Below are 70,755 nucleotides of genomic sequence, written 5' to 3'. Positions count from 1 at the left end.
CTATGTGAACAAGTTCTAACAAGCTGTCAGCTTGAGTCGAGGAAAGGGATTCTGACCCATGTTCCTCTCTGCCCCTCCCCCACTCGCACTCTGTCTGTATGTCTGTCTCTCTCTCAAAAATAAATAAACATTAAAAAAAAAAAAAAGAAAGAGCAAGACGATGTTGACTTTGGGGGAGAGTCGGTAATGGGGGCTCAAAGATTCACAACAAGACAGCCATGAGACGGGGGGGACAACGGAGACCCATGTCCAGACATGACAGAGGCCCACACACAACAATCAGGGGCACACACGGATCTCTCTCCGTCCCTGTCCCCCACGAGGTACCTCCTGGCTGGTGCCTCTCTGTGCACCCATGACAGCTCGTGCCGCACCCATCGTGGATGCCAGCACAAGCAAAACCAAGAGAAGGGGACTCAGGTGCCCTCCCAGAGGCCAAGCCTCACTCCCGGCCACACAGTTCAATAAGCATCTTCACAGACACTACGAAAACTCAACCTGTCATGCATCCCGCCCCTCCCACCATCCACCTGCTCCCACGGGGTCATGCTAAGTGGTCCTTGCTTTTCGACTAGCCCCATTTTCCTCCTTTGTTTCCCGAACACTTCTAGTCCATCCTTCTAAGAGTCACCCCACAGTAAACCTGAGTGTGTGTCCTATGGGAACCCAAGCTCTTGCCCTTGGTCCCCAGCTCAGCTCTCCCGCACCTGCACCTGCTGTCCTTGTTGACGCCCATGGCTTTGGCCGCACAGACCTTCCAACGCAGAAGGGAAGGGTCCTGTCCCTTGCATTTCCTCCTCAGGGACCCTGGCCCGTTTTACGTGCGTCTCTGGATTCCAACCCCTCCCTCTCCACAGATGCCCAGGAGGAGATCCAGGCCTACCTCACCAGATGACTCCTTGTGGTTGTCACGACTGTGCCTGCTGCCACCCCCCGCTCCCGCTCTGCTCACACCCGTGACCCCCACCCTGCTGGTCCCCCCCAACTCCTGTTCAAAGACTGCTTCTTCCCTGGGCCCCCAGTGGGCTCCTCCTTCTGCCCTTCCCAATGCCAGTGTGATCTGGGCAGCCGGGCCTTCCTCTCACTCACCCTCTTGGCATGGCTCTAGCAGCCTGCCCGGGCCCCCAAACTCATCTCCTGTCCAAACCCCTCCGACAGTCTGCCGACATCTTTCCTTGGGTGGCTGGGTCACCTCTCCATTCTCCCTCTGCCACCTTCTCTCAGGAGAGGGCTCTGTGGGTTCCAGTCGCCCCGCAAGACTTTCCAGTAGCCATTTCTGACTCTGCCCCTCCTCCCGCATGCCCAAACTCTCACCAAGGTCTACTGAGCCCTTAGTTAAAACTGAAATTAATTATTTTCACCCCTTTGACCATTGAACAGATTTTTGTGTTACAAAATTCAGAAAACCCGTCTTCCACCCTGCCCCAGCCCAGATCTGCACTGTGACTTACATGCCCACCTTACAGCATATCCTCAAATGTGATTATGGGTCACAGAGCTGACACGTTCCTGTTCCCGTCACATATATCCTGCTATTCATTTACACCACCCTTACACCTACTGGGTTTTAGATGGGTGTGCCTTGTTTATAAAAGGGGCACTTGGCTGTTAGCACTATAATGTTTTAATTATTGAATTTAATGTTTGAAATTGTAATCCAGGGGCGCCTGGGTGGCTCAGTCGGTTGAGCGCCTGACTCTTGATTTCAGTCATGATCCCAGGGTCATGGGATCGAATCCTGCATCTGTCTCTCTCTCTCTCTCTCTGTCTTTCTCTCTCTCTCCCTTTGCCCCTACCCCCTCCCTCTCCCGCTCTCTCTAAAAAAGCAAAACAAAATAAATGCTTTGAAATTGTCATCCAATCATGATTCGGAACACCATCTGTATATTTCCTTACAGGCTAAGATGGATAGATAGGTAGGCAGGTAGCTGGAGGCATAGATAACATTTGATCAGTTCCAAATTGTTGGCATTCAACTTGCTTCCACATTTTTCTTATTCCAGGCAAGACTGAAATGAAGATACTTCAATACATATCGTTTCACATATGTGTATTTGTCTCTATTGCAATCATCAATGAGATAAATACCCTCATAAAGAAATCACTTCGCACATGCACAAGTAATTCCTAGAAGCTAAATCATGGGTCCAGGCATGTGGGCATTTGCCACTCTGATAGATACAGTCAAGCTGCTCAGCAGCACACGTGTTTCTGTTGGTACCACCACAGCCCTGTGTGGGAACCTTGCCCAACATTCTGGCAAACACACTGTGTTATCAAATTCTCAATCTGAGCCAATCTGATAGGTGAATGATTGTACCACTTTGTGGTTTTAATTTGCATTTATCTTATTATGTGAAAGGTTAAGCAAACTTTCATATATTTAAGACTTTCTTGCATGTACTTATGTTATCATGACATCTGTGCTCAGTTCCTTCACCCATTTTTACACTACGATTTTGGATTCTTTATTAAATTGTCTTACAGGAGCCCTTAAGGTATTATACAAAGACATAAGAATTAGCACTTTATCTGTGATGCTGGCTATGCTTTCTTCCCAGTTCACTTTCCGCACTTTGACTTTGCTTTTACTGTATTTTCTCCCTGCAGGATTGTTTCAGAAAGTCAAAGTCATCAATATTTCTTTCATTTTCTCCTACATTTTATGGTTTTGTGTTTTAATGCTTAAATTCTCAATTCAACTGACGTTTTAGTGAAAGGAGACAGGCATTCAAATTTAATGTGTCTGCAGGGGCGCCTGGGTGGCTCAGTTGGTTGAGCGTCCGACTCTTGATTTCAGCTCAGGTCATGATCTCACGGTTCGTGAGTTGGAACCCCGCGTTGGGCTCTGTGCTGATGGCTCAGAGCCCGGAGCCTGCTTCCGATTCTGTGTCTCCCTCTCTCTCTACCCCTCCCCCATTCATGCTCTGTCTCTCTCTGTCTGAAAAATAAATAAACCTTAACGTGTCTTCAGATATATTTTCCAGGTATGCAAACCCCGTTTATTGGATAATCTGTCTTCTCCCCCAGTGAGGTAAAATGCCAGCCTTGTAACGCACTCGCTAATTTCCCCTGTGTCACTGGATCTTTCTGCACTTAGTTGGCCCTTTGATTTAGCAATTTGCATGTAGTTTCTCTTCTTAGGTGAGCTTCCAGAAGGCGCTGTCGGGTCTGAAAGTGCATTTCCTCTTCCTGAGGAGCTCATTGGTTAGCCTCCCCCCCCCCCCCCCCCCCCCCCCGTGCCATGCATGCTGGCAGAGGATGGGAGCTGCTAGGGTCAGAGACTCCTGACACAGACAACAGTGTGACTGGCTTCTTGTTCCCTCCCCAAGTACCACGGGGGTGCCATGGAGAAGCCCGGTGCATGCTACCTGTGCAGAAGGTTGTCACAGCTCACTCAACGGGCTGGGGGAACCCACCTCTTTTGTAGCAGGAAAGAAGCAAGCCTGCCGATTGTCCTGGAAGGCGCCATCGCTTGGTATCTCAGGGCGGCTGTCTGCAAACACACTCCTAGAAATGGCTTGAGGGAAGGGAGGTCGCCATGTTTATTTCTCTAACCCAGCCAGCGGTGTGGGAGCCCAAGAGACCCAGGGAACGAGCAGGCACCACTGGGTGGCTGGTGTCGGCTTGCACTTTTGTGCCCACGGGACCACACACGGTATCTGGCACAAAGGAAATGCTTGAAATATATTGATAACTTTGCTCGAATCAAATATTTCACTGGGTTAGTATGAATTGGGCACCAGATAGCATAACCAGAAAGCACGTACCCGTGTTATTTCATACTATGCAAACAGTTCCTTAGCCCACAGACTGAGGTGGGATCAGAACATGGGTTTTTTTAAAAATCAACCTAACACTGGACTTAACAGAATTCGTAATGTTTGACTAATTACAACTGATTTCCATGGAAAGAAATTTGGAGAGTGTGTTTACTAGTTTCATTCCCTAGGATGTGTTCAGTTTGGAACAGGAGGGTAGGAGGGTAGCTTCGAGAGGCATGTGCTGGTTTCAGTGCTCTTAATTTATTTTAAACGGATGGGCCTTATTTATAAGATGGGCTCTTGGTGCTTATCGCCAAAACGTTTTAATCATGCATTTTCACGTTTGAAATTGTAATCCAATCATAACGGGGAACACCATCCGATAAACAAAGCTGGGGAAACAAAAAGGGGTTTGGCCTCCTATGGAATGAGCTCGAGACTGCAAACACCATTCAGAAGGCGGAAAAGGGAACTGGGTTAAGAATTCAAAGGGAAGAGAAGGACCAAGGGGACTGGCAGCGAGATGCCACGGCACACCAGCTCACTGTATTTAAGGAGCAGTTTGAGACGGGGACTTGCACGCAGGGACCACGGGGCTATGGTTCTCTACCTGAGCACTGAATCAGAACGGGGGCAGGGCAGACATGCTTCTGTGGGAGCGAGGGGAACTCCTGATGGTACAGGTGCAGGAGCCAGAGGCCCTGGGAGCTGTGGTCCTGACCAACTCTCTCAGGGTCACGTGCAAAGCTATTCCCATGTTAACTGCGCAACGCCTAACATCAGAGGAACAAAATCAAATCAAATCAAAAGACACCTTAAAAAAGATTCATTTTAAAGTTGCCTCGATTCACCTTGTACTTTTCTCATGCATCCCTCCTTCCTCTGAGTGCAAACAAAATTACAATTGGAAGATCGTTTTATTTACCAAGGTGAAGTTCCGTTCTTGTTTTCTTATTTCCATATTCCCTTGTCCCGCAATTTTCCTGAACATGTAATTTGATGTGAGACCGTTGGTGAAAGTTGTGTGCTCAGAGACGAAAATCACTTTCTCCGGCACATATTCTTGGCAAGAAGAGGCTAAGATAGCAGCCTTAAGAATTAATATAAACCACTAAGAAAATGCTGGATGATGGTCATAATAACACCTAATAATTTTTGTGTCCAAGTTATGAGACAATATTGAATAAAAGCTACAAGAGAAAAAAGAAACTTAAATGTTAATCACTTAAGGAAACAGTGCCGTATTATTTAGATAGAAAACGAAGGGCAAAGACTTACATTCTAGGTAATTCCTAAAATACATTTGATGCTTAACAAATACTGGACACATGCTTAGTAACTTGGTGATTTTTGTATTTTGGATTGAGGAAGATATCAATTCACCTGAGCAGTGAAGGATATTCCTATTTTTCTATTACTCTATAATGAAAGCATGGAGTGACTTTATCCAACGAGGTTAAGTTACTGCATGCATATTGGTTTCCTTTCTAACTCAGACTATAAGGGATGTTGGTGTCATCTTGAAATTGTAATACACCTCTACGGTGTAGAAATTTTAAAGTCAGGTACCAGTTTCCCAAAATAAAAACAGAAAAATGTCAACTCTCAAAATAGCAATATATTCCATTGTCCATTTGTTTTTCAACAGCAGCCGTAAATATGGCTTTTTAATTCTTACTATTTGCTACATAAAAAGGCAGTCTTGCAGTACAACAAGTAATTTTACGAACATTTTTAGGGGCACCTGGGTGGCTCAGTTGGTTAAGCGGCCGGCTTCAGCTCAGGTCATGATCTCATAGTTTGTGAGTTCGAGCCCTGTCGTCCGGCTCTGTGCTGGCAGTTCAGAGCCTGGAGCCTGCTTCGGATTCTGTGTCTCCCCCTCTCTCTCTCTCTCTCTCTCTCTGCCCTTCCCCTGGTCATGCTCGGTGTCTCTCAAAAATAAATATGAAAATTTTTATATGGAATTCTTATTTTTGTCCTCTTTTAGCAAGAGGCTGGGCTGACATGTAAAAAAGAGCTGGCAGCTGCGGGACACTGGCTGGTGTTTGCAGTGGTCATTCTGAGAACCAGCTTATCTAAACTGACTATCTGCAATTAACACCCATCCGGGAGCAGAAAACGGCACTAAATGCACCTGCATTATTTTCTTGTGAACCTCACTAATTCGTATTTCCTCAAGCTAGTCGATATCCTCTGTTATACATGATCTAAACAAGGTAAAAAGTACAATAATAATATATATAAGAAGTTAATCGTGCTTCTGAAACATTGTATGTGGGTACACAGGACAGGGTAGTGAAGCTTGTGGGGGGGGTGGGGAATGAAAAGAACAAGATTCTATTTCCACTTGCAATGGAATCATGTATTTATAGTATCAGCATCATGGGAGAATTGTATATATTTTACTCGTCCCACAGACTGGTACGGATCGCATTGCATAACATACGTGAGTATAGGGATGAGCTATCCTTACTAGTTATTATTATCGCTGTTTTACATATCACCACCTTTTGTCCAACCACAGAGAAAGGCACCAGAAAGGCTTGCTTGGCAGTAAAGAAAGCAAATCTTCTCATCTCTTCACTCTACGTAGATAACTCACCTCTAAACTCCATTTCCTACCTTGAGTACCTCTAGTACTTACATTCCCTAAAGACGGATGAAAACAAGTAAAAAGAAAATGTAATTTTTACATTTAGAGTTGGTAAGTAAGTTGTGAGTACGTAAGTTCACGTTATCTTAATAAAAAATAGCCACATTTGACATTTATTAACTGCCACTTATTATTTGCAGTTTAAAAATGATTTTGTTATTCTTGGCTTTTAAGATACATTTTCTTTCCCATCCGTACTTTTTCAAGCGTTGCTTTTCAATATCCCTCAAGATGACTGGCTTATTCTAAAAACAAAAATTTGAGACTGACAAGTCGACTTAGTGAAGAAATGCGACAAAAAGCTTGCTTGCAAGACAAACCAATCTTGACTGTAACTCACGTTTATTCCACAATAATCCTGACTTCAGATCCTTGTTTGTTTTCATTGTGTTGCCTACGAAGTTTTCCAAAGTCTTAAACGAACATTGATACTCAGTTTCATACAGTAACTGCTCTTGGTAAGTAAATATGCAAATTGAGCTAAAATATATTAGAAAATGTGAACATATTAGCTTGATACTTACCCAATCATAAAAAATAAGCTTTTAAACTGAATGTGTCCTTTCATTTGTCCTGATTGTGCCCCGAGTCGCTCATTGTCAGATTTATCCCAAACTGCTTCTACCCACCTATTTAGAGATTTGTGCACAGCAAGTGTAAGGTAGGTTAGGTTGTAACCAACTTTCGGCCACCTCCGTGGCTGCAGCGTCTTGCAAAAAAGCCTGTTCTGCCTTAGGAAGAAGCACGGCCGGGTGGTGGCACTCTTCACAAGAACGGGTCACATTTCGCTGTTATCTTTAGGTTGGATTTCAAAACAACTCTAGAAAACAGACTCAAAGGCAAGCCTGGGACAGCACGTGAGCTGCAGCAAAGGGGAAGGTTTGTGACTACAATCCAGTTCCACAAAAAGCCGGAGCAGCTGGCAAAAAGCAGGGTGGCTTGTGTCCTGCTCACCACCCCCCCACTCCCGCAGCAGTTTACAAACAGGGCGAAAGCTCGCTCCTAGAGCAAACAGTGGGATCAATGAACACGGGCTGATCTTTCCTCCCTAACATTTGCTCTGTTCAAGGACACATGGTTCTCCTCACCGCTCATGCCCCCTCCCTTCTAGAAAATATAGCTGTGTCATTTTAGAGACTCTTTTTTTAATGTCATCTGCTTGTGATCAACACATTGAGAGGCAGACAATTTTGCTTTGCTCTGACAGAAAACCACAGTAACACCAACCAAACAACGTTTTATCCCAGCAGCTAGAACGCTGACAGCCAATACCTACCCAGGGCACCAATCTGGTCGTGCAAAACGTGAGTTTTGTTATAGGGCCAAGCATCCCAAGAGGGTTATTCTAAGAAGAAACGCTTTTGGTTTGTTTTTGTTTGTTTTGTTTGTTTTATGCTTCAGTAATGTTAGGCAGTCATTCATGTAAAATTTTAATTTCTATCATGGAAAGTCTGTCGGGGGAAGGTCTGTTTTGTTTTGAATTTAGAAATATAGTCTCAAAATTCAAACACCACAAAATCCAGAGGTGAATTAATAAAAATGTGAAATTACTAACCAGAGTCACTTTGTAATTGCTGGTTTATACATTTCCTCAACATATTTAAAATGAAAATGTTGTGAGTATTGGGTTAGCTGTGCTACTACATGAGGATTTTCTCCAAGGAGTTTTGATTCAGTGCATACATTTTCCAGAAGAATTCTCATATTTAAAGTTATAGTAGTTTGCTTCACCTTACGTGTACATGAAATAGTCATTTATTTGAGAAAATCCCTTCTCCCCAGTGAATATTTCAGAAAGACACAAATTAAGATACACAAGTACTTACAATGAGCAAAATAAATACTAAAGTGGAAACCTTCACAATGTCCAAGGAACCAATACAATCCATTAAATCTTGGTGCTTTAGATATTTGAAAAGTCATGCACAGGTAGTAAGGTATCCAAACAGCAGTTACATTCTCTCTTGTAAATCATTCTGTTGCACAGAATTAGCATGTTACAAAATTCTTGTGAAATTTCAGTTGAAACATATTAGCAAATATATTTGTGAAAAAAAAAAAAACAACCAACCAGCTTTGAAAGTGCAGGAAGTCCCCTTATGAATTCTAGATGGGGAAAAGTCTGTCTCTTCCTGGTTCATTCATCAGAGAAAGAGAAATTTATTAAATGAGCTACTGAACCACATTATTTAATACAGCAAAATGTGATGAAATGCTCTATTTTTTAAAAAGACTGAACATGTCCTCTGACATAAGCCTCTGAACTTAAAATCTGTACCTTCTAAAGCACATTTTATTTTATTTTACTTTATTATTTTCCTCATAAAGCACATTTTAAATTAAATTTAAATTTAAAAGGACATTTTAAATTGAAGCTATTCTAACCGGTCGTATAGTATGCCACTTAACTATCTGCTCAGTTAGTTTTTAGATACAGTTCATCTAGATAGAAAATACTGTCAAACAGCTACACAGGGTTAAGAATTAAAAAGAAAAAAAAAACTCACAAGCACTACAACGTTACCTACTTTTCTCCTCCTTACGTGTGCCTTTGTTACAGGAAACAGAGAAGAGAATTAACGATGCTTACTATTATTTGCATTGTGGATTTGTGGTGCGTTTTTAACGTCTACATTTTTATGAAATTGACTGCTTTATAAATAGGTAATTAAATTATTCCAGTAAGGACTTTTGTTTTAATAAAAGAGTCCTCGTGTACGATTTTATGTAAAGAAAGCAAAACAAGCAAACAGAAAAACACTCCTTGCTAAAAGATACGGCCAGTTAGTTATCCGTAAAACCAAAGAGAACTTCCAAGGGAAGGTCTTGGACCCTGAGAAAAACTTTCATCCAGGCTGCTTGTTGGCAACAGACCATGCGTGGAGAGCAGCTTGGCAGATGTTATTAGCTGACTTTTGCTGAAAAAGTATGGGGGAACAGTTGGAAAATCACAAGGTGTCGAACAAGCTTTAAATAAATAAAGCGCTTATTTGGCAATGGGAAGGAAGGCAGGGATACCTCTAATGACAGAGTTCCTTACTGTCGGTTTCATGGGCTGACTTCTTAATGAGAATGGAAATTGTACCTCCCACACTTGTATTTCGAGGTTCTAGGACTTCAGAATGACAATTAGTTTGCAATTTTGTACGAAAAGCCACAACCAAAAAGGAAAGAACGGAACAATTGCAAGAAGTACTTTCTGCGAGGAGCTCAGTGGAGCTCAGTATCCCGTTAGGCTGAGTTAGAGGTTGTGCCACGTCCCCGTCTGCTAGTTAGGGTTCCTGAACACACAGGCAGACCCATTCAGACCCTTCCTGTGGGGAGGCAGAAATCATCACAAAGCCAATAAAACTGGGCCACATTTCCCTTCCACTCCCAGATAAGAATTCCTTCATCCCTCCTTTCCCAGTAGACCTATTGCTAGGCAACATTTGCTAACGGAGGAAGGACAACAAGATCTGAAAGGAACAGGAAGCCGGACTACCCTGTTCACGAAGGTGCGCCCAACAGGTGCACACACAGGACACACACATGCATGCAGGCACACACGTGAAACGACATTCCCACAGGTATTATTTTTTAAAGCATGACTGAAAATGGAAGATGGACTCTAAATATACTTTTTATATATCAAACCCTCCTATGATATATGCCTCACCGATTATTCTTCCCAAATTTATGCGACTCATCGAGAATCATAACGGTGTACGTGCTAAAGAGTAAAAACGCTGTTTTTGGGGGGCACATAACATTAACTAGCAGGATCTTTAAGTCACATGCCTACAAGTATGTTAACATATTTATCACCGTTTCAAAACCTACATTTTCCTTAGACTTAAGACTTCATTGCATTTGAAATAAAGACTCTTATAAACTATAGAGGGCATTCAAAGGCAAACTTCCAGGACTTAATAAAAAATAACCAACGTTATTGTTTCCAATTATCTCATGAAGACACACGAATTAAAGAAAGAAAACAGACAAGGGCCTGTTTTGTTAGCCTTCTCAGTTCCTGCGAGACCCGGAGCCGGCTGCGGTCTGAACTCAGGGGCACTCATCCTCACCAGCTGCCCCCACTGTGACATTTGGGAGACGCGACCACGTGGGTTCTTATTTGCAATCGACTTTGAAAGTCACAAAAGCCGTCACAAAAGCCATGGAGACGGGGATATCGGAAGCACTTCTTCAAGGGCATCTTCAACGGCAGCGACTACCGGCGAAGGGCGCGCAGGTCTGGAGCCGCCCACCGCCGTCCGCGCCAACGCGCGCGGGGCCCGGAGGGTCGGGTGGGAGGCGGGCACCCGCCGCGGGCACCCGGGCTGCGGGCTGTTTTCTCGCTGGAGCCCGCCCTCTTTCCGGCACTATGGAAACTGCATTTTTGTACGCCCGCTCGTCCTCCTTCTCTTTCTCTGGTTCCATCCCAAACAGACGATTTCAACTTCCCGAGAACCTGACAAGTGAATGGCGCTGATGACGCCCCGGAAGAGCCCACGACCTGGGTGCGGGGGAAGGGCGCCCCCGAGCGGGTGGGACCCTGGGAGCCGCCCGAGGCGAGCGCGGCCCCGGATCGGGGGCGGCGGGGAGGGAGGGGGCGCCGCGCCCCTCCCCTCCTTCCAGGAAAGGGCACCGAGCTGCTATCGATCCGGCGCTCACCGGTGACTAATGTGATGCTCGTAAACAAGGCGCGGGCCGGGCACCCGGGAACCACCCAGGCGCAAACCCGCCGCGGCGGGGCGGGCGCGCGCCCACCCCGAGTTTGGGCGCCAGATCCGCTCGCCCAAGCGTGCGTGTGGGTGGGAGGGGGTTACGAGAGGGCGGCCAAGCTCATTGCCCCTTCTTGCCCCCGCGAGTGGAGCGGCAGCAGGGCGACGCGGGACCCGAGGGAAGGGTGCTGCAGCCCCCCTCGCCGGCGCCCGGCCCCCGGCTCGGCGGTCTCGGCCCTTGATCTCCGCCGGCCCCCCGCCCCCTGCAGTGTCCCCTCCCCCGGTCTCCTCCCCGGCGGAAGCTGCGAGCCCAATTAATTGAGTCAAAGGCGGGAGGGAAGGGCCCTCCGCGCGGCGGCCGGCCCCCGCCCCTCGTGCGCGCCCCTTTTCCCGCCCTGGGTGGCATCTCCTCCGCCGGCATCCACAACGAGCCTCTGATTAATGAGGCCGGGGCCGGCCCCCACCCCACCCGGGCCCTGGCCTCCGCGGGAGGGGGAGGGGACGGCGGGAAACGCAGCCCGGGGAGAAAGGGGGGCGGGGCAGGGGCGCGCGGCCCGCCCCCCCGCGGCCCGCGCCCATTGGCCGCGCCGGCCGTCCGTCGGGGGGCGCGGCGCCAATGCGGGCGGCGGGGCGGGGCGGCCGCGCCGTGTGTGCCTGCGTCACGCCGAGTCACATGTTGTTTTGCTCTTAGTTCAGTCACTCGGTGCGCGATGTGTTACTCGCTGTGCGGCGGGGACCGCGACGATCCCGGGTCGCCGTTGGCAGCGGCGGCGGCGGCGGCAGCAGCAGCAGCAGCAGCAGCCCGGGTGGCGGCGCGGACCCCGAGTGCCCGGGCGCACCCCGGCACCCCGGAGCGCGGCGCGGCGGCGGGACCGGTGCGGCCGCGCGCGCCTTAAGCTCGGCCCCGCGGCTCGGGGACCCCGACTCCCGGCCCAGCCAGCGAGTCCCCAGGCGCCGCCCGAGAGCCCGGGAGGCAAGCGGCCGCGGGGAGCCGGGCCAGGGGGCGGCCACCGCCCGCGCCGGGCATCCTCTGGGGCCCGGGAGCGCGGAGGGCGCTGCGCCACCGCGCGGTGCCGGCCCCCGCGGGCCTCCCCCGACCTTCCCCACCTCCTGGGCCCGAGGGACGCGGGCTCGGGCGGGCGAGCAGGGGGTAGGGTGGGGGGGCGGGGAGGGAGCCGCCCCCGCCCGCGCCCCCTCCGCTGTCCCGCGGCTCCTCCACCGCGGGCCGGGCGGCGCGGCCTGAGACGCCGGCGATGGCGAGCCCGCCGCTGCACGGGCCCCCCGGGCCGGCGGGTGGCGACGGCCCCAACCTCAACAACAACAACAACAACAACAACCACAGCGTGCGCAAGTGCGGCTACCTGCGCAAGCAGAAGCACGGCCACAAGCGCTTCTTCGTGCTGCGCGGGCCCGGCGACGAGGCGGCGGCGGCGGGCGGGGGGCCGGCGCCGCAGCCGCCGCGGCTCGAGTACTACGAGAGCGAGAAGAAGTGGCGGAGCAAGGCGGGCGCCCCGAAGCGGGTCATCGCGCTCGACTGCTGCCTGAACATCAACAAGCGCGCCGACGCCAAGCACAAGTACCTGATCGCGCTCTATACCAAGGACGAGTACTTCGCCGTGGCGGCCGAGAACGAGCAGGAGCAGGAGGGCTGGTACCGCGCGCTCACCGACCTGGTCAGCGAGGGCCGCGCGGGCGCCGGCGACGCGCCCCCCGCCGCCGCCGCCACCGCCGCGTCCTGCAGCGCCTCCCTGCCCGGCGCCCTGGGCGGCTCGGCCGGCGCCGCCGCGGCCGATGACAGCTACGGGCTGGTGGCGCCCGCCTCGGCCGCCTACCGCGAGGTGTGGCAGGTGAACCTGAAGCCCAAGGGCCTGGGCCAGAGCAGGAACCTGACGGGCGTGTACCGCCTGTGCCTGTCGGCGCGCACCATCGGCTTTGTGAAACTTAACTGTGAGCAGCCGTCGGTGACGCTACAGCTCATGAACATTCGCCGCTGCGGCCACTCGGACAGCTTCTTCTTCATCGAGGTGGGCCGGTCGGCCGTCACGGGCCCAGGTGAGCTGTGGATGCAGGCCGACGACTCGGTGGTGGCGCAGAACATCCACGAGACCATCCTGGAGGCCATGAAGGCGCTCAAGGAGCTCTTCGAGTTCCGGCCGCGCAGCAAGAGCCAGTCGTCGGGCTCGTCCTCCACACACCCCATCAGCGTCCCTGGCGCGCGCCGCCACCACCACCTGGTCAACCTGCCCCCCAGCCAGACGGGCCTGGTGCGCCGCTCGCGCACCGACAGCCTGGCCGCCACCCCGCCGGCAGCCAAGTGCAGCTCGTGCCGGGTGCGCACGGCCAGCGAGGGCGACGGCGGCGCGGCGGCGGCGGGGCCCGGGGCGGCGGGCGGCAGGCCCGTGTCGGTGGCCGGGAGTCCCCTGAGCCCCGGGCCGGTGCGAACGCCCCTGAGCCGCTCACACACCCTAAGCGGCGGCGGCGGCGGCTGCGGCGGCCGCGCGGGCAAGGTGGCGCTGGCGCCGGCAGGGGGCGCCCTGCAACACAGCCGCTCCATGTCCATGCCCGTGGCGCACTCGCCCCCAGCAGCCACCAGCCCTAGCAGTCTGTCGTCCAGCAGCGGGCACGGCTCCGGCTCCTACCCGCCGCCTCCGGGCCCACACCCGCACCTGCAGCACCCCCTGCACCAGCCCGCGAGCCAGCGGCCCTCCAGCGGCAGCGCCTCGGCCTCGGGGTCCCCCAGCGACCCCGGCTTCATGTCTCTGGACGAGTACGGCTCCAGCCCTGGGGACCTGAGAGCCTTCTGCAGCCACCGGAGCAACACGCCGGAGTCCATTGCCGAGACGCCCCCGGCCCGGGACGGCAGCGGGGGCGAGCTGTACGGGTACATGACCATGGACCGGCCCCTGAGCCACTGTGGCCGCCCCTACCGCAGAGTCTCCGGGGACGGGGCCCAGGACGTGGACAGAGGCCTGAGGAAGCGGACGTACTCCCTGACCACACCTGCCCGGCAGCGGCCCGTGCCCCAGCCCTCCTCTGCGTCCCTGGACGAATACACCCTGATGCGGGTCTCCTTCTCTGGCAGCTCCGGCCGCCTCTGCCCGTCCTGCCCCGCCTCGTCTCCCAAAGCGGCCTACCACCCCTACCCCGAGGACTACGGGGACGTCGAGATCGGCTCCCACAGGAGCTCCAGCAGTAACCTGGGCACGGACGACGGCTACATGCCCATGACCCCTGGCGCGGCCCTCACGGGGGGTGGCAGTGGCAGCTGTAGGAGTGACGACTACATGCCTATGAGCCCCACCAGCGTGTCCGCCCCAAAGCAGATCCTGCAGCCTCGGGCTGCCGCTGCGGCCTTGCCCCCCGCGGGAGCGCCGGTGTCCACGCCTGCGGCCGGCAGGGCCTTCCCGGCCAGCGGGGGCAGCTACAAGGCGAGCTCCCCGGCGGAGAGCTCCCCCGAGGACAGCGGTTACATGCGTATGTGGTGTGGCTCCAAGCTGTCCATGGAGAACGCAGACAGCAAGCTGCTGCCCAACGGGGACTACCTCAACATGTCCCCCAGCGACGCGGGCGCCTCGGGGACCCCTCCCGACTTCTTCTCGGCCGCCTTGCATGGCAGCGGGGAGACGCTCAGGGGAGTGCCCGGCTATTGCCACAGCTCCCTGCCCCGCTCCTACAAGGCTCCCTACACCTGCAACGGGGACAACAACGACCAGTATGTGCTCATGAGCTCTCCGGTGGGGCGCATCCTGGAAGAGGAGAGGCTGGAGCCGCCGGCCAGCCCGGGGACCGCGACATCCAGCGGCTGCGGCGGTGGCGACCACGCCCAGCCTCCTCACCCAGCAGTGCCTTCGCCTGGCAGGCCAGGTGGCAGCGTTGGCGGCCGCCCAGAGGGCTTCCTGAACCAGCGCTGCCGGGCTGTGCGGCCCACGCGCCTGTCCCTGGAGGGGCTTCAGACCCTGCCCAGCATGCACGAGTACCCGCTGCCGCCCGAGCCCAAGAGCCCTGGCGAGTACATCAACATTGACTTCGGCGACGCGGGAGCTCGCCTGTCACCTCCCGCGCCCCCGCTGCTGGCCTCGGCCGCCTCGTCGTCCTCGCTGCTGTCCGCCAGCAGCCCGGCCTCCTCCCTGGGCTCGGGCACCCCGGGCACTAGCGGCGACAGCCGACAGCGCTCCCCGCTGTCCGACTACATGAACCTCGACTTCAGCTCGCCCAAGTCACCCAAGCCGGGCCCCCAGGGCGGGGACCCCGTGGGCTCGCTGGACGCCCTCCTGTCCCCCGAGGCCTCCTCCCCCTACCCGCCGCTGCCCCCGCGCCCTGTGGCGCCCGCCTCTGCCCTGCAGCCGCAGCCGCTGCCGCCGCCCCCTCCAGGCGAGCTGTACCGCCTGCCCCCCGCCCCCGCCGCCCAGGGCCCCAGCGCTGCCTCCTCGTCGTCCTCGGAGACTGGGGACAATGGTGACTACACCGAGATGGCCTTCGGCGTGGCTGCCACCCCGCCGCAACCCATCGCCGCCCCCCCGAAGCCGGAAGGTGCCCGCGTGACCAGCCCCACGTCCGGCGTCAAGAGGCTGAGTCTCAGGGATCAAGTGTCGGGAGTGGAGGCCTTCCTGCAGGCCAGCCAGCCCCCGGACCCGCACCGGGGGGCCAAGGTCATCCGCGCAGACCCGCAGGGGGGCCGCCGCCGCCACAGCTCCGAGACCTTCTCCTCGACCACCACTGTGACCCCCGTGTCCCCGTCCTTCGCCCACAACCCGAAGCGCCACAACTCGGCCTCCGTGGAAAACGTCTCTCTCAGGAAAAGCAGCGAAGGGGCCGGCGGCGGCGGCCTGGCTGGGGGCGACGAGCGCCCCACGTCCCCCCGCCAGCTGCAGCCACCGCCCCCCCAGCAGGGGCGGCCGTGGCTACCGAGTCAGCTGGGGGGCTTGGTCGGGTGCCCCGGGGGCAGCGGCTCTCCGATGCGCAGGGAGACCTCTGCCGGCTTCCAGAACGGCCTCAACTACATCGCCATCGACGTGAGGGACGAACCTGGGCTGTCGCCCGGCCCGCAGCAGCTTCCGCATCCGCAGCCGGGAGACAAGAGCGCCTGGGGCCGGACCCGTAGCCTGGGGGGTCTCCTCAGCGCGGTGGGGGGCAGCAGCACCGGTGGGGTGTGCGGGGGGGCCGGCCCTGGCGCCCTGCCCTCTGCCAACACCTATGCCAGCATTGACTTCCTGTCGCATCACCTGAAGGAGGCCACCATTGTGAAAGGTGAGGCCCTTGGAATCTTGCGGAGGGTCGGCGGGAGGCAGGGTGGGATGGCCCGGGAGAGGGCCGCTCTGGCTTCACCACCATCCGCTCCTTTGGTACCTGGACACAAGCGCCAAAATACTGGACGAGCCGCCTTGTTTTGCTTTCCTCTTGGCTCCCCCGGCTTCCTTCTTCGCCAAACAGCCGCAGAGGCCCAGTGGTCTTTGAGTTGAATGTGCAGCTTCGCACCCAGGAGGCTGGGATTCAGTTGTTTGGGCCCCGCCCCCTTGTTCTTTTCCCACCGCCTCTCTCCTCCTCCTTCACAGGGCAGGGCCAGTCCCGCCCCCCCTCCCCGATTTAGCCCCCCCCCCCCCCCCCCCAGAGTGCCCGCTGGTGGTTCTTGCCCTGGAGTCCTGACTGCTCCCTCACCTTTCTCTTTGTTTTCCTGAAACCAGGTCCCCCCTGATTTCTGCTGAGCCTCAGAGTTTACAAAAACAAGTCTGAAAGTCATTTGGAAAATGAGCATCCATTTTGGTGGCTGCAACAGGGAACAGTTAGTTAACTGTTTCAGTTTTGCAAGTAAACTGCAGGGCTTTTCCTTAAGGGAGACTCTCTTTCTCCTGAGGGTCTGCAACGGTGACAGTGTTTAAATACCACACCAAGGCAGTGGTTCTCAAACTTGAGCCTGCCCGGGAGTCACCTGGTCTGTGTTTGCTAGAAACCTGGAGGGCTGGGCCGTGTCAAGCCCCAGAGATTCTGATGCAGCAGGTCTAGGGTGTGGCTTAGAATGTGCATTTTTAAGAAATTCCCAGGCTATGCGGATGCTGTTGGGGGGATGCTGTATGTGTGTGTGTGGGGGGGGGGGCATCCTCTGAGAACTGTGTCCTGTGTTCGACTCACCTGAGGAGGTTCAAGGAATGGGCCTCACCCAGGGCGCACTCAAGCAAAGCACCCAGTGGGCAGAGCCCAGGCACCAGTTCTCAGAGTTTGCCCAGAGGATGTTACCGTGCAGTCGGGCTTCAGAATCAGTGCTTTAGAGAAAACGGGCGGGAGACAACAGCACTGGTGTTTTCAAGTCCGAGAGCCTGGTGTCCCGTGGTGTTGTTCACAGTCCATTAAATATCCATGAGGAGAGAGCGGTGTGTTTGCTCTGCCGCTGGTGGTGTAGACTGGGCTGGGGGCAGAGGGGGTGAATGTTCAATTCACAAGTTTCTAGTTATGGATCTTTCTGCGGGGCGGGGAGGTTGCTGCTAGGAAGGTGGAAGCTGTGTGGGAACCCGAAAGCCGTGAGAGTGGTGTTAGGTGGATGTTGGCCGAAGGTCAGCAGTCTGCAGCGGATCCAGGGTGATGGTCGAGGTGGCTTGGGAATCCGCACACCTTTTGTCGGTAAAGTACACAGACCGGCCGAATGCTAAGTCCGCCATAAGGCTTGTAACATGCCTGGGACCTGTAGTCCGTGGGATTTAACAGCACGGCTATGGAGTAAACAGCCTGTTCTAATATAAAAGGAAGAGCTCTTTACTTTTTTGTTAAAACCATAGAATGAAAGGTGGAAAGAGTCCTAGAGAATTGTCAGGAATATGGTGCTTGAGCGTGGAATTAAATCAGTTGGAACTTGTCAGACTGTGCCCCGTCAACGACGACTCTCAACTAAAGGTCACTTTGTTCGCAGTTCAGTTAGGCGGTCCAGGTACTTCTGAAAAATTGCTACTGTGCCCTGAAGTTGGAGGACGAGTAAAGTCTAGGACCCAGACCATAGAAACACACCAGCGTGACCGGAATTGAGTGGAAAAAAGAGACAAACACACAAAAGTTATTGTCGTGTGCCCAAATGGGTCTATGCCTTAGTGAACACGAAAGCACACTTTGCTGAAATCTGATTCTCATCAGAGAAGCAAAGCAGCCTGAGAACCTAACACCTAAACCTAAGCTTTGGGTGAAGTAGGCGGCCAAAACCCGGCCTGGAGTCGGAGGGCCCCGGAGCGGGCTTCTGCAGAAGCAGGAGTGAGCAGGGGGTTTGTGTCTGCAAGCCGAAAAGGGTTCAAGGCCTTTCTGATAAAGGAGATACATTCAGAAACGTGATTCATGTATGATATAATGCCCTTTCCAGACTCGGGATCATTTTAAGCTGCGGGAGATAAGTCGAGCCAGAGACCTGATTTTAGCTGCTTCTGTGTTCCCACCAGTATAAAATTCCTTTCAACCTATAGGATTCAGGACTGAAGCCGGAACCGCAGTTCAGATGCCCCGGAGTGGCTGAGCAAAGATGAGATCCGATTTGGTTGCTGGTTTTCCAGAGTCTCTGTGAGCACTGTGGTCAACACCCTTTTAAGAAGGAAAAGGACTATTTTTAAGCAAAATCGAGAGCTGCAGTTGACCCATTGTGCCAAAACCGGTCTGTGAGGAGCACCCCATGATAAATGGATTTCTAGTAAGCTCCTTTGACACAGAGAACAGGAGGCTAGGAAAGACAAGGATGTGGGCTTAATTCACGTGGAACCTGAACTGTGGTCTGCAGAGCCAGGAGGGAAACGTTTAGAAACTCCAGATGAACGTCCACTGTTATTTAACTCACGTGTGGCTGTAGAAATTTTGTGCATGGTGCTCATAAATACGAAGTTCATGGGAGATAAGCGTCCTTTGGGAGAATGATTTATAGCAGGAGGACTTGGAAAGCATTTCTTTGAAGATGAAGTGGGAAAAGAGCTCCCGGGTCATCGCATGAGCTGGCCGGGCTCTGGGAAGTGGTGTGTGTGTCCCTGCCGAGTTCCTGGAGCTCCACACGGAGACACGTCGTTAATTATGCCAGAGCAGAATAGTCTGGGGTCATTTGCATAGGGGTTGGCATTTGCATGAGTGGTAACAAAGACGTAAGGTTCCTGTAGCCAGCCTTTGGTAGTTGTTTACCATAGAATTGGGGATGGGGGATTATAGTGCTAGAACCAAAGACACAGTTAATGCACCCTCGGGGTGTGTGTGTGTGTGTGTGTGTGTGTGTGCATGTGTGCATGTTCTGCATTAACACACGATAATAGCATGTATAATACAATCGTTGTGTATTGATCCAGAGCAAGTAAAAACTGAACTCTAAATTCTGCGTCTCACTAAGGGAGCAAGGGAGGGTACTTACCGTGTGTTTTGTGTGTGTATGTGCAGGAAAGTCTAACCAATCTGTCAGAGTGTTGTTGTTTGGGACCTGGAAATGTAATACTGAATCTATGCTTTAAAACAGCATGTAAAAATTCATTTTATACATTTTTGTGCTATGATGATAGATTGGTGTGTATTATGAAAGGTGCTGTCTTAGTGTTCCTCTTTAGCGGGATTTTTATTCTAAAATTGGTTTTTGTGTACGAGTAAGGCAGATTAGACAAGAATGACCACTGAAAGCATCTGCCGTTTAAATTTTGTTTGATATAAGGACCATATATTCATGTCCTAGGGTCAGAGAAGTTGGGGGTAAGAGGAAGGTTTCCAAAGGTACAGTACAGTCCCAATTTATGTTTAAAAAGATTGCCTGTTGAAGTCTTAAAACAAAGAACTTGAATATTTTTAGCACTCCAGTGAGATTGCTTGACCACATGCCCTTTATTTTTCTGTCGGGCGTGCTTTCCCTGCTTCGGTCGGCCAGCTCTTGTCGAAATAAGATAATAAGGAGCACCGCTCCTGCCCTGTTCCCGGGAACAGACAGCCAAGGTGCTTATGAAAACACACAGGCTTTCGTGAATGAAAGTCACGTGACTTGTTCTATTTCCTTTATTGAAAGAGAAACCTTTACGAAAATAGTACTTCGTAGAAGGAAGCATAGTATGTGGAACATTAAACCAGGAATCAGGAAACCAGGTTTCTGGTTGCTGATCTTAATGAGTCATTGTGTGACAGAGGGAAACCATTTAATCCCTGGTTCTCACTTTCTCTGTCTGTAAAATGGGGCAATTATAGCCCTCTCCCTCCTGTGTCCTTGGCCCCCGGGAGGTCCAGGAGATCATAAAAATCAGGAACAGTTAAAATGCTCTTCCAAAGGATCGTGCTGGTAAATCCAATGATGTTGTTGGTACTACCTTGAAACCGTGAGTGTTTATAGGAAACTCACTTTTGTCAATGAGTGTTCTTAAAAAAACAACAACAAACAACAACTCCTAGTCCCCTGAAAATGGAGCAAATACCTTTTTAAGAATTGCATGCCTTTTCTGCTTGACTGCCGCTTCCACTCCAGTCTCCAAGAACCACGTTTTCGCCCTCTTTATTTAACTTGAGATTTTGTTCGCAGATAATTATCAATTGCAATGGAGTGGCGTTTTAAATTACATCGCAGAATAACAACTGAGGAAAATAGCATCCTCCTGCTGAAACTCCATGAAGACCGTACTTTTGATTACCTTCTTTCTGTGACTTGTTTACATACCAAGACATACTGTCACCATGAAAATTGAGAACTAGAATGAACCTACAGTGTTTTAATTGATAGTGTGGGCTCTTCGTGCGGGATGTATCAAAAGAAAACACAGAACCCGTCAACTTGCAGCTGCTGAATCCAGTGCTGGGCCTGGGGCTTCAGTTTTCCGGTTGATTCGGTTAGGGTGGCCACTGCTGTGTGCTTTGGATTCGTTTGGTCGTCAGACACCGTAGGAACACCTCCACTGTTTGATTCGTTTACTCTTCTGCGGGCCCGTGCCTCCTGAAGAGGAATTTTAATAGAGAACTAACGTGCTGTTTTCTTTAGAGTTCTCTGTATCAAGTGAATCTGTGTCTCTTTTTCTGAAGAGGAGAACTTCAGCAGTTTTAGTCACAGCATGGGCAAAGTGGGCTTTCTGTTAAGAATTCCCACTAATGCATTTTCTGTAGAAGGGTAGCTCCAGGAGCTAGTTAACTAGGGTATCAGATTTGGCAAGTGGAGAGGGTTTTGTTGTTGTTGTTGTTTTGGTTTTGGGGGTAGCGCAGAATCCAGTCGTCCTGTCTCACCTCAGAAACTTAAGGGAAAATGCAACTTTACTCTTTCATCTGCCGTGCCAAGTAGAGTGGGGGAAAAACTCAGAGGGAAATAGCACGGGCCCCCGAAGCCAGCTCTTGAGCAAGTCCACGAATAATAGGGGAATTCTCTGTAGATTTTCTCTCCTGCAGACATGAATAGAATGCATATTTCTGGACAAACTGAGCAAGGCGTTGTCACGTTGGCATTTTAATGAGCAAATGAAAACAAAGTGTTCTGAACCTCTAAAGTGATCAGTTACAAACAAGCATGTTTATTGATCAGGTGGTGGGTTTCGTGAAAACAGCACCAGCCTCATCTAAAGGGGGAGGCGCGGTGTTTGTTTTATTCACCCGAATGCGTCCTTCAAGATTGCAGTGTTCTTGGTTTGGTTTGGTTTGGTTTTGTTAGTAATTGTTGAAGGTAGATCGGTGGAGACCGGGTTCAGTGGTGGGTTCTCTTCTGACAACCGTTGAAGGGAAATGCTTCAGTCGGTAATTGCTAGTGACGATTCGAGTTGTTTCTAGAGAGCCCCAGAGACGTGTGTGTTGACTGCACTGAAACGAGAGGCTCAGAGGGAAGTTTGAGGAGAAGCAGCTGAACTGCATGTTGTACGCTGGCATCTCGCTCCGTGAGTGTGGATGACACAGGACCCTTCTGTGCGCGGTGCTTTCGCTGCTTGACTGAATTCATCGCATGCGCATGCTGAGATGGAATTGGGCTAAAATTTCAAGGCTGCGTGTTTACCAGAGATAAAATACAGTCCGGTCAGCGGTTCCGATTTCTTGGACTAGAAAATTATAAAATTGGCACGAGGTTGCTTTTACGTGCGCAGGGACATTGTGAAACTTGACGGCGTAAATGTGCCTTCAGATGTGGCCCTGTTTTCTTGTGCCGCACGTGATATTCGTGCCCACAGACAAGATTTAAAAAACACTCCTTCCTTACTGTGTTTTTGCTGAAATTTGCAATATCTGGTCAGATACTGTGGTACATCATATACTTTCAAGATAAATGACCACATGTGTAGCACTTTGTAAATACTCGTGGGTTTCTTAGTATTGATTGTAAGGAGTATCAAATTTTCCAGAAGTAAATATTGGGGGGGGGGGTCCATTTCTAATGTAGTCATGTTCCAAGAGGCTTGGCGTGAATTTTTTTTTTAATTGAGATTCAGCTACTGAATAGTGACGTGTACTCTAATCGTGTTAAAACTTTATAACCTGAAGTATAATTATAATCTTACTGCTGCTTTGATCCATCCATATGGTAGTGGTATAAACGCTTGAGTGGATTGTTAGAGTCTAGTATTAAATTTCAGTGTTTTCAATGGCTAAAAAGGGATTATGGCAGATTCCGTTATATTATGTGATTTTAATTGTTACCTTAGGTTCCATGTTTAGCTGACGATGATTTATGCTTTTACATGGTATTAACGCATAATCTTTAATACTTATGAACGTGATACCAAGCTCCCTCCATGCAGATTTAAAAGGAGTTACTTAAATCAGATCATCTTTTGGCTCCAAACTGCGTGTAACAATACCAAAACTGATGGACAATGAATGAATTTGAAAGAGGCAGCTGGGGTTGGAGATGCTGAATTGAAAATGTATCCGTTGTCGTGATCAATACCAAAAGATTAATGCGTGCCCCATCCCCTTTTAGGTCAAAAGAATTGTGTAAAATCCAGAAAGTGTTTTTCTTTGCTTCATAGCGTGGAGACATTTTCTTACCTATGTTACCACATGGTATTTCATAATCTGGTGACGTGGGCTGGGCCACTTCTTGGGAATGCGGAATCTGCAGCTTCGAGAGGCCGGGGGACTCACCCAAAGGTTCCCTGAGCCACAAGGTGAACTGGGGAAGGGTTCTGATGGACCAGCATTGTCTTGCGTTCTGCCTGGGAGCACCTGATCCCCAGCCAGTGCTGTTTACATGAGATCAGGTTGTCTCCAAGTCCTACACCCCCGGCTGTGCTTTGGAAGCTCCCAGCAATCGTTACATTCCGGTTTTTATGTAGACCAGCCTCAGCGCAACTTTCAAGGTAACATTTTGTTTTTGATTTCACTTGGGTGACAGTTACTTAATTTCTCTCTTCTTTCCTCGGGGCATTTATCCATCTGGAGTACAATGCTGGCAGTCAGGCAGGAAGGGCATGGAAGGAAAGCCCCCTAATTGTTTTAAACCAGTTTTAACACCTGGCGGTGAGAAGCGCTTAGAATTGGATAGGACTTTGACGGCTGTCATTGTGTCTGTGGATTCTCGAGTTGTTGCCGGTCGTTGGCCGCTCTTCTGTTCTGGGGGTTTCCAGTCTCCCTTCCTCGTCGTCTGCACCCACAAGACTCCTGTTCCTCTAGCTGATTTCATTTCAGCAAAGCCAACTGTGGATTATGCTTGATAAGATCCCGCCCCGCCCTGCCCTCCAACCAAATATGTTAAAAGTCTTTCCACGCTGTGTGGACACAATCAGAAGAGAATACAAGGATGCTTTGAGTGAGGGAGAAGGGCTGGGAACCATGAGTATCCTGTAACTCCCTTAAGGTTGTGAGCACAGAGGCCGAGGGAGGTCAGACGTCTTCTCCAAGGTCACCATTTAATTGGTTGGTAGAAATGTGTGTAAATATTATCAAGAAAGAACAGAGTATGCTCTGTGTCTGTGGTCCTTTGTGTGCTGATGAATAACTTTCTCCCAAGATACATCCCATTCCCTTCAGAACAACCCAGCCTCTATGGAAGTGGTATTCTGTCTTTTTTACTTTAGGACGTCTTAGTAAACTGCTTCATACACAGCCTAACGGGTCCACAGGCAGACAGAGAGACAGGCTGAGGCACCTAAATAAGGAAGTGTGGTGGAAATTAGGGAAACACCGCGGCTCACGGCCATGTGGGCAGTGTTTACTGGTGAGGTAGAAGGAGCGAAGGTTTGGCAAACATTCAAGATCATGTGCTTGCTTGTTAAAAAAAAGAAAGCAAGAAAAGAGAAGAAGAAAATTCTTGGGGTGATTCAAATGGAAAAGCCTCTATTATCTGGGAAAATGTAAGTTGCTCTTTGTGTTTGGTCCCGCCTGGCCCCGCGGATCCTGTCACCGCTTGAGATGTCTTTGTGATGTATTTATTCTAGAAGTGAAATATCATGTACTCCTCATCGTGAACGAGTCCATTAGTGGTTTTCTGAGAAACGGGCCATGAACCTACTTGATGAGTGTGGTTGAAAACTAACTGGTGTAGAATTTGCCTAAGGACGGACACGTTAGCCCATCGGGTGTTGCGAGGTGGTCGGTAATCTTCCGGGGACTGGATACTTCCACCAGTGCCCATCTTGTTTTTCTCAGAAAAAAAAAAAAAAAAAAAAAAACATGTAACTGGATTTTTATAGGAGGAGAAAGGGTTCTTCTGCCTTCCTCACGAGGCGACGGTAACCCCGCTTTCAAAGGGTGTAAAGGGAAGGTGTAGACAGACAAAAATTCGTAAGCTGTGCGTGTTTTTTAAAAAAATGTCATCGGGATCCGCGGGCTTGTGCTCTAGCGGGTGACTCAGGGTTTTGTTGACGTGAGCCGTCAGTCTCTCCGGCATCCTCGGCATCCTCGGAGAGACGACTTCCTTCCTAGCAGATGGCAGCCCCGGGGCCACGCGCCTGCCACTGTGAGCGGCGTGTGCATCCGTACTCCACCCGGCCTCGCGGGATCCGGGGCCACCTGCTGCCCCGGGGTCGGCCAGACCGGGAGACGCTGCTTCCTTCCATGCCGGGTTCGGGGGGGGGGGGGGGGGGGGCTGGGGTCAGAGCGCCCGGTGTCCGGCTTCTGGCCCTGCGGAGCGCTTCCGGGGTCGAATGATTAGAGCTGGGAAGCAAGATCCTGATGTTCCGATGTTGCTTGTAGGGAGTCCTGGTGAAGGAAGCCAGCGGTCTTTCCCCGGGGGCCGGGTTTGGATCCCTTCCTCAGCGCAGCCTGCCCGGTGCAGGTGGAGGGAAGCCACCCAAAGCAGGGACGACTGTCAGTGGCCCAGGCCTGCCGTGGAGGCCATGCCCACGCGCCCCGGGTGAAGGGTGAAGGGTGGGCGCACGAGTGGGGGGAGATTGTGACGTGGGGGAGAGGTTTTGGAAATAGGCCAGGATGTTCTTACTCAGTCTGAAAACTCTGCAAATCATGCTTTAGAAACTCTGAGCAATAAACGGGATTAAACAAGGCAGGGATTAGCGGGCGCACGGCACGTTGATTTTGTGCGAAGAAAATGCGTGGAGGAACCGGGGCTTGGGGAAACCGACAGCGTTCTGGAGCTCCTGTGCTCCTGAGAGGACAGAAATTGCTAGAAAGGGAGAGTCCGGTGGTCAGTTTCTTACACTACAGCCTGGATGCTTTTTTTTTTAATTAAAAAATTTTTTTAAATGTTTATACTTGAGAGGGAGAGAGAGAGGGGGAGAGAGAGAGAGAGTGTGAGCAGGGGAGGGGCAGAGAGAAAGAGAGAGAGGGAGACATAGGCTCCTAGCTCTGAGCTGCCAGCACAGAGCCTGACGTGGGGCTCGAACTCACGAACCATGAGATCATGACCTGAGCTGAAGTCAGACGCTCAACCGACTGAGCCTCCCAGTATTTTTTTAATGTTTAATTATTTTTGAGAGAGAGAGAGAGAGAGAGAGCGAGAGCGTGCGAGCACGAGTGGGGGAAGGGCAGAGAGAGAGGGAGACACAGAATCTGAAGCAGGCTCCAGGCTCTGAGCTGTCAGCACAGAGGCCAACGTGGGGCTCGAACTCATGAACCCTGAGATCATGACCTGAGCCAAAGTTGGACGCTTAACCAACAGAGCCTCCCAGGTGCCCGTGGATGCATTTTTTAAAAGATAAATTACTCAGGTGATTTGTGGCAATGTGTGCTTCTGTTTTGTTTTTATACGACAGTAGGGTTTTCATAAGTTGTTTTCTGGCATAAAAGTGACCTAAAATAGCACTTTGCGATGCAAATGAAACAGAAAACAAATCCGTTAGCTACTCATACTCTCTGCCAGTTAGATTTACGAATGATGAACACTTTTCCGAAGCTCGTTTCATTAGTTGGCTCAGTCAACTTCTAATGCACGTACAGTTCAGTTGCAAACCTTTAGATATAATTTTGCTATTACTTGCAAAACTGAGAATTCAATATTTCTTCCCCCTGTAGGATTATAGGGGAATGTTAGTTTACACTCAGCATCAGAAAACTAACTTCAGCTGGGTCAGTAAAAAAGTTAAAACTTGAATAACGCATGTTGTGGAAATACTAGATAGGAAAGCCTGACAACGTTACAAACATTAATGAATCTGAAAACATTCTTCGGAGTTTTACCTACTTCGACATTTCTTTCCAAATGAGCATTGTCGTTGAAAGTTTATGCAGGTTCCAAATGTAATGACGTTTTGGTATGGAGGGTCGTATCAGAATTTTAAAGATACAGTAGAACTGATTCACCTTAATTCCATTTTACTTCTTATCACTATTTGTAGCTTCGCTTATCAGTACGGCCGGTTTATTAGCAGTCTTTGTTCCAAATGAAATAACCACAGCAGTAAAATACCCGAGTTTCTCCAGCTTGAAGGACTTAATTAAGTTCCTAGAATAACTCTGGGTGATACGCACCCAATCTCCACGACTCTGGAGTCTGTCTTCTGTTGCTGGAATGTTCAGAATTTTTCGGGTCTTAAGCCATTTCCTAAGGTTGAAGACGGTTCAGCCAGTCTGACAGAGGTTCCGTGTGTACCAACCCCCCAGCAGCCACAGGGGCCATCTGAACCCCTCACAAAGGCTGTCTCTGGGCGGGAGCGGGGGGGTGTTGTGCCCACCCTTCACAGTGGGGTGGCATTGCTGGAAGATTCTGAAGGAGCCGCTCCAGCGTTGAGTCCCTTCCCCCCCACACTCTTGGGGTACGTCCCATCAGGCACCATTTCTGGATCAGTTTACTTCTCAGAAACTATAGGTTTGGTTTTGCTGGATGCAAAACCCACCCAGCTCCTGGATGCGGCTCTCTAGCCTGCCCTGTAACCGTCCTGGGATTTCTCTTTGTGCCCAGTCTTTGCGTTCAGGGGTAGTCTTCCAGAAACTTCCCAACACGAGGTTATGACCTCCCTTTCCTGTGCCATCTGATTCTTCTTGGCTCACCATCCACTCCTGCTTAACAAAGATGTTGGCTCTTATTTAAAAATGTTTGTTTATTTTGAGAAGGAGAGAGTGAGAGTGGGAGAGGGGCAGAGAGAGAGGGAGAGTGAGAATCCCAAGCAGGCTCCATGCTGCCAGCGCAGAGCCGGATGCGGGGCTCGAACTCCTGAACCGTGAGATCATGCCCTGAGCTGAAATCAAGTTGGACACTTAAGCGACTGAGCCTCCCAGGTGCCCCAAGATGCTCTCTCTTTCATTGTCTGAAGCGAGTTCTTGCCATGTACTCATTCTTTCTTCAACAACCCCGGAGCTTTCTTAGCTGCCTATAGGAAGCTCACATTTGAGATGTTGACTGCTGCTGCTTGTCTGCCGGTGGCCCCTCCGTAAAAAGTGAACATGTAGATTTTAGTCCCTGTCCTAACAATTTCCAGCTAGGGCTGTATTTTCTTACGACACACCTTTAATGGTGTGCAGGAGGATCTGAAGCCCTTTTGAAAGCATAGATCCCGTCCTTTTATAAATACCCATGACCTAGCCAGGGATGCCCCCTCCCCTGGTTACCAGCGGCTTCCTGAGAAGTTTTCTGTCCTTCTTACATCTTCCCGCCTTTTAACTGTTCTTTCCGGAAAAAACAAACACACACCAATAGGAACTTCGCTTAATGGCTGCTTGGGAGAGTGGAAAGATGGGCTGTGGGCAGGAGAGACCGAGGCAGAAAGGTTAGGTCTCCCTTCAACTTTCAGATTTAATCAGACTGTTAAATATGTTTTCATCACAAAGATGCCAGTTGTCAGTTGTTAAATACTTATCAAATGTTTCGCTCCTTTGAAAAATATTAGAGTGTAGGCCAGAAAGAGAGAGGTTTGGTTTCCAAGCTAAAAAGAAACACAAAAGGTACTCCGTTCAAATACAAATGTAACTTCAGGTTTATATTTGAAACCTAGGAAATACATTTAATTTTTAAATGTGTTCAGATCAGCAAGTGTTGTAGGTGGTGATAAATGCTCCAGAAAATATAGCTGGGAAGGGAGAGAGGGAAAAGGTGCTGACTTGAAGGTGATGAGGAAGCAGGTCTTGTAGATATTTAGGGGGAGAATCCATTTGGCAAAGGGAATGAATAGCCATGCAAAGGCCCTGGGGCAGAAGTTTTGCTAGTATGGTCCAGAATAAGAAGTGGATCAGTGTGAGTGATGACAAGGGACATAGGGAGAGTAGTAGGTGAAGAGGGGGACATGACCAGGGACAGTGACCTGTAGAGTCCAGTCAGCCATTGTAAAGACTTCATGTCATATTTAACAGGCATGAAGTGCAGCAGTCTTTGAAACGATATATAGAGCATTTAAAAGCTTTTCGACTGGAGTCATCTAATTCTGCCATTGTGTCTTTTTCTGCCTGCCACTCCTGAGTTTCTTTCTCAAAAGTAGCATGTAGACTGAGCAGCCCTGCAGGTGGGTTGAGGCACTGAGATGTGATGGGGGGAGGGGCACCGGCAGATGATGAACAAGATAAAAGCACCCGCCTATTGGCGGAATTGCATACTTGATTACACAGACATTTGTAAGGCACTTTGTAATCTCTAAAACGTTTCTAAATGTTATCGAGTCCTCAGAATCTCCTTTTGGGGGCGGGGGGGGGGTTAAAGGAAACCCCTTATGTTTTAAAGGAAAAAACACCTGAGGGGGCTCCTGGGTGGCTCAGTCGGTTAAGCGTCCAAGTCTTTTTTTTTTTAATTTTTTTTAACATTTATTCATTTTTGAGAGACAGAACATGAGCAGGGGGAGGGGCAGAGAGAGGGAGACACAGAATCCGAAGCACGCTGTAGGCTCTGAGCTGTCAGCACAGAGCCTGACGCCGGGCTCGAACTCATGAACCATGAGATCATGGCCTGAGCCGAAGTCAGACGCTCAACCGACTGAGCCACCCAGGCACCCCTAAGCGTCCAAGTCTTGGTTTTGGCTCGGGTCACGCTCTCACAGTTTCTTGGATTTGAGCCCCGCTGACGGCATGGAGACTGCTCAGGATTCTCTCTCTCTCTCTCTCTCTCTGTCTGCCCCTCTCCTGCTCGTGCTGCCCCTCTCTCTCTCTCTCTCCCCCTCTCCCTCTCTCTCTCTCTCTCTCTCTCTCTCTCTCAAAAATAAATAAACAAACTTAAGAAGCAAACCAGCCTGAGGCTGGAGAGACTGTCTGGGCCTGGGGGGAGCTGTTGGCCTGGTAGGTTTGCTCCTGCCTGGTTCTGTGTCTTCCTGGTGAGGCTGCACCTTCTTTGGGGGGATAAAGGCCCTCAGCCTGGATGAGCCGTGGGTGCGTCTGGACCTGGGTCAGTGTGCACGCGGCCACTTACCCCCGAGTCCCGGTCCCTTGACAGGAAGGCGCTAATGGAGTGAGCCAGCAGCCAAGGCTTCCAGAACGTGAGAAAAGCTGGCGTGCCGCCCGCGTCCAGGGACCCTGCCTCCTTCGCTGTGTGTGTGAGAAGCATGGCCGTCTGGCAGATGGCCTTGCGGGCAGTTCTTTGTAGCTGATGTGGTCTTAAGAACTCGGCACGGTGTTTGGGTCTGTCCTCAGGATTCAGGGTTAGTTTTACTTAGTTTTTCTGAAATAATGTGGGGGAAAAGAAAAGTCAGCATGCATAAACTGGTCCATTTTACCAGGACCGGTGACCTCACCTAACTACCTGCTTACCTGTCCTGGCCGTCGTCACTCCTACTGCTCAGGGGTCCCTCCTGCCTCTTCCAGACCAGAGATGGAACATTTAGATTCTCCAAGTGCGTGTTCTAGAAAATACGCGTGTGCCCGTTGGCCTCCTTGATGTCTCTGTTTCCTAAGGTAACTCTAGAAGCTTGATGGGTGAGGCCTGGTGGCAGCCAGCAGGAATGGGGGCAGCGGGTCTGGGGTGGGGAGGGTCCGGGCTCGCATCTGGGCCTTCGTGGGGTCCGCCCTTGTCCCTGCAGCCCCGAAGGTTCCCACACCCCGACTCACCGGTGGTCCTGTGCTCCCTGTGCACAGCGGGGCGAATGGACTCGCCTTCTTCCTGTTCCCCTTTGCGTAGGTCGCTTGGAAGCCCCCCTCGTGTCGCCCCAGTACATCAAGTAGAAATTACAAAACGGCTTGTTGTTGTTTGAGGAAAATGGAGAAACTAAGAATTACTCTCGATGAATTCCTATGTGCTGAGTGTCACAAAGTGACACAACCGGTAGCTGTTACCTGGTGGAAAGGATTCCCTGGATGGGACACCCTGCTGGCGGCCGCACTCTGGAAGGGAGAGCACGGAGCCTGTGCTGTGCAGGGTTGGGGGGGAGGGGGTGATGCTGTGTGTGCAGCTTACGTCTGCTGTCACCTTCTGTCCCGGTGGTTCCAGAGAGGTGGTCAGGGAAGCCCGTCTCTTCTAAATCCATTCTTTTTTAAAAGTTTGTTTTTAAAGTCTATTTATTTTTGAGAGACAGAGCATGAGCAGGGAGGGGCGAGAGAGACAGACACACACAGAGTCGGAAGCAGGCTCCAGGCTCTGAGCTGTCAGCACAGAGCCTGACACAGGGCTCGAACCCACAAACCTGTAAGATCGTGACCTGAGCTGAAGCCGGACGCTTCACAGACTGAGCCCCCCGGGCGCCCCTCTTTTAAAGCCATTCTTAAAAGCCCTAGAAGATTCTGCCCGGGAAATGTGACGGGCCGGTCAGGCTGACAGGGCAGCCTTCTTTGAGTGCCACGAGTGATGTCTTCATACCGATTTGACTGTTTCCCCCTCCGGGGCGTCAGCAGCTGGGGAAGCTTGTCTTTCTGTGGTTGGATATTTTGCCCCTTCGTGCTTTCTTCTCTCGGGAGACAGGGAAGGGTGACGCACGTGTGTGACCACATGTGTCTCAGTGGTGTCTCCCTGGGCCTCCAGGAGGGGTGGGGGGGCCAAGGTGTCCAACCCGCCTGCTCTGTCCAAGCTCCCAGGAGGCCTAGGGAAATCCCAGGCTGGGAGCCTGACCCAGGCATCCTGGGGTCCAGAGCTGCTGGTGCGTGAGGTCCCCCCCAGCACTTGAGCCTTTGAAATGTCTGCCAGGTGCTGCCACCAAGTTCCGCCAAGGCCGCACAGGGGAGTCGGCAGCCTTACTCTGTTGAGACTCCAGTCGTGAGTGACCGGGAGACCCCTTGTCGTTCTGGCTGGAAAAGCGCCTGTAGGTGTTTGTCCTGCCCCGGGTGCTGCCTGGTTGTGAAGTGGGGGCTGGGGGGGCGGTTGAGGCGGGAGCAGCGCCCTGCTGTCTTACTCGGTTTTCTTTTCCAGCAGCTGAACTTTATAAAGATGGTTTGTAGTTCAGCACTTCGCGTTTGTCATCACTGGAAGGTTAACCAACAGCGTTTCACTTGGATGTGGATCTTAACTCGGGGGCAAGGGCGTTTGCACATTGCTCCGTAGGCAGGTGCACTTGCGTGCGTGAGGCCTCGAGAACGGAACCCAGCCCAGCTGGCTGGTGGCATCGTGCTTGCGGGCGCATTCGGCGCGGAGGGGCATTTGTGCCCTCGTGACGGGGCAGCTGTCTGCACCAGGCGCACGCGGCCCCTGCCCGGGCGTCCCGTCCCGCCGGCAGGACGTGAAGAAAGCAGCCAGGCCAGGCGTGCTGTGCCGCGTTTGGGAGCTATTAGCTTTAAATGGCCCGGAGTTACCCCCGGAAAAACAATTCTGCTTCTGTTCCGCTTCTGTCCAATTAAAACGAACTGATTCATTTCATTCCGGGAGCTGTTTGCCGTTGTGTTTGTGCCTTCATCGGTTGTTTATTTGCTGCTTCAAGTCGCACTTGCTCGTGACGTCATTCGCGGGTATAGTTTTGAATGAAGAAAGGGCCGCGATGGCAGGCGCGCTGGGCGATGCCACAGCCATGGCCACGCACGTTAGCCCGGGGAGGGGGCGGGAGGAGTCAGGCTTCCTCTGGCAGCGAAGGGCCGCCCGGGCTCATTAAGACGAAGTCTTTGTAGTTCAAAACGAAACATGTGGCTACGTGTATACATCATTTAAAGGAGCTGTAAGAAAGTGGGGGGGGGGGGGGACCCAGCTGCCTGGGGGCGAGCGGTGCAGGAAGCAGGTGTCCCTGTGCATGAGAAAAGTCCCGTGTGTCTCTAGAAGGTGTTCCACTTCCTGGTTTATAACCCCCGTACATAGAGCCTCCTTGGGTGGTTTCACGGTGGCCCAGGGAGCAACGCCAGGCAAGGAGAATGACGTGCCCATTTCTGGAAGGAACAGATAGGTAAATGCTGGCTCCTGGGCCCCAGGACCCCTACTCCTGCGGGGCGGGCCAGTGACCGTCCGCACCCACATCGCAGTGAGCCCTTGGAATGGCGTTTGGCTTAAGGCACAGGGACAGCTTGACCTGAGTCATTCCTGAGCTCCCGGGATGCCTTCGAGATGAGTGACCGTGGCGGGAAGTTGCTGGGGGTGGGCAGGGTGCGACCCCCAGCCTTGGCTTTGCCGGCTGCCCCTTCTCACAAGGGCTGTTCAGTGAGATCGATTCTGACCCCCCCAGTGGACAACGTGGACATCCTGTACGATGTGGACGTTCTAGACGGGGAGGGGGTGGCCTGTAGTTCAGGAGCAGGGACCGGTCAGGCCACCAAGCGCTTGTGCACAGTGGACACTCTACCTGGAAAGGAGGTGGCTGGGCAGGGGTGGGGCGGGGGAGGGGGAGACGTGGTGGGTTCCAGAATTTCCCCCTGTTCTCTTTAAACATTTTTTTTTCTTGTGATGAAAGACAAGCACTTTATTGATTATTACGCTCTATTTTTAACACATTTCCAAATTATTGTATGTTAAATGTGAAAAACAGAGTATATTTTAGAATCCTGAAGGCATACCGTTTTAACTATACTCACAGGTCTGTTTCCTATTCAGTGATATTATAGTGGGATTTGAGCTGTATTTGGCTTAATTTCAGACTTCCAGAAAATGCCTGTGTCGATTTCAATAATAAAAACAAAGGAACAAAGTCATAAAACTAAAATAACCCCAGTAGCAAGTCTTAAATATTTAGATATTTAAAAGAAAGAAAGGTGCATTCGAAGTGGTCTGTAACAATAGGGTTTTGGGGGGTGGATATATTTTGAATAAATTCTTATACATTCCTTAATTCTGCAGGAAAAACACAATATTTAGGTTTGAGAACATCAGATATAAACAATATAACATTGTTATAGGATACGTAAAATACGTATTTTTTACATCAGTGTAAACTCCTAAGCGTAATAATGAATGAAATCCGAGGAACGAATCGCACTGCTTGTAGGATATTTGCAATTTTACTGCACGTCCTATCGCCTGGCTCAAGTATCCGTAACTGTTTCTCGGTGCAGAAACATAACACTTACATTCACATTCGTAAGCGACCCGAGAAAGAGAAAAGGGTTATTTGGACCCCTCTTGGATTTCAGGTCCAGTGTATTATAACTTCACCTCTGTTAATGTTGAAAGAGTCGTGCCACAGGATGTAGTAATAATCATACATGCTTAGTACTTTTGCGTTCCGTATGAAACACTGAGTAAAAGAGCCGTAGGTGAGGGAAATTACTCCCCAAAGGGTGCTGGCTTCCTAAATGATTTGATGGCTTCCTTCCTCGTTTTCAGTAAGGCCTGTAACAGGAGAGCATGGTTTTCAGCAGACAGCGTTGCATTTCTAAAGGATGCAAGTTCACAGATAATCTTCATAATCTTCCTGGGACTCCATGAGTCTCCGGGTGTAACCCACAGATGTTGATATGTGGCCCTGTCTTGACCACTTCAACCTTCTTCCTTCTCCTGGGTGCCTTCCCCATGCTGGGGGTGGGTGGGGGGGAAGGTTGCTGCCCAACCACAGGCCTCTGCTATTGAAATGCAGAAGCGTCATATGCGAGTGAATGAGCCTGGGTGCCAATAAAACTTTATTTACAGAAACAGGCAACAGGTCGGATTTGGCCCTACCTTGTTGACCTCTGGCTTAGAACCCACTCTGTTGTGAGGTGAGAAGGGTTTTCTTTTCACTTGGGCCTCAGACAGTTCTAAAGTTGCCTCCTCCTTTAGAAGATTTTTTTTTTTTTTTAAGCGTTTCTGCCTGTGAGACATAGCATCAACCACATGGGTTTTTATTTCAACTTAATTCATCAAAGCTTTAGAAAGGCTCTAACAAGCATCGTGCCAGATGCTGGGGACGGGCAGGGTTCGAGTCCTCAGCTCACTGGGGAGACAGGTGCATGTGGCAGTGAGCCATTGCCTGTGTGGTATTTTGTGTCACTGGGGAGTTTTGTAACGAGTTAATGGCGGTAAAGTGTAAACTCCCAGGGCCCAAGTGAAAGTCAGAGACCTCCTGTCCCCCTTCCTAGCCCCACCCCTCTCTCGTTACTTGTAGAAATGGACAGCGATGGCCCCAGTGGAGGGGTGGGTGCAGAGCCCTGGGGGACGGGCTGTCCTTTGCTGCTGACCTGTCACTGATGCTCCCTCACCTGGTTTCTACCTGGGAGGGTCCAACATTTCATAACTTAAGAGCAGGGTCCCCCAGCAATGCAGGGGGCGCTTTTGTCCTTCGGGGGGTCTGGGCTGAAGAATAATCAGTAATATTTCTCCTATGCTGTTGGACGTTGCTGCTACAGGGATGATGGAAAACTCTCACCATAGAAGCATAGCTTGTGGGATGGGCGCGTCCGGCTTTTTAATAACAAGCACAGAAAAGAAAGGAAGGTTGGAGGGTCAGGTGGAGGTCTGCTGAGGCCAGGCATCGGAGAATTCACGCAGGCCCCCGTGGGAGGCTTGGCTCAGTGGAGGGAAGGTTCAGTGCAGTAGCTCACAGGCCAGGACACCCGACGGCTCTGATGTTCCGTGATTAAGACAAGGTCTTTCGTGAAGGATTAAACAGGAGCTGAAGGAGGACAGCTACCTTTTATGAACCCCAGCCCCATACCAGGACTCAACCTTTTCCCTCTAACCCCCTGCCCCCTCCCCCACCCCCTCCCGTCTCCTGCTGTGTCATTGCCATCAAATTGCAACTTGGTGCTGGGAAATTTCTTCAGCGGCGAGCACTCAGGATGAAATGACTTCACTTGTCAGAGGAAAGGGTGATCTCAGAGCGCCTGGGTGACTCAGTCAGTTGAGTGTCCAACTTGATTTCGGCTCAGGTCGTGATCCCAGGGTCGTGGGATCGGGCTCTGAGTCAGGCCCTGCACTGAGTGTGGAGCCTGCATGGGATTCTCTCTCTCCCTTTCCCTCTCTCTCCTCTCTCTCTCTCAACCCCTTCCCCACTCGCTCACTCTTTCAAAAAAAAAAAAAAATTAGAAAGTGGGATCTCCTATAAAAGACATTTTTACGTCTTTCACAAGGAGAGTCGGTAAAGTAATTTACTGCCGGGAACTTCTTCCCTGTCTCTTAAGTTATTTATTTATTTTTTTCCTATTTAAATGAAAAGTTCGAGTAACCGTTTTTCTTAGAATCTCTGGCTTGTTGGTTATCACACTTAACCTTACTTTATTATTTTTTTTTTTTTGGGTGTATTCACGAGCGTTTTGCTTTTAGTCAAGTAAGGAGATACTGAATTATCAGGTTTATTTTTCTAGGAATTTCTCACGCAACTGAAAAGTTTATTTTCTCTAGTAATCCTATGTTTAACATCAAAGGTTTAAGTGGGCCACAGGGTGACGTGTCTGGGCTCGCCACGGGTCTCTTTCTTCCTAAGCGTAGTTTCCACTAGAAATAGAAATTTCGATTTGAGAAGGATGTTGTTTTATTTGTCATGCGGCTCGGTACCCGCAGCACCCGTAACTCCCATGTGCCTGAAAATGTTACGTCGTTTTTACCTGCTAAGTACAGATGTGCTTTCTTCGGTCGGGGGGCTGGTCACCAGTGGAGGGGGGGAGGCTGTTCTGTGCAGCTGTGCTGGGAGCATCCTTCCCACCCCCCCAACCCCCCATCCCCGCCCCCTCCCCGCCCACCGCAGAGTCTGCAAAGTCCTGGGACTTGCATGGAGCCCTGAGTGAGCCTTGTGGGGCCTTACGCAATCTCCACATACGGCCCTCCCTGGGGCTCCACATGGAATCTGGGGGGCACCCCACGAGGCTCTCTGCAGAGAGAGAACCAGGGGTCTCTGTGGACAGCGTTGTGCCCTAAATTCTGGCCACTCAAATATTGACCGTGAAGCCAAGCACATCCAAACCCACATATTCATGAGAAATCAGAACGAGGAAGCAATGGGTCAGAATGTGTATCTAAAACGTTGCTTGAATTTATTTGCCCTGCTGCCAATTTCCCGATTTGTCTCTAAAACATTCTAGACCTGATGCTCCCTGTCCTTTCCACGAATGTGTTTGTAATCACGGAGCCCAGCTCACCAGTGGCATGACGAGTCCGTGTTCCAACACCTGTGCTGTCCATGGCAAAGATGCTCTGCAACTTGTTTAGTGATGTACTATTTAGTGATTTGTTTTCTATGTCTTTCCCCCTTTTTTTTTTCCTTAAAGTAGCCCAGATTGAATTGACGGTGGGGCCTTTAATGAGGGTGCTTTGCTCATTTGCATTCCGATGCTCTTTTAAATGGAAGAGAACAGGCAGGGAGCCGCCGCCCCCCCCCCCCCCCCCATCCTCAGGAGTGGTGGTAACCAGTCCATGGAAATGTGTCCTTCCTGTGAACATCATTTATCATGTGTGATAGAGCAAAAACAAGATGGAGAAGACGTGGCCAGTGTGGCATGTCATATGGAATGAGGGTGAGAGTATTTTTCCCTTAAATCAACGACTTAAAAAAAATTTTTTTAATGTTTATTTTTTTAGGCGGGGGAGGGGCAGAGAGAGGGAGACACAGAATCCCCAGCAGGCTCCAGGCTCCAAGCTGTCAGCACAGAGCCTGACGTGGGGCTCAAACTCACAAACTGTGAGATCGTGACCTGAGCCAAAGGTCACTTAACCGACAGATTCACCCAAACATCCCTCACTAGTATTTTTTTAATGTTTAGTTATTTTTGAGAGAGAGAGCGAGCGAGCACGAGTGGGGGAAGGGCAGGGAGAGAGGGAGACACAGAATCCGAAGCAGGCTCCAGGCTCTGAGCTGTCAGCACCGAGCCTGACGCGGGGCTTGAACTCACGAACCGTGAGATCGTGACCTGAGCCGAAGTCGGACACTTAACCGACCGAGCCACCCAGGTGCCCCTAAATCAACTACTTTAGATCAATGCTGCTGTAAGTGGGTTTCTTTACAAAGTAGTGTCTAAGCTACAGAATAGCACAGCGTGTGATCATATGACAAATTCAGTGAAGGCCGAGAAGTTTAGGCTCTCTTTAGATGCGTTACCTCCGGAATCCGGCATCCGGGTACATTGGTAACGCCTGCACAAGCAACACGTGGGTCCTCATGTGTTTTGTTTTGTTTTGCTGCTACACTTGATGCATTCAAGGAATATCTCCCATTTTCACAAATGTTCAGGGTGGATTGATTGTACAATTAATAATTTGTACTTTGCTTCTACTAGAATTAACGCAGATCATACGGTATGTGAAATTTTGCTGGAATCACCATTAGGAAGCATAAATACTTAAAAGCGAGGATGTCAGGGGGCACCTGCGGGGCTCAGTTGGTTAAGCATCTGACTCTTTGATTTCTGCTCGGGTTGTGATCTCACAGTTCCTGGGATCGAGTCCCACTTCCAGCTCTGTGCTGACAGCACAGAGCCTGCTTGGAATTCTCTCTCTACCCTTCTCCCATTTGAACTCTCTCTCAAAATAAACAAACATTTAACATAGAGTAAAAGTCAGTAAACAAATGGAAAGGCAAGTGTGCTTGGCTCTCGGGCTCTAGCTCCTGCTTCCCCTTCCTCCAGGGCTGGGGCTGGGGGAGCAGGGTGGAGGGGGTGGGAGGGTTCCGGCTGGGGCTGGGGGAGCAGGGTGGGGGGGGTGGGTTCCAGCCCTTCCTCTGGGGCTAGGGGAAGCAGGGCAGAGAGAGGGGGTTCCAGTCCTTTCTCTGGGGCTAGGGGAGCAGGGTGGAAAGAGGGGGTTCCAGCCCTTCCTCTGGGGCTGGGAGAGCAGGGCGGGGGTGGGGGGGGGGTTTCCAGGTGGCCTGCTGGCCTGGGCTCCATGTCTGGAGCTTGCTGCCTGTGGACCCTGCAAGCCCCAGCCTCCTTCCAAGGCGACCTTCAGGTGGCCACCTGTTCCTTTGACTGCTTCCCTCCTGAGACTGTGGTTCGGGGCCCCTGCTAGCTGTGGGCAGCAGCCTCACGTTGGGAGGGTGTCTCGGGTCTCAGTTGAGGCAGAAGGCTTCTGCCCAGGCCTTCTTTCCATAACAAATTAAAGCTTACAATTAGATTTCTCAAACCGATCCCCTTTTTCCTGTGTGTGTTCTTGGTGGCACTTGCCTCTGGTCCATTTTGTCCGTGTCCTTTTCCTCAGCAAGCCATGGGCCTTGTGACGTGATTGGGGGTGTCCCCAGCCTGCTCTCCGCTTCCCTTCCTTCTCCTGCATCCGAACAAGGATGCTAGATGAAACCAAGCTGTTTTGTTGGGCACGAGGCCTCCGCCGGCTCCTGGGACCGCAGCGGGTGGTGGGGGACCCAGGCACGAAGGTGGTAAACCGAGGGGTGGGTGTTTGGAGCGATGCTGGGTGGCCGCGTGGACCCGGGGTCCTCAGCCGTGGGGCCCTCAGTCTCAGCCCTCCTGCTACCACACCGGGGTGTGTGTGCACGTGTTTGCTCTCGTGCACATCTGTGTGCATAAACGTGCTCAGAGCTCTGCGTACTTCGTGCCGACCTCGGTCTCTGCGCTGGTGGCTGGTGTCTCTCCTCTTCCTGCAGTTCCCGCATCCTTCCCATGGCCAACAGCAGGTACCTGTCGCTGTGACGGGGTGTGTGTGCGCTCGGGGTCACCTCTGCAGTCGTCAGGGGCTCTCCCAGCCCACGTGTGGGATCACAGGGGGCAGCCCAGGGCCTCAGTGTCCGAGGGCATCGTGTTCCTTGCCACCCCCACCCCGCCTGGCATGCCCCCAGCTCTCTCCCTGCCGGTGACCCCGGCCTGGCCACCCTTCGGCGCCAGGCACGAAAGCTACTTCCTCTCCCTGCCCCGGGAGGTCAGAGGCCCATGGGGGCTCCCCTCCACCCATCAGCACCCGGGGGCCTCAGGGAGGCCCCGGCCCCGGAGAAATCGCCGTGCGCCCAAACGCGCGAGCCAGGATCGCCCTGCCTGTATCCAAACTTGCCCGCGATGCTCAAGCATAGAAGTGAGGTTTTGACTTGCACGTCACAAAGAGACAGTTACCTGTTCACCCTGATTCGGGTGCACGGCGATCTCATGGTAGGAGTTGTTTCATGACGGCAAAGCGTCCTTACGCACGGGGTAAGCTCAGCGGCGGCCCCACAAGCCTGCTGGTCACAGTGGAAGGTACATTTCTCAGTAACTGTCACCCGCATTTCTAGGACTGTGCTGAAGTCTGGGAAAGTGAGGAATTTACTGGCTTAGCCGTTTTCAAGATAATGGATATAGGGCTAACAGGAGGGGATTCAGCCGCGTTTAACTAATCATTAGTGTAAAAAAATAAATAAACCGTGTTCGGTCAGCAGACCGACTGCATCTTGGCCACGTGCTCTGGGGTGGCTGGGGGTCCGCCTGGCACTCGGCCTCGGCGACAAAACGCATACTCATTTGGGGAGACGTAAGTCCGGGGTGGATTGTAGCAAACAGCTGCTCTTTAAGGGACTCAAGCAGCTGGGTGTGGGTTCTCACGCCGTCTCTCGCGGGGACAAGGATGAAATAGCCAGCTACAGGGCGCATCTTTCCCCAGGACAGAGTTTGGCCCCTGTTTCCACTTTAGGGAAGAGTTTACCTGTTTTTTAAAGGCCATAGGGCTTTGTGAAAATAGTAAAATATGGTAGCACTGCCCCAAAAGATCACATTGTAGGGCATGTTTAAAAACACGGTCATGAAAAAGATACGTGGACGTTGGGCGTTGAATGTTGGCAGTTGACAGTGGCCTGTGTGTCCAGGCTTTTGTTTTTTGGCTGCACTCAGGACACGACTCTGGGAGCTGGTTCCAGGCCTCCAGGGCTCACTCCTGGCCGCAGGGTGCGCTGGGAGTTTCCTCTTGCTGGGATCAGCCCTCTGTACTCAAGGTGAACAGAGAAGAATTAGAGCCCCCCAAAAGTAAACTGAGAGTCTGGGAGGGGCTGTAATGATTTTAGAGCAGCATTCCAAGTGCAAGTGCAAGTGGGTTAGTACAACCGCAGGGCAGGGTGTGGCCAGCAGGGCCTGTGGGTGACCCTGGGGGTGGTGCACAGGGCCACTTGGCATTTTGATCAAAAACCCAAGAAGCCTTGGGGCGACTGGGTGACTCAGTGGGTTAAGTGTTTGACTCCTGCTTTCGGCTCAGGTCATGATCTCACGGTTCATGGGTTTGAGCCCTGTGTCTGACTCTGTGCTGACAGCTCAGAGCCTAGAGCCTGCTTGGTATTCTCTCTCTCTCTCTCTCTCTCTCTCTCTCTCTCAATCTCTCTGTTCCTCCCCTGCTCATTCTCTCTCTCTCTTTCTCTCCCTCTGTCTCAAAATAAATAATCTTAAAAAAGCAACGAAGAAGCTTAAGAAGACAATTTGCTATGAAATGTCAAAGTCTCCCAAGTTGGTCATTTTCTTAAAGAGGAACATGTTAAGTAAGAATATGCTGGAAATGATAGAAATGGGGAACAGGTTACAGAAGCTTGATCCTCGGGCCTGGAAGGGAGTGCGCAGTTAGAGTTGTTGGCGGGTCCTAACACCCTGTCGCCCACGGGGCTCCTGGGAGCACATGGCGTAACCTGGACCTGGCCGCCTGGCCAGGAGGGTTTGCGGTCAGGGTGTCTCTGCAGGAGCTCGTGCGGCGTGGTCGTTTCCGGGACAGGCGATCCTGTGCCAGGGTCCCCCGAGGCGGAGTTCAGCTCCCTTTGTCTCCCCAAGGGCAAGGGCGAGGGGGCCCCCCTGCGTCCGCCTCCCACTCGGCCCAGGGCCTCACGAAAGCACACTCACAGTCACCCTAACCTGGCTGTTCCCCTTCCTCGGACACTTGGTGGGGGGGTTCCCCCTCCAAGTTGTTTCTGGAAAACGGAGTTGTGTTTGCCAGAGACACGGGCGGTGAAGGCGGCTTGAGAGGGACCTTTTCTCTAACTGGGGATTGCACTGTGCCCTCGACAGTCACCGCTGACTCTTTTCCTTTCTTTTCCAGAGTGAGGATCTGTCTGGCTTTATCACCGTGACGTCACGCATCAGAGAATGACTTTCAAAGAAGATGCTCACTGTTTTGTTTTTGTTTTTGTTTTTTTTTAAAATCTGAAGCTGCTTACAAATTTTCTTTTGGATCTGAGCAATGACTACATTTTGGAACATCTACGACTGTATTAGACTCTGAACCCCCCAGGCGAGGACACCTGCCTCTCCCCCTGGTTCCCACAGGGGGCATTCGTCATTCTGCTGCTCGTGCTGTGTTTCATTTGTTTTTTTAACAAAATTCGCCGAAGAAGGTATTCTCAAGAAAATCGGATGTTTCCATTGGCCCTTTAAATTGTGGCCGGTGTCTTAATTTCTTCTCACTTTCGTTTTGGCAAAGCAGATTTATCCCTCAGCATGCTGGGAGATGCTACCAACACCCATGGAAGTGGGGCAATCTGGTATTTACTGGCATGCACTCAAAACTACCACAGTCCTACCTCAGTTCCAGGTGAAGCCGGATTTGTGTGGCCGGGGGCCGGCAGGACCTCCTGTACATAGATGTCTGCTGAGTGTCTCGAGTGCGGCCTTCAGCCTTATTTAACTGGTCCCAGGAAACAGCGGCTCCGTGGATCCAGTCCAGGTACCTGCGTGTTTACTCAGCCAGAGCCCAGCGTGGGACTGACACTTCTCAACGGAAATGCAATTTGGGATTGGACTTTGAAGATGGATTCATAAATAATAATAATAATAATTATATGTAACTGAAGCAACCTACTTTTGAAAATCATCAACTGTATTGGGTAGCGGGGGGGGGGTGGGGAGGGGTTTGGGGAGGGGGTGAATATATCTTTTTACCTTTAACAGACTTGTTTAATCTTCTCTGCGTAGACGTTTATGTAGGTACATCAGATTGCAAAAGCCTTTGATCCTATTTATAAGCTCAAATGTCTCTGCTACCCTGACTCTCGAGCCTGCGTTTCCTTAACCAAAAATTCACGTAGGCATGCTAGCGATTCACGGGTGGTCGCGGCTTTGGCAGATTTTACAAAAATGTGTTATCTTTACTCCATGCTACCGTGTCGGCCAACGAGGCTGCCCTGAGCAACAATACAAAAAAAAAAAAAAAAAAAAAGAAAAAAAATTAAAAAACGAAAGGGAAGGAAAGAAATTGATAAAAGAGGTATTCCGGCCCCTGTGTCGTTAAGGGAAGAAGAAAGAAAAGACGACAGAGAACGTCACGTTACATGTGACTTGTCGAGAAAACTTCCTGACGAGACTACCCTCATTTTATATTTTCAGTGTTCTGAAAAGATCGGTGTTGCGGTAATCATTGCAGGGGTCATCCGAAACTGCTAACCTTGACCGGCAGAATGTCCCGTCGTCTTGCTGCCCCACCTGACAGAGGGCTATAGACCTTCCTCCCGCGGGCACGTCCGTGTCCGTGCTCCCCGTCTGCTCGGATGGTCCCGGAGAGGCTACACTAATTCATTGGAGATGTGAGCTTTTTTTTTTTTCTTTTTGGAGAAAAATATATATAAATATATAGATATATATCACTATAGAATAATGCATTAATAAAATGAGGCTTTTTTAGAGGAAGACCAAAAAATTCAATGTCTTAAAAATATATTTAATGGCAATGCAAAAGTCTTCCTGCTTCCGTGCTGAACTTTTAGAACAGAGGATTGTATTGCAAGACAAAGTTGAATGTAAAGTGACCCCCCCGAACATTTTTAAAGTTTTACTTTTCTAAAATTACACATCACAACAGTGTATAGACCATACGATGTTAGTTTGAAGGTCGATTTCAGTGTATAATACAGATACTTTATTAAAATGTATAAAAACGCCCCAAAGTTTGGATTTCGTTTTGGGACTCGGGATCGATGGGTGGTATTTGCTATGTAACCCGCCCCCCTCCACCCCACCCCCTCCCCCGGGTACAGTGGGACTGACTCTGGACCCTGCTGGATACAGTGTATGATGTGTATTTAAGTAGTCCTCTATACTTAGAGTAGTCACGCCTCTATACAAATGGTTCACGTTCAGACTGCCGCTTACAACAAGCAAAATAAAAAGTTGATAATATACTAAATTTTCCTCCATCCTGTACATTTCAAAAAGAAAAAAAGGCATATGCAATATTTACACTTTTAATTTAGTTTACAGAATGGAACCAAAATGTATAAACGTTATGTTTGCTAAAACTTCGCAATGTATATTGGGTCTTTGTACATTTTGCCTGACTTACCTTAAATTTAAAATATTTTTTGCTATATAAACTTTAACAGTTATTAAACAGTGTTTTCTTTTTGGGTACGTATTGTTTCTGGATATCAAGATGTTAAATATATTTCTTGCTATTGTGATATGACAAAAGACTTAACCTTGGTCTGTCTTCCATTGTACACGCTGTATATAAGGGTCGATGTGACGTTGCTGGAGACAGCAATAAATGGAATTAGAATAGTGCACTGTATTTAGTCTGTCTTGATCATGGATGCTCTCCTTAACAGCCATATGCAATAAAATAAAATACGTTATTTATGAAACGGGTAAGGCCTCGAGGAGGTTTTTTTCCCGCGTGAGGATTCTGAGTTCAACATAAAGCCACTCACCTCTTTGGTGTTTCAGAGTAAAAACATGAAACTCTTGAGATACTTGGACGCCTCCTCTCATTTAAATATTTTCATTCTGGCAAGCCGAGAATATTCCCCAAGTCACAGAGTTAATGAAAAGTAAGCGTACGAAGGAAACATTGTACAGGATGTAGGATGCTCGCGGTTGCTGGATGGGCGCTGTCCCCAGCGCTGTGCTGACGCGAGCTCCTTTACGGTGGGCAACAACCGCGGGCGGTGGGAATCGCCCTCCCCTTTGTACAGATGGGGCGGCCGGGGCACAAGAGACGAAATGACTTTGCCAGAGGGCACATGGTTCTGAGCGGCAGGAGCCAGCGTCCAAGCCGACCCGCAGCCCCCCGGGGGTGCGTACGAACCACCCACACAGAGTCATCACGGCTGGGAGGTGCGCTTCCGGGGACAGCAAATAACGGAAATGATGACTGTAGACTTTCATCAAGGATTGCTTCCCCTCCTTGTTAGAGATAATTCCTCTGCGCCTGCACTTTATCCTAAAATTAAAGTAGTGCCATAACATGGGTGTCCCCTCTTTTGAACAAATGAAGCCAGAGCAGTTTGGAAGATGGTTTTCAATGTCGGCTTTTTGTTTGTTTGTTTGTTTTAACATTTATTTTAGAGAGAGAGAGAGAGACAGAGTGTGAGTGGGGGAGGGGCAGAGAGGAGACAGAATCCAAAGCAGGTTCCAGGCTCCAAGCTGTCAGCACAGACCTGACATGGGGCTCGAACCCACAAACTGTGAGGTCATGACCTGAGCTGAAGTCGGACGCTTAACCGACTGAGCCGCCTAGGTGCCCCTCAATATTGGCTTTTAAGGCATGAGACTGGCAAAAGCTGTGTGGTGTCGGGGGGGGCCACACAGCCTGGTCGTGCTTGGACAGATTCCCCTCAGGGCTCCTGTTGGCCACAGAGGAGGAGAAAGGCCTCCAGGCTGGATACCCCTGAAATCTAACTATTTTAATGGAAGGGCAGCTAAAAGCTGCCATTCTAGGGGAGTCGTACAAGGCAGAAATCAGCAAATGTCTTTACCCAAAAGCCAGTTGGAAACAAAGAAGTGTGGAGTTGTCGCAAAGGTCCACAAATGCCACGAATGTTCGCCCGAGGACCATTTGGAAACTTTGAAGAGAAGGCTGAGTCCCATATGACCCAACGATGGGGAGGGTGGGGATCCCCCTCTGTTGATCTTGGAAGAGTGCAGTTCTCACCTATGGATGGTCTCAGTAGCCAACTTGAAGGACGCAGACTGGCTCCCGGCCTCTTGCTGTGCCCAGGGTGTGAGCTGTCCTGCAGGACCTGGGGTCCCCGGTCCCACATCCCTGAACGGGTTTCCCAGCGGGCCCCGGCAGACGGGCCACTGGCTATGCGTGGATATTGGACGGGGCGTGCTAGCTTCTGAGTGGAGCTGGCGTGCCACGTTTATCACAGCCACGCTTGGCCCCCTGTTGAAGGGCGGAGGGGTCATAACTGCTCCTTTGAAATGGGCGGTGTGTCTTTTCCACCACGTTCCCTGTGCGGGTCTCCCACATTTCTTTGATTTCTACGACTCACTGCGGGGTGGAGATGGTCCTTGACACAGACCTGTGTGGCCTCGTGCCCTTGGGCAATGCCAAACGTCCCTCCAGGATCTGGCTGGGTTTTCTCTCCTCCGGCCGGTGTCTCTTCTGCTACTCGGCTGGCTTGCACTGCTCCATAGGGTGCTGTTTAACTCTTGGGTGGTTCCGCACCTGCTTGCTGTTAGTACCTCCTTGATTTGGGGCTAAAATGATTTCCTTGAACCCAGCTCAACTCTCAAGTGACCCATGGCCTTGGCCACTACACGTAGAGAAAGTTCTGGGCTCTTTTGGGCACTGGCTCCCCTGACCTGAGCTGTACCTGCTGGGTTTTCTTTTTCTCTATTCCAGAATCGCCTCCTTTCATCCGGGACAGGCACTCTAAAACCTCTAAATTGTCACAAAATCCCTTGCACCTTAAGGAACCTACCTTGAGCCAAGCAGCCTGCCTGAGCTCAGCCCTCCCTTCTGAGACACTGCAAGTTCCCGGATGACTCCCACATGAGACATAAGACAAAAAGATCAAATGGACCCATAGCATTTCCCGGAAAATGCGCGTATTCATCAGGATGGTGTTGGCTGCAAACAGTAGTCCAATTCAGTGGTTTAAACCAGTCCTCCAGAGTGCGGGCTGATCAGAATCTTCTGGAATGCTTCTTAGGCCAGATCGCTGGACTGTCCCCAGACTTCCTTTTTGGTGATCTGCAGTGGGGCTCAAGAATTTGTGTTTCTAGCAATGTCCCAGGGGATGCTAAGGCTACCGGTCTGGGACCAAACTCTGAGAGCCTCTGGACAGTAAAGGCATTTATGATGTCACAAACAAGAGTTCAGGGCGGGGTTATGTAGGCAGCTAAATGGCATCATCAGGGCCCCAGGACGTTGTCACCTTCTATCAGCAGCTTGGCTTTTCTCTCTCAGACCTGTCTCCTCATGTTTATAAGATGGCCGTCGCGGTCCCCAAAGGCATATCATCCCATAATAATATCCCATAAGACAATCTGTCCTCTTTGGGGACTTTCTGAAGGGACACAAACGGTCCCAGAGCCACCCACGCCCAGCCAGCTGGGCCTCACTCCCACTGACCGAGTCTGGGTCCCTGCCCACGGGGATCCTGGTCACTGGAGAGTCTGTGGTTGGTTTGCACTGAACGAGGCTCGCCCTCTGGGCCTGGGAGCCCTCAGCATCCTATGAAGTGTGAAGCTTCAAGACGGTGAGCGGAGCCGGGTGCTGGTGACAAACACTGAGGTGGGGTCGTGTCTCGCAGGGAGGGGCCGACAGTGGCTGTACCAGCAGCAGGCAAGGGACTCGTGATTGGAACCCTTGCAAACGCCAAGTACAGGAAAATCTCGGCTTGTGAGCATAATTCGTTCGAGAAACACGCTTGTAATCCAAAGCACTTGAATATCAAAAGGAATTTCCCCATGAGAAATCATGGAAACTCAGATGGTTCGTTCCACAACCCCCAAATATTCATATAAAAATGATTACAATTGTAATCTAATACAAAATGAAAGAGAGAATACAAAATATAAAGAAAAATAAAGTAACCGGCACTTACCTTTGAAAACCTTTGTGGCTGGTGCGAGGGAGACAAGAGAGAGGAAGGTTATTGCGTAGGACGACTTTCACTGTCACCAGTGGATGTTGACTACGGTACAGTATTAATAAACGCTTGTCATATGCTGTATTGAATGTAAGTGGCAATAAGGCAGCAGGGGAGAGGGTCTGTATCTGCAGGCAGCCTGACCTGGAAGGAGGGAAACGTTCCTAAGCTCATTCTTGTCTGGAAAAGCAAAGGACTGTCCCTGGGTGCTCTGAAGTGACAAAAAATACACCAGTGCCAGTTGGGGGCACCTTCCAACGTCCTGAAAAATCACTGATTTCTGCCAAACACTGAGCCCTGAGACTGAGCATCCGAGCGTGGGAGACGATCACCCACAATCCTGCAGAGAGAGAGAGAGAGAGAGAGAGAGAGAAAGAGAGGAGAACCATTGTGATCGTGTGACTTTCAGCATCACGTACGACTCGTATTGCAAGACATCCTTCTTTTTCTAAGTTAAAATTTACAAGAAATGTTTGCTCATCTTGCAGAACACCCGCAGAACAAGTTACTCGCGATCCCAGGTTTTCCTGTGTACCTCAAATGAGCTATCTCCACTTCCGTTACATCCCCCCCCCCCACCTCCAGGGACTTCGAAAAGGGGTTCCTAATAAAGCACAAGTGGAATGAAGTGATAAATTTCGCATGATCAAAAACATAACAGCAAGCCGGCCTATATTTACAGAATTGTTGTGGCCAAGAGCCTGGACATAATTCCACCACCATGTTCTTTTGAGTATGTTTGTTTTTGGTACTGATTTCGGTCACACTGGAAGCTATTTCATGCAAGATCAACATACAGAGGATGGAAAATTGGACCTTTGAAGGGGCATTAAAAGCAAACACTGTTTAGGTTGCAAAAGAGACAGCTGCAGTGATTTACCCCCATTGGTTACGTTAGAGCCTATGATAAGAAAAGAGATTTGTCACCGACCTTCCTGAAAGAAGGCAGAACCGGAAAAAGGGACGGAAGGCTATGGAAAAACTACGTTCATTTTCCACAAGGAATAATTTGATAATGGTGAGGATTATTGAATGCCAATATTGACGTCAGAAGAATTTTCGATTACACTGTGCGGAGGCCTGAAAAAATAAGACTTTTCGGGGAGAAGGGCAGGTGGGCCGTACAAACTCAACCGGCCCTTCCTGCCGGGCCCGGCCGTCCTCAGCTCGGGGAGGGCGGGGGCGCCCCCCACCCCTGCGCCCTCGTCAGCAGCGCCCTGGACCCGTGGGCACAGCTTGCAAGCCCCTGGAGCCTCCTTCCTTTTCTTGTCTGGCGTCTCTGAAGATTAGGACACGAGTTAGCACCGGATTTAAGCAGGACATAGAGAACGATTGTGCCCAGTGTAGTTTGTGACGAAAGCACGAGGCCGAGTGGCGTTTCAGGATCTGACATAAAGATCTAGAGACCCGAGGGGAGGATCAGGATCTTAGGGTGGTCCCGACCATCACCCACCTTAGTCAGGCCATGCTGAGGGAGCCCCTCCAGTGGCAGGCCATGCTGAGGGAGCACTTCCGGTCGATGGGTTATAAAACTCGGTGTAGCCAAAGTGGCGGAGGGATCCTTACAAAATCCACACGGGACCTTATCTCCACCTTGGCGGGAAAAGAAAAAAAAAAAAAAAAATCCCCGGCCCCTCCCCCACCCCACTGTCTCATAGGAAAAGTCAAACCTCCTCAGCCTGGCGGACACATGCGCTTCATGCTGTGGCTTCTCTGGCCTTCCTGAGGCTCATCGTGGCCCCCGGGCCACGCCCAAGCCTTAGCCAAAGTCTGGGAGCTGCACCCAGCTCACGCACAGACAGACACATAAAGACACCGAAGATCAGAATTGCTGGGCTGGAAATAAATGTTTAGTTACCAAAAGATGTTAGTTCCTAAAATATTAGAAGTCAGAATTTTTAAAGACATACATACATGAGGCATCACACTTTAGTCCTTCACATCCTTTGAAATCTGAGACCATTCTGAACCTCATTTCCTCCCACTGGCCCCGTCTTCTTCCCCTCCCCCCTCCCCTCCTCTTCCCTCCCCTTCCTGTCTTTTTGGTTTTTAGGATACTTTATTGGTTTTACACTCTCAACATGAAGAGATTACATTTCCTCCGCAATATAATTCGCATGATTTTTAAAATATTCAACCTTTCTTTAAACTGATTAATTTTCTGCCACTGGACCTTTGGGCATGCTTATGTTTTAATCCATTTGTTAATTATCTGGATTTGGGACTTAAACAGAAAACTCAAAAATTTCTTCAAGAAACCTTTTAATTTGCTATGTTGCCTGAGTTTTCTCGTATAGGAGAATATTTGCCTCTTGTCTTTACAGATGAACAACAAATTGGGTCAGGTAGAATGTTTTCAAGTCTTTTCTCAAGGACTTTGTATGCATTTCTCCACTGCCTCCTGGCATTAAATGCCGGTGCATAGGACTCTTGCCTAACCTAATTTCTTACTCTTCCAGTGTTTTTCTTTCTGTTTTGATGCCTGAAAAGCTGTCTTTATCCTTGAAATTCAGAAGCCTCACCAGTATTGAGCATTGTTTTTCAAATGCTCTGGGCAGTTCAGTGAACTCTGCATTTTCAGACACTGATCTTTCTTTATGTCAAGAAAACATTCTTGTATTATGCCGTTGAAGACTCTTTATTCTGAGCGTATTGAGTTCTACTTTAAGGGCAGCGATTATGGGACGGGCCTTATTTCTGACACATGTCCGTATTCAGATCATTAGCTTCGCTGTACATGTTTCCATTTCTCCTTTTTATCTGTGTGTGTTCACTGTGGTTGGTCGGACTTTCCTCCGTGTCGGCAACTCCAAGTTCACCCACGTCCAACCTGCCGTGTATGTTCCTAACACGTTCGTGCTGTGTTAGTGCCGCTTTAGGACTTCATTCCCCTTTTGATCGGATTCTGATTTCTGTTTACAGAATCATTTCTGAGCTCTTAACTTATTGAATCCAGAATGTTTCTGAGTTTGAATCACTTCTGGGGAATTGGCCTTGTACGAGGTGGCTTATACAGTCCGCCCCCACCCACGTCTTTGTCCACGCTCCCCGTGCCGGGGAACAGTCAACACTGAACTCATTACCGACGTGAAGCCTTTTACGCCTCTGTGGCCCTTGCGTAAGAAATTCCCTTGGCCTGAGAGCGTTGAGGGCTCCTTCTTTACCTGGACACCTGCACTCGGTCTTCAAGACAGATAGCATCACCTGGATCAGTCAGGATAAGTTAGGTGACGTTGCCATGATGAGCAAGCCCACATCTAAGAGACCTATTTCTTGCAGTAACATCTCCAGTGTGAGCGGGGGGAAGGGCGGAGGGATGAAATCCAGAAACACGTGGTGAGCTGTCTTAAGGACAACACGACCCATTTTCCATTCACCTCACTTCGCATTCACTTCTCTGGATTCCAAGGCTCACCGCTCTACTCTGCCACCCTCCACGCTCCACCGTGGCACCTGCTTATGTGCGTTTTTCTCCCATGGGGGAGCTCTCCAAAGGACAGGACCACACTGAGGACATAGGGGCTGTCAAAACTCCGTTTCTGTGACTGCCAAGCCACTGTCTTAGGACATTTGCCTCCATTTTCACATTCACCTGTCACATTCACAAACCCCAAGGGTTGGGTGTTATCCAGAGTGCCGAAGCTCAGAGATCACACATCTTGCTCGGGGTCACACGGCTAATAAACAACGCGTCAGAATTCAGAGCGCTTGTTCTGAATGTTGGCGCGTTCCCCTGTGCTTTGGGAGGGCTAAGACAACACACGGCACATAGTAGGTACTCAACAAATGTTTGCTGAGTGTTTTGAATGGACGCACTTGTCTTGCATACTACTCTAACCACCAGTCTACATGAGTTCATTGTTTTGAAGATTGTACCATAGACTTGCATACCTCTCAATATTTACCTCGTTTATTGGCTTTATGAATGCATAACATTACTCAGGGGATTAAAGTACATCTTCTGAATTATAATAAGTGACTGACATTCAATCCCAGTGCTTCATTAATACCAAGTGGATTACATGTAGCTCCCTATAACAGAAAAGCCAAAACAACAATGGTTCAAATATGGAAGGGTTTATTCTCTCAGGTAAAATGAGACCAAATGTGGATACCTCGAGGCCAGTACGGTGTCTTCACGAAGTTTCTCAGGACCGAGGCTCACTCTGTCATTAGGCTTTGCCATCCTCCGTGCACGTCTTCTGTCCTCAAGTTTTCTTCATGGTGCAACGTGGCTTCTGCAGCACCAGCCATCACACGTGCTTTCCCAACCAGGAAGTGAAGGGGACATACGAAACAAATCAGCTGCTTTATAAGTGAACTTTCTGTGTAGGTCGCACGGGCTGGACTTTAGACACTTGTAAAAAGTTCCAGGAGAAGCTGGGAAACAGACTTTGAAGTGGAAGCTTGCCCCCCACTCCCCCTCCAGAACTGAAGCAGGCTCTCGGTCTAAGAAAGAGGGGCAGACACATCACGTATGGAGATCTGATTTCAAACACAGCTGCTTCTTTTGCATTCACGTGATCCTTATGTTTTGACTTTTAAAATCTATACCTTTTACTGGACTTCCTTTTATCTCAAGGGTTTTTAAAACAGCATGACTCTGAACTTAACGGAGGACTGAGTGCAAAGGCTCACGGTGCCCGTGGACAAGTGCCAGAAGCATCACGCACAGCAGAGCGACAGCTTAAGGAGCGCATATTTACTGTGGCGCATGCAATGCTGGAAAGGAGGTACCTGTGTGGATACGTCTGTTAAAAATCGCACGGTGACCACACCCCAGCTTTCTCCGGGAAAAGCGCGCACATTTAAAAAGACTAAGATCCCATGTGAGCCCCCGTTCTGGCGGACGCCCTTAGCTCCGGTCCCTCCCTCAGCTCCCTGGAGGCAATGGGGAGTTTGCTTGACACCAATTCATGGCGAGAGTCCCTGGACCTTCCAGAATTCGCTCCGTTTTTCCCACTCAGAAGATGTAGGCGAGCCCAACCATCCCTGTCCAATGGTGACAGTGATGGTATAGGCCTTGGAGCAACTGAGAAAGCAAGAGGCTATTTGTGCCTGAGTTTTTAAAAAATGTTTAAAGTTTATTTATTTTGAGAGAGAGCAAGAACGAGCGAGAGAGAGAGAGAATCCCAAGCAGGCTCTGCACTGTCAGCACAGAGCCCAATGTGGGGCTCGAACTCACAGACCGCAGGATCATGACCTGAGCTGATACCTAGAGTCGGAAGCTCAACCGACTGAGCCCCCCGGGGACCCCGTATGTGGCTGCGTATCTGATACAAGTCACTGAGCATCTTTCCTCTTTTCCCGCTTTGTTTTTTCGGCAGCGTTTATCGTGTATCTGTCTCCTCCATGTTGGGCAATCTTGCAGGCGCCGGAGACAGTGTGGTGAGGGAACACGCATCCCGGCACTCACAGAACTTCTTCCGTTGCAAAGAAGTCAACACACACAAAACGTGACATGAGACAAACAGGACAGGGAGTTCTAGAGAGAGGGCTAGCTTGGGGGAAATGGCGGGACCATGACATTCTGTGGTGGTCAGGAAAAGCCTCTGTGTGGAGGAGATTCAGAGAAAGAGCATTGAAGGCCTAGGGACCAGCATATGCAAAGGCCCTGCGGCAGAAACATACTTGACAAATTGGAGAAACGAGGAGGCCATAGTGTCAGTTCCTGCTCTACTATTTCACTTTCTCAACTGACTATTGAAGTCTAATGTTTATTTTTATTTTATTTTATTTTATCTTATTTTATTTTATTTTATTATTTTAGAGAGAGACAGAGAGAGGGAGACAGAGAGAGTATGTGCACAAGCAGGGGAGGGGCAGAGGGAGAAGGGACAGGAATGTTAAGCAGGCTCCACGCCCAGCCTGGAGCCTGACTTGGGGCTCGATCCCACCACCCTGGGATCATGACCGGAGACAAAATCAAGAGCTGGATGCTTGGGGCGCCTGGGTGATTCAGTCGGTTAAGCGTCTCACTCTTGGTTTCAGCCCAGGTCATGATCTCGCAGTTTTGTGGGTTCAAGCCCAGTGTCTTGAACTGGGATTCTCCCTCCCTCTCTCTCCGCCCCTCCCCTGCTCATGCTGTCTCTGCCTCTCTCAAAATAAATAAATAAACTTTAAAAAAGGAAAAGTGTCTGATGCTCAACTGACTGAGCCCCCCAGGCGCCCCTTAACTCCCATGTTTCAATGAGAATCAATTATGCAAATTGCCCAGCAAAGTTTATTGTGTTTCTTGAAAGCTTTGCTTTACTGCCTGATACACAGAACAGGTGGAACAGGAGGATGAACAACGTTAAGCAAATGGCGGAAACTTCCATCGGCTTCCAAGGGCTGTTCGTTGGGGGTGACGGGCTGCTCCAAGTGAAAGGGAGGGACATTTCCGGAAACAGCAGGTCGCTGCGGGTGGGTGCGTGCTGATGCTCTGTTGTCTCAGCCCGTGTGGCCGGGCTGGGCTCTGCCACGGGCACATGTGACATCTCCTCCCCGGCCGGTCACCCGGGGGCCTCCAGGAAGGCCCAAAGTGGACTTGAGGCGGGCGCCACGCCTGCCGGGCATTGGTGCTGTGTCTGTCACCCCACGTTGAAGGCGGTTAATTTCACGGGTCGGCGCAGTCAGAAATCGCCGGGCGTGTAGTGTCTTTATCCACTGATGTAATTACTGTCATCGCACTACCATCATCAGTGACATCTGTTGCAAACGTCCGTGCTGCCCAGAGAAAGCAAAGCCCAGAACACCGTCACGATTCCATTCTCAAGGGGCGGCGGGCATTTGCTGACACGCTGAACCACGGGGGTCGATATGTCCGGCTCAGCTGAACGAGGATGGGGTGTTGGGAAGATGCCCTCTCCCCAGCTGTGTTTCCTTACGGGGAGTCTCACTCCACCATCCGGTGCCGCCTGAGGCCGCCCAGAAAGAGTCACTCCCACGGCAACTTTGTAAGGTTAGAGGTTTGGTGTTCAGCTGCGTGGTGCTGGGTGGGGGCGAGCAGGCTTCCCCGGAAAAGCGACAGAGGCCGGTTAACTTGCGCACACGGGTGTCCATCTCCGCAAAACTCTCTCCTCCTTGGAAGAGGTGTTGGTGCGTCTCTCACGCTCCTTGCAAAGAAGGAGGGGGGCCCTGGGATGAGAGCCCAGGTGGTGAGGGGACCCAGGCGAGGAGGGGTCAGCGCCCGCTGGCCAGAGCTGGGGACGCCGCCGCCTGGCTCTGCTTCCCCGTCTCTGCTAGGGCTGCGCGTCACGTCTGGTTTACCCCAAACCGGACCCGCCCTGGCCGCTACCTCCCCACGGGGCCCAGGAAGGGGAGGGATGCCCACCGCCGGCTCCCCCCAGCCTCCGGAGCTTTCGAGGACCTGCCGGAGACATCTCCTCCCAGGCAGGCAGCCCAGACGTTGTTTACGGCTCTCAGAGCAAACTCGCGCTCCTTCCTGCCGTCCGGTCTATTCTCTGGAAACACGAAGCTCTTGGCTCCAAGGCCTTGCTTCCTGCTCTCATCTGAACCCACGATGTCCGGCCGGCACCAGAGCCAGCCCCCTTTGCGGGCAGTGCCACTGTCCCGGCCGCCGGTGCCCAGAGGCTGCGGCTCAGCAAGGCCAGGCTTGGCCTTCAAGGAGCTGTGTGCTCCCTTTGCCCATTACAATCCACCAGGACTTCCTCAAAGTCTTTTTTAATGTTTATTTATTTTTGAGAAAGAGACAGAGAGACAGCGTGAGCGGGGAAGGAGCAGAGAGGGAGACACAAGATCCGAAGCAGGCTCCAGGCTCCGAGCGGCCAGCACAGAGCCGATGCGGGGCTGGAACTCACGAACCGCGACATCATGACCCGAGCGGAAGTCGGACCCTCAAACGACTGAGCCCCCCAGGCGCCCCAAAGCGAGTACACTTTTGAAGACTCAGGATGAAGGCAGTGTGTCTAACTCAGACCCTGGTGACAGATAATAACACGTCTGTCTCCAGTTTAATCGTGTTATCCAATCCTGGGTCCCAGCATGCTTGCAAGTTAGCCCGGTCCCAAGGATTTGTCCCCCAAGATCTTCTGAATGCTGGCTCTGATGAAGGAGCCTTCTTTCCAGCCTCCTCGAGAGCTAACTGAATACAGCAGGCAGCAGGCACGGGGACCTTCGGTGTCCCCTCCTCCTTTCCAGTGTGCACCTGTCCAACCAGAAGCCAAGCTGCTCCATTCCAAAGACAGTAAGTAATCGCCTCCCTCTGCGCACACATTCCGATTATTCACAGGTATGCGGTTTCCCTGCCACTGAGAGTTTTCTCCCGGTTACCTGCAGGCATCCAGGTGTGGCTGAAAACATACTCAGGCCAGGGAGTAAATATCTACACCCGAGGGCAGCCATGGGCAGAGCAAGGAGGCTTGTGCCCCAGGCTGATGCCCGCGGCACCTGCCGCTATTACCTGGTGACTCAGGCAGGATGCAGGGGCCGGACGGGGGGCCAGACGGCACGCTGCACTTGAGTTTGATTGCTGGAGAGCAGGTTCACCAGAAAGGGGACCTCGTGCCGTCACCCTTCCTGCAGTCCCAGAGTCCGCAACACTGCTCTCTAGGCTGCTCTCTTGAGGGAGAAAACAAAACGTTTAATTGCGTTTCTCTTGCATCCAAGGTCAGGTAGCAAGGTGTGGCTGTAATTTTTGAACTGCACCAAAGCGCAGTAAGTTCAAAGTAGCTACTGAAGTCGTTTTTGTTTCGTTTGCTATAAAATCGCTTCTCAACTTTGTCGCTGTAGACTGAATGTGTGTATCCCACCCCTGCGCCCCCCACCCCCGCAGATTAATTTGTTGAAACCTCAGCCTCGAGGTGATGGGACGGGAGGTGAGGAGGTCCTGAGTGGGACTAGTGCCCTTAGGAAACAGGCAGAAGGGGCGCCCTGGCCGTGCTCCCTGCATGGAGACCTGCCTAGTCTCACCCCACAAGAGACCCTCGGCCGAGCCTGGCTATGCCGGCGACCCAGTCTTGGAGCGCCAGCCTCCAGAAGCGTGGGGAGTAGATGTCTGCCGTGGTGAGGCCACTTGGTTCCCGGCGACTTTGCTCTAGCCACACGAACAGACCGTGACATTTGTAAGTGTCCACCTGGGCCCAGTGTGCACAGGTGCTGAGAGGAGACACACAGTGGCTCACAAGCAGGACACAGAGATGATAGGGAACGACCCAAGAGCGCAAGGCATGAACCCGAAGCCTCCGTCCGCACCCTGCACGGCCGGCTTTGACAGGTGCCACCACCTTCCCGAGCAGTAGGCAGAGGGGAAGAGCCCCGAGGTCCCTGCTGTGCCCACACACAGTGACGGTGCCCGAAGCCACTCTTTAAAGGGTAAACGAAGCCACGTCGGCCACTGAGGTGACGGTCAGCATCTGCACGGCTTCTCTTTGGGTCTTCAGGGCACCCTCAAAATAAGCCGAGCGAGCCTTTTATGAAAAGGGAGGAGTCTCATTTGTTCCTCCAAAAGCTTTTCTTTGGAAAAACTCTAGCGAACGTCATTTAACAATGTATGATAATGCTTCCCAAATGTTAACGTGCACACAGAGTCTCTGGGAACCATGTTAAAATGCAGATTCTGGGGGTGGCTGGGGGGCTCAGTCGGTCGAGTGTCCGACTTCTGCTCATGTCACGATCTCGCAGTCTGTGAGTTCGAGCCCCACGTCGGGCTCTGTGCCGATGGCTTGGAGCCTGGAGCCTGCTTCCGATTCTGTGTCTCCTTCTCTCTCTGCCCCTCCCCTGTTCACGCTCTGTCTCTTAATGATAAATAAACGTTAAAAATTTTGGTTCTGCCGTCAGCCTGTGGCTCTGCGGGTCTCACAGGCTCCCAGGTAAGGCTGACGCTGTGGGTGCAGGGACCATACTTTGGGTGCGAGGGCAGATAACGCGTGAGCGGGAGTGGGACACGCATGCCAGCAAGAGGAAGGAACTCTTGAGTAATCTCTACCCCCAACATGGGGCGCAAACTCACGGCCCCAAGATCAAGGGTCCGATGCTCCACCAGCCGAGCCAGCCAGGTGTCCCAAGGGGCTAACTCTTAAAACTTAAAAGTCGTGGTCCCCCACGTTGCCATTCCCCACTGTCCTTAGGAACAGGGCTAGCGAACAGAGTAAGAGGGTCAGTCATGACATGGTCGTTGGCTCTCCGAGTGTCCTTGCCCGGAGACTGAGGTGAGGAGGGCCGTGGTCCCTCCGGACAGCTTCCAAGGTGGGATAGCCTGGATCCTCCTGGCAAGAATCATTCGGTTGTCCCACCAGTGCCACCGCACGGCGGGAATGGCCTCTGTCCAGCCCTGAAATAGGACGAGGTCCTGTTACTTTGGAATGCATGGGGACCAGCATTCCCGTGTTCGGTAAGGAAGGACAGCGACACTCACCCAGATGTGAGGAAGCTCTCCCTCCGGGTTAGACTTTTGTGATGCGGCTCCTTTCACGAGTGCGTCTCCTCTCCCCGTCCTCGAACTCCGTGTTCCTCTCCGTCCCGATGCTCGTCACCTCGACCCCTTTGCCTGGACACCTGCACGCGCCCTCATCACTGCAGGTGCACACCTGTGTGCTGGGCACCGACCTCCCCTACCTCAACTTCTTGGACACGACTCCCGGCCGGACACCTCACGGGACGTGCCTCGGGCACCCGTGCTCAGTGCCTCGGAAGAGACTCTTCCTGCCGAGGCCTGCGGATCCCCTTGCGTCCCCCATACAGCCGTTCTTGTCAAATGCTCTCTCCGTCCTCCTCACTGCCACCTCCCTCCAAAGCAGGAAATGTGGGATGGCAATCTCACAAGATCACAGGGCCCCACATCCAGTCTACATTCCAGTGACTCACACCCACTGAAGCTCTCCACCCGGATGTCTGGCACCTGCCTTGAAATCAACACGAGCAAAGAAAGACCTCTTGGTTTGCCGCAGCCCGCCCTGCCCACCCGCGTTACCCAAGAGCAGCCCTGCCCCCCGAACACCGGGGCCAACAAGCTGGGAGCCCTACCCCGCATTCCACCCTTCAGCAAATCCTGGTGTTTTCACCTGCCTCTAAGCCAACGCCTTCTCACGGTCCCCTCATAGCAGCATCCACGTGCCTTTTAGTGGCTGACGAATGGCGGGGCCTCCCACACGCCCATCCGTATGAGCACAGGTCAGCATCCCGATACGTTCACTCCCCTCGAAAGGTTTTGGAGTTACAGAAGCAACTGAAAAGAGAAAGGAAAAAGTAAGTATCTAACCACTATTAACTAGTATTTACCCATTAATTTGAATTAAAAACACATACGTAGACGTGCATCTGAATGTCCACACAGACACGAAAGTTTTAAATACAATCAGTAGATGAATTTATATCATCGACACGAAGAACGGGATCCTTTATTGGGTAAATAGGATCCGTGTGTTCCCTTACAATGTGATGCCTGTGGGTCCTGTTCCAGCTGTCACATGCTGATCGCTCCTGCTAGATGCCACAGGTGTCCCCGAGTCAGTAGTCAGATCACTTGGGGACCAGGCACTTCTTTGTTTTGGTGTCCCAGCCTGTGTCCGGGCCACCTGCTGCAGCCCGACTGTGCTCTGAAATTGTTCTTAGCCGAGGGCACAGTTTGGGAATGGCATCCTCACTTGTTTCTTTTTTTTTAATCTTTATTTATTTTTGAGAGAGAGAGAGACAGAGCACAAGCAAGAGAGGGCAGAGTGAGGGAGACAGAATCCAAAGCAGGCTCCAGGCTCCGAGCTGTCAGCACAGAGCCCGACGCGGGGCTCCAACCCACGAACCGCGAGATCGTGACCTGAGCCCAAGTCGGACGCCCCTCCCCACTTGGTTCCCGACAAAGGAAAACACTGACAAACAGGTGAAGAGTAAAATCACAAGAATCATCTTTTAGTGAAGTCCTTCTTGAATGTTGGAACCTGACGATAAGACCCGAAGTAAACATGGCATTCTGAGGCTGAAATAAATCATGTGTGAAAAAAGAAATGAACAGCATTGTGGGGTTGGAGTTCCCAAACCATGGTGCTAAGTCCCTGCATAGTATCCACCTCCTTATATCACAGGCGAATCCATTTCATACCATATTATAGGTCAGGGAGCCACAGTACTTTGGGGGGAAGGCAAGTTAAATAAAGAATAATAATTAATAGGTGACTTAATGTTACTGTGTCTTCAATCAGTTTCTTTTCTCCATCACTTATAAAGAAAAAAAACTATAACAAAGAGTGAAAAGGAGAAAGGACAGACTAGGGTTCAAGGAGATCCTTCTGTGTGATGTGGGGTGAATTGTCTTACCTCTCTGGGCCGCGCCTTCCTTATATGGGGAGTATCTCATTGAATTAGATTCATTCAGCAAATGCCCTCTACTAATCACCTCGACTCAGGCACAGGCCCCTCATTACACTCATCGATTTTATCAGAAGTGACAGAGGCACTGAAGATCCCGTCCCCGGTTCATGACGCGACATTCCGAATGACAGAGGACAGGGTAACTAGCGCTTTAGGAGCCACTCGTGAGACCTTATCAGGAGACGGAACTGGTCCCGGGTCGGGATCTCCAGTGTCGAAGTCCCCTGCCTGGCCCTGCCATGGCCCTGCCACCATCCTTCCTTGTCCCCTTCCCGTCCTCCGGCCTCCAGCGGGCCGGCGAGGGACACGCGGGACAGACACCGGCCAGTCCCAAGATACGACAGAGCCCGGTCCCGATGAGGAGTCGGCCGAGTGACTCACGAGCTCTGAGCAATCCGCTCGGAGCAAAGGTGAAGCTTTACTGTCGTCTGCCATTGCGATGCTGCGGCTGTCACCTTGCAGCCTTCTGTGGCCACGGGTGAGCCCCTGAACCTGTCCTTCAGCCAGCGGGACCCTCTCTCTGGTGTCCCAGGCCCTTCTCCCCATTCTGTGGTCTCACCTGCCTCCCAGCCACGGTTGATTATCCTAAAGCAGACGGTGTGAACCTGAGCAGGGTCAGGAGACCAGCCAAGAAAGGCACAGCAGATTTCAAAGCCCGGGCCCTGGGTGGCCCTGTGGTCAGGCGTCTTGCTGACTGCCCCCAAGCTAACCCCCAAGTCAAATCTGTAGTTTCGAATCTCAGTCGAGGCCGCACTGATGCTTTGTTGGTCCCCTCTCTCTTGTTGACACCCCAGCACGTGTGTGACTTGCGCCTCCTCGGCCCGCACTCCCGCCCAGCCCTAAGCGGGACCCTGGCTCCGTGCAGCGGGTCCCCGCCTCTACATGCCTGCGCCCCTCCCCGCTCCTGTGACTGGCCCCAGCTTCCCTCCCGCCGCGCCCACAGCGGTTCAGCTGTGGGTCTGGCACCGGCCTGCACCTGTCACAGCACAAGGACGTCTTCCTGCCTGAGGGGCCCTCCACCTGGTGCTGCGGGCCGGCAGGTGGAAAAGGAGCCTGTGAGCAAGTCAATGGCTGGACTGTGTCCCCGGGGCCCGACAGAAAGAGCAAAGACCACGGAGACACCGGGGGCTGGGGCCCCTCATTCTGTTTGGAAGAGTCAAGGAAAGCTTTGGGGAGACGCGCCGCCAGCTACAGCCTGGAAGGAGGCAGAAAGATGTTTTCCAGGTCGAGAGGGGCATCGCTCTGTTTCCTCCCCGTCGCTCTCGCTCTCTCCCCCTCTGCAATCTGGCCTCGGCCCTGAGATGGCTGTAGTGACAGCCTCTGAGTCACTCGCACAGTAACTCATGCCCCCCCCCCACCCCTCCCGGAGCAGGGGGAAGGAAGAGACCCCTCCCCTCTCAGGAGGTGCCAGAAGCTTTTCGGAGCGCCAGCGAGGGCCAGGCCTTGCCCCTAACACCGGCGTGCCATTTCTCCGGAGACCCCTCCCAGTGACCGCACGGTGGTGGGGGGGAGGGAGGGGGAACGCGGCGAAGAGGTGCCCCGACGGCCCAGGACATGGAGCACAGTGGAGAGGATGGGCTCAGGGCTGGGTCTGCCTGCTCGGTGCCCTGGCCTCCTGTGGCCTCTGGGGGCCGAGCCACTGTCATCCTTCGCCCCTTGCTGCCTCTGCTCCTGAAACCTCATGCAGCCCGGGCTCCAGCAAGGACCTGCTGAACCCTTCATTTCCTTCCCGGCGACCTCCTTCTCTGGCTTGTGGTTGTCTCTCTTCAACTGCCTCTCAGGTCCTCAAGCCTCCACATCGCACTTGCTCCAGCCTGCAGGACGCATCGATTTGGTTTCCCTTCCGCATCTTGGATCCAACGTGCCCAAAAACGGACCGCTGTCCTCTTGGAGTCAGTGAGGCCACAGCTTGGAGAGGGCGGCCTCTTTCTGCAGCCCCCTGGGCCTTCCCACACGCAGTCCGTTCTGTCTTCGAGGTGTCACAGGGACCCTTCCTCGCCATTCCTGCTGGCAACACGCTGCTCGTCACGTGGGGCTTTCTGTCCTACTCTCCCTCACGGCTGGTCCACCTCTGCCGCGTGGCCAGATGAATCCTTCTGGTGCTCGGCTTGGATTAGGTCACCGCTCCAAACACAAAACCTTAACAGACCCCCTTATTACTGAGATGAAGTCCAAACGCTACGTTTGAGTGATGCTACGGCACGGCCCCTGAGCTGCAGCAGCCAGCCTTCACGCACACTTACGACCCCGTGTCACCAGGCTCCTGTGTCTCCAGTGCCTTAGCTCTGCCTGGTTGAAGCTGGCCCATCCTCAGGGGCCCTTCTCCACCGTTGCCTCCACCATGAAGACTTCCCTGATCCCCTCTCAAGCCCGTCGCTGACACGCTGACCTTCTTTTGGCCCCAATTTGCCTCCGAATCGGGGTACCTGTGTTACCCCTCTACTTTGAGAGCAGGGTGAGCGACAGCCCCACCTGCCATGAAGCTTGACTCTCATGGATGGTACACATCTAGAGAATTGACTCAAAATAATAAGTTACGACTATGAGTAGGGTGGTAACTATGTTTTTATAACTCAGGGCTAATCCTTTTAGAAATGTGCAAATACCCTAAAAGAGAAGACCGGAGAGGTGTGCCGTGTGGTTGCTAAGGAGCAAACAGCTTTTAGGGAGCTTAAGTCTGGTGGGATGGCGTCGTCTCACCGATTAAAGTGTTTGCACCAACCCTGCAGGGTTTCGCAAAGAACGTGAATGTTTGGGCGTTCGAAACCGCTGTTTGTGGAATGGTGGGTTGGTATGAAGAGGCAGCGCCATGGGGAACTAACTTCGGATTTTGATAAATGACTTTTGCGGTCAGTTTGGGGAGCCCAGCTGTCCCCCGTTCAGTGTGTTTTGGCGGCTCTGTTCTTCAAAGATACGATTGTGGTGACACGCGCAAAGCTAGCAAAGCCTGGGTCACTTTTTTCTCGCCCCTCGGATTTAATAAACCTGTTCGTCAGAGGAGCCTTAGAGGTGTCCCTCGAAGATCCAACCAACTGATTCTGCAGGCACTTTGAGAAACCCGCACCTGCATTCCCTGGCTCACTGAAAATTATGGCGCGCCCATGATACGCGCACGCATTTATTTTTCACACGTGAAGAGTTTGTTGACAAGAAATAAAGTAAACAGTTTAAGTCTGGGGAGGCAGGCCCGGCTTTCCCTCCTCAGGGCCAAACATCGTCAGGAAAAGGAAAATTAGCCCCCAAGCCCACCCTCCTTACCCCAACAGCGGCAGCTACAAAGGTGCCCTCCCTCCAGTGAGGGGCGTGTCTCCCCTGCTGCCTTGAAGGTCTGATTTGGTGTCATAAAGGCAAACACAAGGAGATTTGTTTGTGCTTCCTTTTCCTCTTTTGCCCCTCCCCTCGTCCCCCTCCCTTCCCCCCCCATCTCTTCCCATCTCTGTCCTGTCTCACCATCTCTCCCCCTTCTCCTCTGTCTCTCCTGTCTCCCTCCATCTCGCTCCCGCCCGTGGGGTTCCCTCCAGGCAATGTCCTAGTCAGGTAGATGAGACCTGGTGGCCTTCTCTGACGCCACTTGGTCTTTCCTCCTTACGCAAGTCTGCGCTTGGTTTCCAGAATACCCTCGCGGCTGTCTCTGCCTCGCCCCTGCCCACTGTGTTTAGTCTCTTGGGCTGGTCCCTTCACTGACCACACCTCTGCAGGCCCCTGGCCTCGGCTGAATTTGTGATCTGGGTGCATCCGCCAGCGCGGCTCCCTGTGGACTCCTTGAACACGCGCTGGGGTGGCAGGCGAGCATTGAAATTCAATGTGCCCAGAACCGAGCCCCCTGCCCTCCAGCTCTCTGTCCTGCCATCACCCCTGCCCACTCGATGGCAGTCCGGTTCTTCTTGGTGCTTGGGACAGCAGAGGTGGGGGGCCTCCCGCTGGCCCTCCCCCAGGCGGGACGCTGTGGTGGGGCTCCTTTGCCACCGCATTGGTGGCCAGGTCCCGCTGGCTTCCTTCCTCACGGGTCTCCCTCCCCTGACTTCCTTCCCTTCTGATGATTCTCTATTCAGAAGCGCCATGATCCTTGAAGAAAGTAGGTCAGATGTGTCCCAACTTCACTCGGAGCAGAAGTCTGTGTCCTGAAAACCGACCGCGTTTGTTTCCCTCTGCCTCTCTGGAAACACCTCCTGGCCACGCCTGGGTCCACTGTGGACAGGGTTTCCCCGGTCCCCCCGTGGCCCACAGCCCGGTGTCGCCTACCCACATCGCCACTGCATCGCCACCAAGCATGGCTCCCCGTGCGTGGCCACACTGCCTCCCTGCATCCTGGGGAGCCCTGGGCTATGCTCCCCACGGCTGACCCTCCCCCGGGTGCTCAGTCACGTGCAGCAGCCCGGCCCCCCATGCTCCCTCACTCACCCACACACCTGCCCTTGCATTTCTCTGCCTGGTCTGCCTCCTGCTTCCCCTGGGCTTTGGAGCTGCATCCCACATAAAGGCTGTGAACCCCAGTCCCTGCTGTGTGGACTGTCACAGGGGGAGGAAGGCATCCTCTGTCGTGACAAAATGGGACATTCCTTTTCTGTCGTAAACAGGACTCGTGTTACAGAATCTTGCAGGGGGAAGCGGCCCCCCCCCCATGGGGCTGCCCCCCATCCCCTTCTCAGAGCTGAGCTCCCTGAGGAAGCTCCTACAGGCCATCACTTCCCTCTCCTTGAGTTAGTCTTGCCTTGCTGCCTTGTGACCGTAGGAGCCAGGCTCTCTGCCAGAGGTTAGAGAAACATCTCTAGGAGAACGCTGATTCTGGCGCGGAAGATGGACAGAACCCCAAACTGAAGCTATCAGTGGCCCAAGTCCCCCAGCGCTGAAGCCAACTCTATATCTCAGGACGCACCGTAGCAGACACGTTTCCTTGTCATGAAACTACTTGGGTCCCGGACTCCTGCCCTCCTAGTTACACACGCAGGCTCGCGCACACGATATTCAGGAGGGACGTCCCGTAGACGTGTCTCCAAGGAACAAGGCAGCCCTGATGATGTTTCTGATGACACAGTGACCGACGGTGTGGAGGCCACACCTTTCACGGCACCCGAAACCCTCCTTGCGCTGAATCCTGGCCTTCCCTGATCTCTCCTGAATTTTATAAATGCTAAGTAGGGGAAGAAAGTAGCTGGATTTTATTCTCAGTGACTCAGCCGATTCCTTTACGAATTTATGAGTTTACTTATTTATACTGCTATCTACTTCCATGTGTAAGTGGTGGGGTAATCTACCCTTTGGTGGAGAAACATAATTGCCTTCATCAGAGATTACCAATCGTCGCTATATTTTGCGTTTCATAGGTTAAGCCCCTATGCACTTGAATTTACAGGAAACAAATGGATTTCCTAAAATCATAAAGAAATATGTTTATTTAACATAATCCAAGAAGTTCATGGATACAGTCCAAGTTATAATTGAAAACTGAAAAGGAAGCTTTGAACTAAAATGTCCATGAAACCAAGGAAGTAACTATGACTTAACTCTATTATTTTGGGTCTCAGATGCATTAACCGTATGTACTTACCCAGAAAATTAATCTTGGCCTTAGTGAATATCTTAAATACCACTACGATTCGTTTTATTTTTATTTTTTGTGGGGGAGACAGAGTATGAGTGGGGGAGGGGCAGAGAGAGTGGGAGACAGACTCTGAAGCAGGCTCCAGGCTCCCAGCTGTCAGCACAGAGTCCCATTCGGGGCTCGAACCCGCAAGCCGTGAGATCATGACCTGAGCCAAAGTCAGACACGTACTTAACCCACTGAGCCCCCCAGGCGCCCCTCTGATTCTTCAATTTTTAAAAACGAAATTCAAAGTTGCGAATCAGGGTCCGACGTGGGAACCCTCAGCAGCATGATCTTTGGTGGCCTTCAACTTTCGGCCACCATGATTCTGCAAAAATATATGAATTAAAACAAGTCTCAGCGTGTGAGTTGTTTGCACTTGTTCTCAGCACGGTGAGGGGTGGGGGTGGGAGGCAGGACAAGAAGAGAAAGGAACAGGTTCCGGATGGAGGTAAGGAGGGAGGAGGAGATAGTGGGACATTGTCCTCCGTGATGTCTTCTATCCCACACGACCTCCCTAGATTAGCTCCGCACAGTCATTTGGGGGGAAGAAGCCACGACTTCTTAAAGGCCTTATGAAAGTGTGTGTCCGTATAACAGAGCCGGTGGATGGGGGAGAGTGGCTGCAGGCCTGGGGAGACTGGAATCCTTGAACTCTGTGCCACTGTGGCCAGGGAGGGGGCGGGGGACGGGGAACGCGGGGCCTTTGCAGAACCCAGCCAGCCGGCAGGCATTCCTGAATCCGAGGAAAACACTTTAATTAATATGTAAAACAGCAGTGGGAAGAAAAGCTAGGTTAATTTCCAAACCACATCACTCCGGGCAGCAGCGTTCAGGTTATGAAACCCTGGGACACTTACAGGAGTTCCTGTTTAAAGGCACAGAGGTGCTTTTGTGTGTGACCGGCTCCTGAGGTGCTCCGAGGCCCCTTTATCTGCCCCCCCCCCCACGGTGGGACTCCTCTTCCTGTGCTTCAAAACACCGCCTTTGCCTGGCAGGCTGTTGTTTTTTAATTTGCAATGCACCCTCCGCTCTGTGAAACCACCGCAGGGGCTCCTGGGGCTGGCCGGCTGTTGTTTGGGACTGGCTGAAAGCAGCTGAAAGCGGGTGTAGACTGGGGGGTGGGGGGCGGCTGCTGGCTGGCTGGCTGTCTGCTGCTCCCCTGTGTTCCCTCTGCCCACCACCTTCGGAAGGTGGGGAGCAGGCCCTCTCACTGCTCGGGAAGCTTGCTCTGTGTTTGCCTGAGGTGAGACCTGGGCTCATGTCAAACCCTGGCCCGGGCAGGCCGGGTCGCGTTCCCACTGTGCCAACACCACCAGCTTCTGGCCGAGAGAAGGATCGTCCAAGGGGATGGAAGGCTGACAAACCTTCCCTAGACTGGACTCAAACAGAGTCATTCAGTGCTTGAACCTTAACCCAACTAAAGCTGCTCAAGGGCCGGCCAATTGGTGAGGGACTCCCGCTGTCTCCGTGGCCCAGAACTCCAGCCCCCCTTCCCCCCCCCCCGTGTCCCCCAACTGGTCCATAGACACCCTGTGTGGGCGGGGGGGGGGGGGAGCCAGGAGCCTGGAGTGCTGCTGTGGCCTTCCTACCCCTCGGGGCATCCAATAAGGACGTGTTCTTGGGTCACGCACTCAAACGTGTCCCAGAGGAAAGCACGTTTGCACACACATGCAAAGTTTGCACGCGTTTCCAGGATTTCTCGCACGCCCGGCCCAGCTCAGGTGTCTCCCCTCGACTCTGCCCCTCACTGCCTCGTGCCCCGATCATCTCTGTAAACCCCCAGCATCCAACACTGCTTCCTGCCCACCCACCATGCTGGTGGGCTTGTCCTTCTGCTTTCCTGAGGGCTTCCACCCGGCCGCAGGAGGAAGGCCCAGACACAGGCTTGGCATCGCGTCCCTGGGGAGCGTGTGCCTTGCTCCGGGCCTGCCCAACGCTGTGGGTTTTCCTGAGCCCATGCCCCTTGCTTCTGCCCACTCACCCTCCTCTCACACCCTCTGGGAACACTCCCTGATCCTTCCATGGAATGTTCTACCTCCAGGAATCCGCCAGGAGCCCCCACGTTTCCCTTCCTGAGCACTGGATCCGGCTCAGGGCCTCACCTGACTCTGAGCTTTTGCAACGACAGTTTCCACCTCCTGTGTCCTTGTGTCTAAACCCCCAACACAGTGGCAGTCCCCGGTTTCCACAGGGAGGGCGCCTGTTTGAAGCCGGATTTCAGAGAGTGCAGTGTTCGAACCTCATTAGACACGTGTGGGGGGTGGTTTGAAGGGTTGGCGGAGCAGGTGCAGGGCGGGAGCTACAGGGGGTTCCCTACCCCGACCGCACCCCCCCCAACCCCGGGAGGTGCCTCCATCCCAAGGACCGAAGCTTTCCCATCAATGTCCTCACTTTCCAGCTTAGCTAGGCCCCCGTGGCCCCCGTGGCCCCCTGTGCAAGAGCGACTCAGCAGCCTCTGGATCAGCAGGTCCAAAGGACACTGGTAAGCCCACAGCCCGTGACCTCTGGGCAGTGCCTTAAACTGCTGGCCACGTCCTGCTTCTCTGGGAATGCCACGAGGTGGACCACCGGGGGAGTGAGCAGGACCCTGTCCTCTGTTCCCTTCACTCTGGTCTCCGGGGCATCTCTCTGGGGCCTTGGCTCATTGAGGATAGGTCTCATTTCCAACCCTTCTTCAAACACCTCACTTTCTATCATTTTCTCTTTGCTAGAGTTTCATGTCATTTCTTTTTTTTTAATGTTTATTTATTGTTTTGAGAGAGAGAGAGCAGGGGAGGGAGAGAGTGAGTGAGAGAGAGAGAGAGAGAGAGAGAGAGAGAGAATCCTAAGCAGGCTCCACACTGTCAGCCCAGAGCCCAATGCGGGGCTCGAACCCACAAACCGTGAGATCATGCCCTGGGCTGAAATCAACAGTCAGACGCTCAACCAGCTCAGCCCCCTGGGTGCCCCTGAAGTTTTATGTTGTTTTGGTGATGGAATCATCCGATGGCCAGACCAGTTCTGCCCGCTTCTCTGTGGCCCAGGCTCCTTGATGGCCGCCTTCTGGGAGTGCTTCCATGTATATGCCAGGCAGTGGGCACTGCACATACCGTGGGCCCCACCATGCCGCCCCCATGGGGTCCGACAGTGCCTCCACCTGCATGGCTTCCGGCCACCTCTTTCTTGCAAGCATTGAGGGGATGACTTGCCTCCCATATAAATAAAACAAATCTGGACACAGTCTCAAAGGAACCCCTGCACTGAAAACGTATCATTATGAAATAATTAACTTCCCTTGCAACTTATAAAAAGCCTTTAAGCTCATTTTGTTTTTCATGAAAGTGACTCAAAACTATCTTGGTTTTTTTCTTTTTTCTTTCTTTCTTTTTTAATGTTTATTTTTGAGAAAGAGACAGAGGGCATGATCAGGGAAGGGGCAGAGAGAGAGGGAGACACAGAATCCCAGGCAGGCTCCAGGCTCCGAGCTGTCAGCACAGAGCCCAACATGGGTCTCAAACTCATGAACTGTGAGATCACGATCTGAGCCAAAGTCTGACGCTCAGCAGACTGAGCCACCCGGGTGCCCCTGTTTTTCTTTTCTTTTTCTTTTTCTTTTTTTAATTCCAGAGAAAGAGAGAGCGCTAGTAGGGGGAGGGGCAGAAGGAGAGAGTGAGAGAATCTCAAGCAGTCTCCACACTCAGCACGAGGCTCGACGCAGGGCTCTATCCCGGGACCCTGGGATCATGACCTGAGCTGAAATCAAGAGTCAGACACTCAATCAACTGAGCCACCTCAGCGCCCCTTGTTTTTCTTATTATAATCAGAGTCTAAGCCAAAAAATAAAAAATGAGGAGTTCGTTGGCTCACGAGACAAAAGCTCCATGGATAGGTCTAGAGTGGCCGTCTTTCAAACACTGTGAGTCGAACTCCCCTGGAAGGCTCAGGAAGAGACATGGCTGAGTTCCATCCACAGACTTTCTCATTCAGTGAACCTGGGGTGGCCAGGAATTTGCACTCCCAACGAGGTCCCTGGTGTGCTGCGTTACCTGCTCCCGGGACCCCCACCTCACCATCCAGGCCCTGCCGGACGCCCCGTCCCATGATAATCCCGGGAACCGCTCTGCCCTCTTCCCCTCTCCACGTGGGGCTCCTCAGTGCTGATGTCCTGACCCAGTAAGTTCCAGGCCGTCCCGGCCCTATGTCTCCTTCAGAGTTCACAATTTCAGGAAGAGATTTCCCCGGCATCCATATGAAATTTCCCAGAATGACACTGGCCGTGCGTGGATCACACGCTCATTCTGGGAGCAGTCGCTTGGGCACCCTGGGGGGTAACCTGACTCTGCAGCTTGGCCCCAAGTCTATGCTGAGGCGACAACTTCCTTCCTGGCAGCTCTCAAGTGCACCCGCATTTGGAAGCCTGTTTACGGGAGAGAGTGTAGGGCAAACAAAACGTGGTAAGCACCAATGCATACTGAGCTGGGCAAGGTACTCGTCTCTCGGAACTGCCTTTCCCTTCTCCAGGCGACTGGTTCGATAACACCCACATTTCAGGATCTTTTGTGGGGAATAGAAATATCACGTGCTTGGGGCGCCGGGGGGGGCTCAGTCGGTTAAGCAACTTCTGCTCAGGTCATGATCTCATGGTCCGTGAGTTCGAGCCCCACGTCGGGCTCTGGGCCGATGGCTCGGAGCCTGGAGCCTGCTTCGGAATCTGTGTCTCCCTCTCTCTGACCCTTCCTTGTGCACGCTCTGTCTCTCTCTGTCTCAAAAATAAATGAACATGAAAAAAATTTAAAAAAAAAAAATCACATGCTTAAAGCAGCCAGCGTGCTGCCTGCCACATAAAATATATGGAATAAAGGAAGTTAGATGTTAACGGAAAATGGCTCTGTCCCGGACTCCCACCTCTCCCAGGAAAGGAGGTCCATTAGATGCCTGGTAACAGACGGTGGGGTGGGGTGGGAGGGGGGGAGGGTGACTGAGGAAACCCCCCTGTCATTGGTCTTCACCCATCTGTCACTCCCCGAGCGCTGACCATGCCCTCTGCGACCATGCATGTGAGGGCTGGGGTTCTCCACTGGAAAAGGATTCAGGGTTTGAGAAACACTCCTTTGGTTAACACCTGTCAGGTATCTGCGTCCCTTTGGCCAGAGATGCTGGGGTCACAAAGGGGCTGCCGCCTGCTGCTAAGGTCCATTTTTGTGCGGCTCTCACCAGCTTTTCCTTGCTGAAGTCTCTGCGTGCCTTCGGGTGTTCATGCGCGTCCTGGGGTGCTGCGAGGGGAAACCTTCCCTCCTGTGTCAGCTGATCACTACAGCTCTAGAAATCTTTCTTCCAGACCTCTCCACTGAGCTCCAACACAGAGAGCTCCCCCGTGGGGCTTAGACTCTGGTCATTAGGGCACCCAGCTGTGGGGCGCAGGGATGTGTCCCCTACCTCCATACCCTTTGCTTCTCAGTTATGAACTCCCATCTGTCGCAGGCAGCAGCCTGGAGGAGGGTGACGGCCA

At 51.9% G+C, this 70,755-nt stretch overlaps 1 protein-coding gene across 2 annotated transcripts; it reads left to right on the top strand.

Annotated features, from left to right (window-relative positions):
• Positions 1-11,803: 11,803 nt before the first annotated feature.
• On the top strand, positions 11,804-44,143 carry IRS2 (insulin receptor substrate 2). Of its 2 annotated transcripts, none has more exons than XR_008296518.1 (2): positions 11,804-24,355; positions 41,605-44,143. XR_008296518.1 is itself a non-coding variant. In XM_027065216.2 (2 exons), the coding sequence occupies exons 1-2, from the start codon at positions 12,374-12,376 to the stop codon at positions 41,607-41,609; spliced, it is 3,999 nt and encodes a 1,332-aa protein (XP_026921017.1). In that variant the 5' UTR covers positions 11,805-12,373; the 3' UTR covers positions 41,610-44,143. The 2 variants fall into 2 exon arrangements, 1 of the variants encoding a protein (XP_026921017.1); XM_027065216.2 differs by having other exon boundaries at positions 11,805-16,367.
• The last annotated feature ends 26,612 nt before the right edge of the window (positions 44,144-70,755 follow it).

This window comes from Acinonyx jubatus, chromosome A1 (genome assembly GCF_027475565.1).
Source record: "Acinonyx jubatus isolate Ajub_Pintada_27869175 chromosome A1, VMU_Ajub_asm_v1.0, whole genome shotgun sequence".
In the NCBI taxonomy this organism is placed as follows: domain Eukaryota; kingdom Metazoa; phylum Chordata; class Mammalia; order Carnivora; family Felidae; genus Acinonyx; species Acinonyx jubatus.
The sequence above is the reverse complement of the archived record's forward strand: the minus strand, read 5'-3'. Positions and strand labels throughout refer to the sequence as shown.

Excerpts from the sequence above, each read along its gene's own strand:
- IRS2 (XM_027065216.2), top strand. The coding sequence starts at position 12,374 with ATGGCGAGCCCGCCGCTGCACGGGCCCCCCGGGCCGGCGGGTGGCGAC.